General features: G+C 33.1%; 1 pseudogene; it reads left to right on the forward strand.

Moving 5' to 3' along the window:
* Positions 1 to 9,658: 9,658 nt before the first annotated feature.
* LOC123798312 (small ribosomal subunit protein uS15m pseudogene) lies at positions 9,659 to 28,898 on the forward strand (annotated as a pseudogene).
* The last annotated feature ends 43,191 nt before the right edge of the window (positions 28,899 to 72,089 follow it).

The raw sequence follows: 72,089 nt of genomic DNA on the forward strand, positions 1-72,089 counted from the left end.
TTTTTTTTTAATCCATAGAAAAGCTCTTGTATGCAAATATTTGTCAATTGATCCAAATTCTGTCAGTGATATTATCTACATGGAAAATCTAATAGCATTCTGATCTCTACAGTCCAGTTTGTTTGGGGCGCTGTAGGAGGAAATGGAATCATGGTGGTCCTTTTGGTCTTTTAATGACTGTATGTTTGTGGCACAAAGTTTTCTTATATGATTATGAATTGAAAGAAAAAAACTAAAATTTTACATCTAATTCAATAACTTATAACAGTACTGTACTGTATTGATGAGCTCTAAGAAGCACTTTTTATTTAATTTAGTAACTCGTGTATTATTTTCATTGGGCATTGCTATATCAGTGCAGAAACTTAGTTCACACCACCTTGGATTTAGTAAAACCTCTTCATATTATCAGCTAGTAATCATTCTAACATTCCCCAGTGGTTTATAATATTCCTTTATTATAGGTACCTTATTCTTATATGTTTGGATCTGTATTGGAATTTATTTCATATATATAGAAAGAATATCCATTATCCATGATTTTGCTTTCCACAGCTTCAGATACTGTTAGTCAACCATAGTCTGGGAGGAGATGACCCTCTTTCTGATGTACAGTCAGGTCAGAAGTAGCTGACAGTATGTCATAATATATATAATATGTTATATATATTATATATATAATATATCATTCACCTCACTTCATCTAATCATATAGGCACTTTACCATTTCACATCATCACAAGAAGAAGTACCCATCATACTGAGTATAGTATGATAAGATATTTTAAGAGAAAAAGAGGGAGAGAAAGAGACCACATCCACACAACTTTTATTATAGTATATTGCTATAATTGTTCTATTTTATTATTAGCTATTGTTAATCTTTGTGCCTATGTTTAAAACAATTTTATTTATTTGTCAGAGAGAGAGAGAGCGAGCAAGCAGGGGGAGCAGTGGACAGAGGGAGAAGAAGGCTCCCTGCTCAGCAGGGAGCCCAATGTGGGACTTTATCCCGGGACCCTGGGATCATGACTTGAGCTCAAGGCAGACGCTTAACTGACTGAGCCAGCCAGGCATCCCTCTTTGTGTCTAATTTATAAATTAAACCTTATCAAAGATATTTATGTATAGGAGAAAACAGTATGTATGGAGTTCAGTACTATCTATGGTTTTAGGCATCCACTGGGGGTCTTGGAATGTTTCCCCCTCTGATAAGGGGGGCTACTTACTATGTCATAAAATAACTGATGGTAAATCTTTTCATCATATTTCATTACTTTGTTTCAATATTTATGATGACCTATATAAAGATCTCCACCCAGTGACTGAGCCATTGGCACTGCTCTGCTTCTCAACCATCTTCCTTTTCATTAGTCTGGCTTTATACTGATGAGGAACTTGGCATCATTTAAAGTATGAGCCTCAAGGCTCATGCTTATCTTAAAAGGCTGCCTTCTACTTAAAAGGCTTTCATCTACTCTGAAACTATAATAGCATCTCCTTAATTTCAATATGACAATTCCTAGAACATTTGTATATACCTCTTGAGAAAGGCCATTTGAAATTTTTTTTTTAAAGATTTTATTTATTTATTTGACAGAGAGAGAGACAGCCAGTGAGAGAGAGAACACAAGCAGAGGGAGTGGGAGAGGAAGCAGCAGGCTCCTAGCAGAGGAGCCTGATGTGGGGCTCAATCCCAGAACACCGGGATCAGGCCCTGAGCCGAAGGCAGACCCTTAAGGACTGTGCCACCCAGGTGCCCCCATTTGAAATTTTTGAAGAAAACATGATGCTTGATTTTTCTACAAAACAATGAATATGAAATCACTTTAGAACTGTAACATTCTCTCTTACCACTAATGCCTACTTTTTAATTCTGAAGTTAGAGATGGTGGAAGTGTTTCCTCAAATGACTATAGCTATGAATAATCTTGTGGACACAATGTTAAGGTATTTCATAGCCTCTGAGACTGTGCCAAGGTTAGTGAAAGTTTTCATTACCACCTTCTACCTCCCTTTTCTTGTATCGTCTTTTCCCAGGCACCCAGAACTCTCATTCACTCTTTGGTGTTCCCTTCTTAGATTAAAGGCTGACTTTAGCTTCATTAGGCCATCTCCTACTCTAAAATATCTCTGATTTCCCTTCTCAAATCACACATGACATAAGTCTCATTCTCTTAGGATTTTCTCAAAAATTACTTCACACCAAATAAATGGTTGATAATGATACAACATGCTGTTCCTAGGAGGAAGCACCTACTATTTAATCAAGGACTTCTGGATGAGCATGATTAAGTCAAAGGCATGGAACGTCAAGGATAGGAACGAGGATGCCGGGGCCAAATGGCTTACTCTGCTTCTACAGGAGCACTGCACCAAATCAGAGACTCTGATACCAATGGATTAAATGATTTGAATTGAACCTGAGCTGTCTCATTTTGAAAAACCAGAGAAAGGAGAAGCCAAGTCTGAGATATCAGTGGAGCATAATATTGGGATTGAAAAATATCAGGGCATTTAGATTAAGGCACATCTCAGCAAACGAACTAGATAGAGGTTTAATAATGGGTGAAATAAGAAGCAGAGATTGGATGTAATTGGAACTTTCCTCTCATTAGTTATTCTCTACTTTCCTTCTCTTTCTAGCACTCATACACATGCCTCTTTGTAATCTGGGACACATATTCTTAAGTTTAATGTCAACAGAGGAAGTGTTAAGGGGTACATGTGTCAGGATGAAAATGTTAATAGCACCTCATGCCCTGGGCTATTTGTGCTACTAAGTACACGCAGTTCTATTAGAGAATAACTTGCATATCATTTGTGCTCTGTGTTCTTGCTCACATTTCAGTTCTAAACCAGGAGCAGTATTTGAGGCGTTTTTTAAGAGAGAGGTTTTATGTGATTATTTCCCCAGGAGTTTAACATTTCAAATATTTTAGTTTTTTTCACTGATTAGTATCCGAAAAGATCAAATATATGTACAGTAGCTTGGAAACTGTTGTTTTGTGTTTTGCACAACTAGAGTCCTAGAGATTAAATTCATGTTAACTGATAATTTCTTGGGAAAAAATATATGCTAAAGGTTTAGCAATATCTACTTTAAAAACATTGTGTTATATATGGTGTAACAGTATCTACATTAGAAATATCCTGTTATATATGCATGGCAAAGAAGAATCAGAGTACTTACAGCAATGAGAGCAGTGGCTTATTTTTTAAATTGTGTTTGGTAAAGCTCTGAATCTGCATGGAGACGTTTATGTGATTGGGAAGCTAGCTGTTGGAGAATAGTAGCCATTAGGAGACTGGAGATGGCCACAGGAAACAATCCGGCAAGGAAGGAAATAGTGCTCATCATTAAATTAACAGTCGGTTAATTGATCCATCTGAAAAATATGCATCCTCTATTAGTATTAAAATTATTAATGTGTGTTGAAATGCATGTGGGAAGATAAGATTCAGTAAGCCCACATAATAACTTATTCTATATAAAAACATTTTTAAGAAAAAGTTATATAGAGAAAATGATGATTTTTATTTATCTTTGAATTCATTTATCTTACCCCTTAGAATACACACACACACACACACACACACACACACACACACACACACGTTTGCAAGTCAGAAGAATTTACATTTTTTCCTAACTTATTTTGTAGCAACAGAAAATATTAATGGCTTTTGGGGCCACAGAACCGAGGTAAGACAGCGTGTATTGGGCATGATTAGAGGTGATCTTCTCTACAATTTGGGCTAAAGAAATAGGTAAATTGTTTGACAGAATATCCAGGGCTAACAAGTACACATATCTTCCTCCTTCATTTCAGAATACAAGACACAAGTAGGAAAGAATTTCTCAAGTATTCTATTTCACCCAATCACATTATTCTTTGTTTCATCCATTTCCTTGTTAAGGTTTTTGTTTGTTTCCTCCTGCCTTTTAGCTATTCAGGTAGAAATTTTTTTCAGGATGTCTGGGTGGCTCAGTCAGTTAAGCATCTGCCTTCAGCTCAGGTCATGATCTCGGGGTCCTGGAATCAAGTCTCACATGGGGCTCCCTGCTTGGCTGGGAGTATGCTTCTCCCTCTGTCTGCCATTCCCCCCTGCTTGTGCTCTATCCCTCTCTCTCTCTAATAAATAAAATCTTAAATTTTTTTTTCATCAGGGTAAGTAACAGCATCATGTATGTATTGATATGAAATATAAGGAAGCTGATTAGTATGACATTTTATACCTATTTTGATGGCAAATAAAAAAAAATAATCCCTTTGACATGTACTTTACTGAGAGATTAATCTTGTGATCTGAGTCTGGTGATGGCTTCCCAGATTTTTAAGCAGGATTGTGTACAAACGAAGTAATAGGTAGAGAATTTGTCTTTTAAACAGGGACACTTGCAGTAATGAAAAGGGCACAAAAAATAATTACCAGGTGTCAACAAATCTGTAAAAGACATAAACCCAGACTTCCTTGGAAGAATCAAGAATAGTGATAGGATACTATTTAGTAAGATCACAGAATTCTCCCAGATTTCTTCATAGGTAAAAAAAAATATCTTTCCTTCAATCATACTTCAAGACATCGAACAAACAGCTGTAGAGCCATTCAAAATGGCTGAAAAATAAAGGTGGGATTATTTTATTTAAGATGTCAAAATTATAATAAATAAACATCCTTAGCATATGGGTAGTCTGCCTTACATTTATTAACGTGCTTTTTTTTTTTTTTTGAGATGAATAGATCAGATTGGAAAAATGACACCTTCGAAAGCTAAAGAAATCTGCTTTCAGAGACAAGTGTGAAATACAGGACGGTTCCATGGTATTGGCACATGGGAGATACAGCACAAATTATCCCCAAGTGATGGCAGAGGCTAGTTAATCCAGCGGCCCAGATGACTGGGTCAGTTCTCAGACTTGTGAGTTCTAGTATAACTTGGGCGAAGACACAGACATCACAAAAAGAGGTGCACAAATATCCATCATCTCACAAACTGATTTCAGGGACACTGCAGACTTCCTTCCAGAAGTAAAAGACAGGAAGAATAGATTTGGAGAGGTTATTAGAGATAACTTACTTAAAATTGCTAATTTTGCAGATAACGTTACTGAGACTTACTGAAAGTGAGAGATTGGGCCAAGGTTAAACAGTTCTAAGAAATTTTATTATTGTCTTGTAGATGAAAAGGAATTTTAAAAATTATTCCACTTTCAACTGTGAGATAATAGGAGTATAGTAGAAGTGAGAACAAATATGACTAAGAAAGAGTGTTCCTAAAGGATTTTCGTAGCTTAATGAAAATATGTGGATTTAGAAGAATAAGACACTCATTGATTACTTGTCATTTGAATTGTTAGGATAAGAATTAACTACGTTTTATTATTTTTAACATTTTGATATTCAGCAGTAACAGAATTTAGTACCTAAAATATTCTTAGAAATTTAGTAGAGTTTTTTACAGCTTTGACCTTTCAATATTTCACATTAGGATTGGTTGGCAATTCTTTCTATCCCCACAGGTTACTAAGGCCATAAAAAGAGAAGGGAATTTAATAACTAGTGAATTAGACACATTTTATGAAAAGGCCAAAGAGGAAGCCTATGGCTCCTTAATTTATAGAAATTATAAGATATCAAAACATCTGGACGATAAGATATGTACTATGTGCGAAGGTAGGGGAATGTTTTGAATCCTCGCTAAAAATAGATTTTCTTAACTCCTAGAATTCAACCTCAAAATAGTGTTTTATATTCCAAAAATCTAGGATTAGAAACAAAGATGTATGCTTTTCAGGGGATTGCTGATAACACATATCCTTTAGGTTGCTGCATAGACAACTCTGATGAATGCTGCATTGTAAAGACTATTCAGGTCCCATGACAGAGGCTAACTTTAGGTGACAAAAGGCAGGAGGGACTGTATTGGGGCATATATTAACTCTGATTTATTCTGATTAAAGGCAGTAATTTTTGTTCTTACTTTCTCACATATAACCCCCCCAAAAAATAATAACCTACTATATTAATCATCTGCTCCCTCATCTATATCCTTGGCTCACTCTGTCAGGCATGAAATATTTTTAAGTTTTTCTTATATGGAAGTATTTAGTTAACCTCTTAGTAGATGACTTGACTTTAAAATATTTACATGGCTTAGGTATTTGAGTCATATTTGTAAAAAAAAATGTTTACATAATAGTACGAAACAAAACAGAAGAAACATTAATACAATATTTAGCTAATAAAATTGATAGAGCTTTATATGTAACAAAATTTATACATTCTTTATATGCTGAGAACAATGAGAAACTACTAACCACATTATTTCAAAACAGACATTCTCTCTTAAATCACATATTCTGACAGGGGAAAGAATTATTACATAGTAATTGTACAACTACACATATAAATGTATTTGTAAAATGTTCTCCAAAAAAATAATAAGCTGCTTGAGAGTAAAATATAAAACATGAGTTTATGCAACAATTATTTAATGAAATAATTAATTTTGACAGACTACTTTTGAGTGTCAGCTTCAAAAATTGGGATAGTTATCTTATTACCAATGATAAGGCATTGGAAATTTTAAGTGTTAGCAAATATAATGTAACATTTTATGAATATATAAATGAATATGCATTCCATATATATGGAATATATACATCTATGTAAATATACATGCATATCTATGAAATAGATATAGTACATTTATTGCACTAAACATAATTATTATATCAAATATATGCTGATGGATGTTGGCCTTATTCTCTTATGGATATTTAGGATAAATAGTAGATTCAAAAATTTTATACAATAAATTATATATATCATTTATGATTGTTCTCAAGTGTAGGATTATATTAGGCATTGACATAATTATAACAAAAGCTGGCCTAGAAAAGAATTTTATAATCTAAGACATATTATGAGCAAGAAGAGTAATATCAATGGTCATTTCTAAAACATAAGAAAACACTGTAGAATGTTTTTATATGGAAAATGGAGAAGAAGAAGTAGAGCAATTACTTCCACCCCCACACACATACAACACACACACACTCAATGTATTATATATAGTGCAAGGGCTGGGTACAAAGATGAGTAGAATTTGGGCCTGTCCTTTTAATCACAAAACAAATAACTTTTATATGCAAATGTACCACTTAGTGTTATAATTCTTTAATGTTCTTGAAATACAGTTTTAAAACCATGATTCATTTTGCTATGTGTGTATACAGACACTTGCACACACAGTTGCTTCACTAAATTGGAATTCTCCACTTATATGTAAGTGCACTGTTAATTTCCCAAAGGCAGAACCTGTCTTCTGTCTCTGTATCCCTAGCTCCTAACACAGCTAATACAGTACATGTCACACAGACGGAAACTTACTATTGCAGATTTACAATGAATTCATGATAGAAAACCAAAATTTTAAATGAGTTTACCTTTGATTGTAGAGCTTCATTTTTCTTTGTAATATTTCTCTAAATCTCATTGTTGAGTGTTTCATCTCTGAGACATATATTCTTAAACAACAACAAAACCCTAAAAATGTAATTTAAATGTTAAAAGCCTCAAATATGGTATCATAAATTTAATTTAGAAAAAATCAAAGCAATGTCTGTTTCCTTCAATGTACATATTTGAATTAAATTACATTAACGTAAGTTTTAATGTTCTAGCAGAAAATCTTCAATTTGCAAATTTTAAATGCAAAATATAAAAGACTTCACATGTAGAAAATAGGCCTTTGGGATCTAAACTCATTATAAAAGTGTGAAGTTCTAATTGTATTACCTTTAATAATATATCTTCTACATAGATATTACTCAATGCCTGCAAATTCAGGAAATGGGAAATGGAGAGGTTATAATGCAGGGGAGATTTATGCTAAGAAGATTCTGAGTTGTCATGATTAAAAATTTTCCACCCATTATGTGAATCCTATTGATCATTGCAGGAAGCAGAAAAGTGTGTTGTTCATTGATTTTCTTTGGCTACTGAATGCATTAGGCCTGACACATTTGATGGGTAGGCAAGTTTTCAAAGGAAGCTCAGTTAAGCTAATCTTAGTTCAGAGGAATATACACAATGGAATAAGAAACTTGTAATTGCAAGAGCAAATAGAAGAGTCAGAGGACTATATTATGAGCCATATCAGCATAAAAATTAGACATGAACCTTCCCAAGAGACTACAGTAAAACACATCAAGGCTTTGATGCTGTTTTTCACAAATGTAGCACTTACTGGGTAAATTGGGTTTTAGCTTTTCACCCTTCAGCCAAGATATGAATGCAAAGCAATTAGTTGTTCTGTCTTCTTAGCTAACGGGGAATATCAGAATTCCATCCAGTTTATAAAAACACAAATGAGGGCATTAGATAATTGCATCCCACAATGAGATGAGTAGCCACAATGAGTAGCAATGCTACTGCCTATAAATTCAATATTTTATTTCTAATGATCTATTACTGATTCCCCTTGTTATTATATTGATTCTTTAAGATACAAATTCACCCATGAGTTGTAGCTGACTACTGAACTAGAAAGAATAATAGCAAATGCAATCATAATGACTGTTTTACCCCGGAAATTAATTCCCATTTAAAAAATAAAGCTAGAAAGCATGATCTTGAATCCCTGTAGGAAGCTGTCTAGTGACTTATTAATACAATGTTACCTCTCAGTAGTACAGGATAGTGTCAAAATGCTATGTATATTTTTTCCAGTACATTAAGTACCAGGGCAGTGTGTATGCTTTAGGTGAGGATTAATTAAATTAGCATAAACCAAGTTGTCCTTTATGTCCACAAACAAACATTGTACATTTTGCAATCACCGTTCTCATTTTTTTACAGGCCATTTGGCATACAAGCGGACAATTCCAATTTAAAAGAATAAATGAAGACATATAAACTATTAATATCATGTTCTGATTTAAGGAAATTCCATAAAAATCCACTCCCTGGGCATACTACTATGCCTTTGGATATGTTTGGAAATTTGTCTTTCAATACAGAAAACTATTATGAGTTATCCATCATGTGTGGAATATCTGAATTTTAATAACTACTTTGCTTTTTGATATATTATCAAAATGGTATAAAAATAAGTATTTTTAAATATTACAATAACCATATGTTGGCCTCTGTACACAGAGAGCAAGAAGAGACTGAATAAGGAGGCTGGCCACCCCAGATCGGTAGGTGGCAGGTTTAAATTAGCAAGGGTACTTACATATGAGTCTTGTCTTGAGAGGTTGCAAAATGAGCAGATGTCCACACCTGCCCACCAGAATCTTAAAAGTCTGTATAGAGGCTTTCACTGGGTTCAATCATATATACCACCCAAATGGTCTCAACAACACCTTACTCTCTCAGCATCCTTCTCTTTGCTCTCCTCCCTTTCCCAGGGATTCCACCCTTTAGTGTCCCAATCAGTCTTTGTCATAAGTGCTTGGACCTTAATGTGCAGCAGCTTGTACCCTCCTAGCTTTGCAAAATGGTATGCTAAGGTGTCCAATTTATTATCCTGCTCTCCCACCTTGTCTGCCAACCCTGGAGCTAGCAGAATAGTCAACACCCACAAACCCTTCTATAAGATCAGTTCTTCCAACCTTCTAACTCAAACTTAAGCCTCTAGGTGGGCATGGGCAGGCAGCCAAACTGCACACAGCAGAGGCCAGCCCACTGTGATGGCAATTCATTTCCCTTCTTTGCTGTGGTGCATTTGTGTAGCTCTTGCAACAAACACGTCAGACCAGGTGGTGTTTTCATGGCCTCCCATACTCACACGACAGTCCACAAGCCTCTAACGTACAGACCACCTTTCCTCACACGGAAGTTAATGGGCAACTTGGGATTTCTCCCACCTCCTTTCCCAAGAACTATTTCTTTAGTCTCCTGCCTGGTTCAGCAATTGTTGGTTCACAAACTGGTCCCCACATGGGAGAACAAGGAGAGACTGAAGAAAGAGACAGACCACCCAAGACTGGTAAGTGGCAGTTTTAATAAGCAAGAGAACTTATGTACAAGGCTTATCTTGGGCGGCTACAAGACGAAAATCTCTGCACTGGCCCCATAAAATCTTAAATATTTATATAGGGGCCTGAATGGGGTTCAGTCACATATACCACCAAGATAGTCTCAAAAACACACAGCTCTGTTAAGGCTGTGTCCTTGAAAACTGTTCCCACTTTGGGAACTATAGGCAGAACATACATTCCAAGGATGGGAGGGGGTGAGGAACCTCCAGTTGCCCAAGTCCACTTTGTGGGTCAACTGGCAGTCACATTCTTTCAATGACTTCTTCCAAAACTACCTTATTTCTTTGTTGTTACTTATAACATGGTTTTTTGGGGTATGACATCTATTCAGGGAAAAAAGAACTTCATAAAATTTCATTTACTTACTGGTGTTTTTTGAACAATTTAATTATAGTGTCAAGATGTGACTCTAGAACTTTATATGGCAAGTCTAATTTTCTTTGTTCATGTTTTTAATGTCTCTGGTCTTTCTTTTTTTCTTTTCTTTCTTTCCCACCTTTTTTCTTCCCTTTCCTTCACTTCCATTCCCTTCCTTTCTTTTCTTTCCTTTTAAGTACCCAAGAAACAATTCAAAGAATGATGTGCTCTAGCTGAGCAGATGGCCCTTGACTGTGATTCTGAACAGTCTATTAAAAGGTATATAATTTTACCTCTTTGGAAAGACTTAACTCTCTTCTTCCAAAACTCTACCAGCCTCTGCAAAAATAATTCCTATGACATTTTATTTTTCTCCATGGTTCTTGCATCTTTTGTTTTAGAGGGCCAGACTCCATTTTCCTCATAGTTTGTTTCAAAATAAACATTTAAAAAATTCTGCCAGAAATAGTGACATTATATAAATACAACTATGGTAAGGAAAATTTAAAAAATTGAAAAAAGAGAATTTCCTCTGGGGAATGTATGTTTTGTGAGAGAACATAAAATGCTGTACTGAACATGACCAAAAACTTACTAAGAAGTCAATACTATGTTGCACTATTACATGCAAAAAATTTAGTAAAAAAAGTGACAGTAAAACTTCATAGTGTATTCCAGTCTGGAAATTGGAGATAATTTGGAGTTTTGTTTAGAAGATGAAGGCCAAAGTGGAATGTTGAAATTGGGAGACATTAAACCAGAGGCTTTGATAGTTTTCTTCAAATATTTGAGACTATCTCATGAAAGTGACATCATCTTGATTTTACGTATTTACAAGGCGTAGATATTGCAACAATGGATAAAAGTTACAGAGATAGATTTTGTTAAAAAAAAAAGGATAAAATATTTATTGTAAGAGTTAGAGAATCATGAAAATGAAATGATCTGACAGAAATATTGAAGTCACCGAAGCATTTAAGCACTCAAGGAATGATCTTCCCCAATAAGGTGGTATATTGTTTTCTTAGACTAATAGTTTAAACTGAAAAAGAAGACTGGAACAATATTTACGTTTTCTTAATGTCAATTTAGTACAGGAAAAAAATCAATGAGATCTAAAAGTTGAGGCTTTGATTAAATTTTAACCGACTTCCAGTATTTCCCACCCGAAGTTTCCATATATTTTTAAATGATTCTGACAAAAAAAAAATAGTTTAAAAAAAATCTAAAACTGCCTTTGCCACGTAAACTTAAAATGGCACCTTTGTTAGAATTTATGTCTATATCAGCCCTCCAACAACATTCTCTCTTCTTCCTGTAGGTGTCAAAAATCATTACAAGGTAATTAAGAAGACAAGGACTAAGAGGGAATGGTAGAAATGAGATAAAATGTAAATGAAGAAAGATGATTCTTAAGCAGTAGGGTGTAATCTAAATGACCTCCTTAGGACTGTGAAGATATGTAACAAGAGATACATAACTACTGCTTTGAACTGTTATTTGTTTTATTTTGTTTTCTTAAACGTTGCTGAAACCCCGGAGGCAAGTGCCTTGCCATATTATTCCCATAATATGCTATGGATACAGATTTTTGCCTCTGTAAAATGTGAACCTAATCAGTGAGAGCAGCCAATGAAAATATAAACCATGATATTTCTTTTCAGCAATACAGAAAAGCACACTTAAATTATCTTTTTTCTCTATTTCACTATGTGAGATATTTCACTATTCAGCAAATCAAATAGTCCATTCATGGATTTTGTCATCACAACTCTCAGCAGGAAGATACAATAGGTGATAACCACTCTTTTTTTGACATGTATAACTGAAGATACTTGTGTGAACATAGTGAACATAATAAGAATATAGTAAATGTTACTCTATGTCTGTTATAGAAGACTTCTTCATTTATATCAGTCATCTGGTATGTCGGAGATTGTGTCCTTTAGAATGGATAAGGTTACAGTAAATTAGTAAAGTAATAATAATTTTAGAATAAAACAAATGATGAAATCAAGGTCCTAACTGTACTGCTCATTCAGAAGCATTATTATTCATTATAATTTCACTGCCTACCATATAATATCAAATGATGTGTATTTTAATGTAGAATTTAGTGAAAACTGTAGAAATCATCCCTTCTCTTAAACAAGTTCCATATATTAAAATTAACTATTAGCATTTCATTTCAGGCCAAATAAAATCCACCACGCACCAAAAAAAAAAAAAAAAAAAATCACATAGCAGACCGGCGGAAGTGAATTGAAGAATTTCTCTAGCAGGAATATGAGGAATAGCATCATTTTTGAAAGATAAATTTCTATAATGTTTACATATGCCACATTGCTCTGATCTGGAATTCAAAGAGAAAAGTTAAAGGAACTTATACTTTCTATATGTGTCCCCAAGCAATAATATACATAAAACAATTGTAATTTCACTTTCTTAAAAACTGGAAAGATGCCTGTTAACTGGAATATCAACCTACGTAAAATGAAACTGATACTCTGAATGTGATGTCAGAATGCCTTACCTAGTGTTCCCTGGGTATATGACAGCATACCAGAAGGGCTCTAGAGCCTATGTAAAATACACTCTTTATATTTTTTGACTATTGTTTTCTTTTTTCAAAATACATTTTTAAGTGAACTGTTTTTTCCCAAATTTTGATTTTTGTTTTACCCCAAAGCAATATAGATAGAATGTTTGTATATATGGTCAAGAAATGTACTTAAATTAATCAAACAAATGGACCCAAATAAGAGGGTTTTGCTTAAGAGACTGTTGTCATATATTACAATGAAGATCCAGAAAGTAGGGGTGGGAAAGAAAAGATTGACATTTAATTTTATTTCCTCCTGTGTCTGAATTATTTCATGGCTGTATATCATTTTTACTATGGTAAATGGAGAATCATAATAGTTGTTAAGTTATGCTCTCTAATTATTCATTAATATAAATTAAATGGAATTTACTCTGTCATTATAATTGTAGTCAAATGTTTTTGTTTCATTTTGGCCTACAGTAAAATGAAACAAAAACAAACACAATAAACTCTGATTATTAATTCACATTTTATTAGTTTATCATCCTGGATCACCACAAGATGTACTAGGTGCAATGTATTGTTTTCAATGAAGTTTCTTGCCAATGTTTATTTGAACACAGCAGAACCTATTATTTGTTGGAATCTGACATAAATTTGGTATTGCTCCAATACAGAGTTTTGTCTTGAAATATATTTCAAAGGGTTGTCATTGTTGCTATTTTATATTCCAAGCAAAGAAAACATGTATAACTGAAGGTCTTATGTAAGAACAAGTGATACATAATTCAGAAATGGTCTAGTTAGTTATTAACTTGGACCAGAACATAAACATTTGATGTTACAGTTTGGATAAATGATGTCAACTACCGCCAAATGTCTGACATTTCTTCTAACATTTTTAAGTTACTTATAAATTAATTAGCAGATGTGGCACTTCCTTTCTATCTATTGGCAAAGTTAGAGGAAAATTCCAAAATTGTTAATATACTTTTTAAACTGAAGATATTGTCAAAATTTTTGAAATGGTGAAATTCCTTTGATAAATAAAATTTTAACTTTAAAAATAAACCACCATTATTTTTGTTAAATAGATCATCTGAAATTCTTATTCAATGTGTCTAATTTAATTGCTTTATTAAAAATAATTTTATAATATAATTCATTGCTTAATAAAGAACATGTGTTAATGTTATTTATGTTATTAATGTTATTTGGTAAATCCAGTAATTATGACACATTAACAGAAAAAAGATAAAAACCACATGAAAATGTCTATAGAATGCTAAAAAAGCAGTTGACAAAATTCAACACCCTTTCATGATAAAAATGTTCAACAAAACAAGAATAGAAGGAAAATATCACTATGATAAAGACCATACATTAAACACCTATAGCTAACATTGTATGCAGCGGTGAAAAACTGATAGCTTTTCCTCTAAGATTAGGAACAAGGCAAGAGGGCCCATTCTCACTACTTCTATTCACGTAATACTGGAAATCCTAGCCAGAGGATTTCCATAAGTAAAAGGAATGAAAAGCATCTTAGTTGGGAAGAAACAAAACTGTCTCTGTTTGCAAATGGCATCATCTTGTATATTAAAAATCCTGCAGACTCCATAATAAAAAAGTGAGGGCTAATAAATGAATTCAACAAAGTTGCAGGACATAAAATCAACACACAAAAATAGTCTTTCTATACACTAACAAGGATCTATAAAGGAAATTAACAAAACATTCCCTCTTACAGTAGCTTGAGAAAAAATAAAATACTTAGGAATAAACTTAACTGAGGAAGTGAAGGTTTATACATTGAAAACTATGAAATATTGCTGAAAGAAATTAGAGCAGACATGAATGGAATGACATTTCATGTTCATGGACTGGAAGACTTAACATTATTAAAATATCCATACTACTCAAAGTGATTTGCAGATTCTATGAGATCCCTATAAAAATCCCAGTGGCATGTTCCTGTATACGTAGAAAAAAAGCATCTTAAAATTCACATGGAATGTTAAAGGATCCCAAATGGCCAAAACAATCTTGACAAAGAAAAACAAAGCTGCAGGTCTCACACTTCCTGATTTCAAAACATGTTAAAAGCCATAGTAATAAAAACAGTGTGCACTGGCATTAAGACAAATCCAATCAATGGAACAGAACAGAAAACTCAGAAATAAATTTGTATATAGTCAGGAGGTTCTAGACAAAGGTTCCAAGGCTACTCAGGGGGGAAAGTATAGTCTCTTCAACAAATGGTGTTGGTAAAATTGAATATCCACATACAAAAGAATGAAATTGACTTTTACCTTACACCACATACAGAAATAAACTGAAAATAGATTAAAGACCTAAATATAAGACCTGAAACTACAAAACTCCTAGAAGAAAAGTTGGGGAAAGACTTCATGACATTAGATTTGGTAAGGTTTTGTTGTTGTTGTTGTTGTTGTTGTTGTTGTTTGCTTTTGTTTTTTCTGTGGGTTTTTGGTTTTTTTGTTTTGTTTTGTTTCTGTTTTTTTTAGCTATGACAGCAAATACAAAGTCAACAAAAGGAAAACTAGACAAATGAAATTACAACAAACTTAAAAAACTTTCACACAGCAAAGCAAACAATCAACAGAGGGTAAAGGCAACCTATGAAATAGGAAAGAATATTTGCAAACCATATATTAAATAAGGGGTTCATAGCTAGAATGTATAAAGAACTCTTACAGCTCAATAACATAATTTGATTACAAATGGTCAAAAGATCTGAATAGACATTTTTTAAAGATGATATACAATTGGTCAAGTATACAAAAAGATGTTCAACATCATTGATCATCAATAGTGAACTTGAAATCACAACGAGATGTCACCCTATACCCATAAAGATGGCCACTATAGAAAGAAAAAGAAAGAAAGAAAGAAAGAAAGAAAGAAAGAAAGAAAGAAAGAAAGAAAACAAAAAGAAACAAATGTTGGAAAGATGTAGAGAAATTAGAACACTTGTATATGTTGGTGGTAGTGTAAAATAGTGCTGTTGCTATAGAAAACATTATTGAAGTTTCTCAAAAAATTAAAAATAGAATTACCATATGTTCCAGCAATCCAACAGCTGATCTTTGAATGATGCAGGAGTTAGGGGAGTTGAGCCCTCAGGCAGTGAAAAATCTGTGTATAATTTTGAGTCCTCCCAGACTTAAGTATTAAAAGCCTACTTTTGACCAGAAGCTTTGCCTAATATAAACAATTGATTAAAAACGTATTTTGTATATTTTATGTGTTATATACTATATTGCTAAAATAAAGGTAGAGAAATGAAAGTTTCATGGAGAAAATTAAAAAAAGAGACAATACATTTATAATACTGTACTGTATTTACAAAAACAAGTGGATGCATGCAGTTCAAACTCATATTGTTCAATGGTCAACAGTATATCCAAAAGAACTGAAAACAGGATCTCACAAAGATATTTCCACACTATATTCATTGTGATATTATTACAATAACAATGGGGTAGAACGAACCTAAATATCCATCAATAGATGAATAGAGAAAATGTAGTATACACATATAATGGAATATTATTCATCCTTTAAAAAGATGGAAATGCTGTTTTATACTACAACATGGATGAAATTTGAGGACATTATGCTAAGCAAAATATTCAGTTGCAAAAGGACAAATACTGCATGATTCCATCTTTATAAGTTATCTAAAATAGTAGAACTCTTACAAACAAAAAGTAGAATGGTGGTTGTCAGGGGTCAGGGGAGGGAGAAAAGGCAAATTGTTTCATGGATATATAGAGTTTAAGTCTTATAAGATGAAAGATTTTGGAGAGCCATTGTACAACAGTGTGCATATAGTTAATACTACTGTACTGCACACTTAAAATAGTTAAGATGGTAAATACTGTTAAGTGTTTTTTAGCACAATAAAAAAATTACCCCGAAATTACCTCAAAATCAAAGAACCAAGTGTAAGAGCTAAAATTACAAAACCTTTAGAAGAAAACGCAGGGTGAAATCTCCATGACCTTAGATTTGGCAGTGGTTTCTTAGATATGACACTAAAAGAACAGCCAACAAAAGAAAGAATAATATGTAAATTGGACTTCAAAATTAAAAGATTTGTGCATCAAAAGACACTATCAACAGAGAGAAAAGGCAACTCACAGAATGGGAGAAATATTTGCAAATTATATATCTGCTAAGGGATTCATGTTCAGAGTATATAAGCTATTTCTACAACTCAACATCAACAACAAAAACATGCAGCCTGATTTTTAAAAAAAGTGTTGAGAACATGAACATCTATTTCTTCACAGATATGCAAATAGCCAATAAACATACGAAAAGATGCTCAACATTTGCAATCCTTAGGGCACTACAAATCAAATCACCAAGATATATTACTTCCTGTCCATTAGATTGGCTATTATTAAAACACACACACACACACACACACACACACACACACACACACGAAACAAACAACCCAAAAAACAGAAAAGACAAAGTGTTGGTAAGGATGCACAGAAATTCAATCACTTGTGCATTATTATTGGTGGATAAGTAAATAGTGTGGTCCAGCTGCTTTGAAAAACAATATGGCAATTCCTCAAAACAAAACAAAACAAAACAAAACAAAACAGTACCATATGACCCAGTAATTCTCCTTTGGATATAAAGCAAAATAACCAAAAACAAGGAATTGAACAGAAAAGATATTTGTATACTTACACATTCATAGCAGCATTATGCATGATAGTTGGAACATGGAAACAATCTACATGTCCTTTGATAGGTGAATGTAAAAACAAAATGTGGTATACACATGGAATGGAATATTATTCAGTCATTTAAAAAAATATTTTATTTTATTTATTGACAGAGAGAGAGACAGCAGGGGGAGCAGCAGAGGGAGAGGGAGAAGCAGGCTCTCTGCTGAGCAGGAGCCCGATATGGGGCTGGATTCAAGGACCCTCAGATCATGATCTGAGCTGAAGGCAGACACTTAATGACTAAGCCCCCCCACGTGCCCCTATTATTCAGTCTTAAAACAATTCTCACAAATGGGATGCCTGTCTGAAATAATTTCATAATCGTGGGCATAGGGAGTACAATTGAAAACCAAAAACCATTGGATATGATCTTTATAAAAAAACTAAAGCATAAGAGAAGATAAATCACCATGTGAGTGAGACAGCAGATGCATAACATTGACTTAGTTTCAACTACCAAAAATTATAATAATTTGAAGGAAACTAAAGGAAAAAATAAACTTTATTTCAGAGGAGAAAATAATTAAATGTATTAAAAATAATATAAACTATCATGGAGAAACAGAATGATGAGAAAAAAAAGAACAATCAGAATAGACAAAAGGAAAAAAAGCAAATTTTAAGGAAAAAAATATGATAACTAAAATAAAACTTCAATAGATTAATTAGCATATGAGCAATAAAATTCCACAAGTCAAAAGGAAATGGGAAAATGTAAAGGCATTTAACAAAAATGGATAATAGAATGAAAAGTTAAAACCTAATTGAAACTTCGCAATAAAAATTGAAGAAAAATTTTAAATTATAGATGTGAATATTTGAAGACAAATTTGATCATATATTTTCAGAATTTAAGCATGATATGAGTCCCCTAACTAATAATGATATGAATCCCCAGGAACTCAGTGATTTCTGAGAAGTGTTAATAGAAATAAACTCAAAACCATACAATGAGACATCAACATACTGAAAAGAGTGAATATCTTAACATTAATGAAAATTTAAGGAAAACTAAAATATGACAAACTGCAAGTAAATTTCTCATCAGCAAATTCACAGGTTGAGTGAAAAAGAAAAAAATCTAGCTTTATTTTATGCACAATGCATTCCTAAACATAATGATAAAAAGTGGTTGAAAATAAAGAAAAATATGCCATGATACTGACTATATGAGTAGTACACCTAAAAATCAGGGAAAAAAAAGTCTCTAATAAAACAAAACAAGCATATTGGGATGAGCAGGAATGATTGATGGAAAGATAATAAAACTAAAGTCCCATCTCCCCAAAAATATATCTTCAGAATATATGAATGCAAAATTTGACACACTTTTCAGGAGAAATCTTAATAAACTCTCTCAGAAACAAGTTGAGGCAAACATTAAAAAAACCTAGTATTAGATCGATGTCAAATTTTATTCATTTAAAAAAATATCCTCACTATTTTCAGAATTTACCAAGTAATTCAGGATGGTTAAATAATCTATAAATCCTTAATCAAAAATCATCTTACCTTTCCTTCTATACAAAAAAGCGTTGAGGTTTTTTTAAATATGTAGTTTGTCAAAGTATACATCTAAAGCAAAGGTAGAAAAACTACATATCTAAAACAAAAGAAGAAAATGTTTATATTTTTTCCCCAAGGAAAAATATGGCAAAGAGTTTTGGCAGGTTAAAGATGATTTTAAATTTTAAAAATCATTTAGTGCTTCACTCTTTGAAAACACAATTTATTATGAATTCATCAACTTGTTCTTTTCTGAGGCTTAATCTGCTCTAGGAGGAGACCCTGAAACTGAATTTCAATGCAAGTAGTTTGAGAACTGATTATGGGAACTGCTGTAGGAGGGGTACGGGAGACAGGGATTGGAAGGAAGTATTAAAGACTTGTGAGCGCTGGCATAATAAGCCAGAGCACTGAGAGCATCTTCAACAGTCGTATCTTTTCCTAAAACTTGGGTTCTTTTTTTTTTTTTTTTTTAATTTTTTATTATGTTCAGTTAGCCACTATATAGCACATCATTAGTTTTTGATGTAGTGTTCAATGATTCATTAGGTACATATAACACCCAGTGCACATCACAATTCTTTATATTTAGATGAATATTATTGCATGACACAAAGCATCCACAAGTTCTTCAAAGAGTCAATAAATTGACTTCGGAATAGAGTTAAACAAACTGGCACAGCCTCATTTACTGTGAATTGACTAGCTGGTTACTACTGTCATGTATGTGTATATTCATTATTGTTCATTATTATGTAAGACAATAAATGTTAAAAATACAGAAAATCTTTTTCTAGTAATTATTTATACTTGTGATTTTCTGCATAAACAGACAAATAATGTAATAAAATACATTTCGCATTAGTTGCTTTAGATATATTATCTGGCACGGACAGTTTGTTTCTGCATATTCCAAGGCTTTGGTAGTCATTATTCCCACCTCAATTACTTTCCTCTTCACGTAATTTTGAAACTTTTTTTTTTTTCATTACAAAAAATAAATCCTTTAATTACTAATGTGGAGGAATAAAGGATAAAATATATAGTTTATATATTACCTACTATATATTCTATCTCATGACAGATATTGAGCAGTCATAAATGTTTATTTGAACAAAATAAACAAGTTTCAGTGAACACTTTTATTTCAGTTTGATGTTACGCTCTAAAAAGATAATTTATACTTCTTCAAGAAATTAAAATCTTATATAATCAAATTTTAGGTTTAATAATAGCTATTTATTGGTTATGAGTATGTATTGCTTTTATTTATTTATTTGACTATGTGTTGCTTTTAAATGTGTAATTATAAAAATATTTTAAGATAAGCAAAGTAAAAGCTTGAAGAAAGCAACTCCAATATATATTGCTTATAACAATTTTAAACTGATGTACCATCTTAAATCATGTCATAACCATACATTTTTCGTTTGCTTCCTAAATTTCATGAAACATCCCTGTGAATTCATTATAATTATAAACTTTATTTTGATGATTTCGTTCTGGATTAATGTTTCAACCTCCCGGCAGGGGAAAAAAAAATCTAAGTTTGTCTTCTGACTCTTTGTAATATTTCTGTTAAATGTAGTGAGGAAAAAATAATTTAAATTTTAAATTCACTTTAATTTCATTACTAAATACCCTTTAGGGAAAACATTTTTTCTCTGTCAAGATAATTAATAATTTTAAAGGGTGTTTTCAATATGCATTTGCCTGTAAGATAATATATAATACAAAGGCTTGGGAAAACAAAAATTATATATTTCCAGATATGATATGCTCCATGTATCTACTGGGAATGTGACTACGTTAATATCCAAAATTAAACATAAAAGATACATACTCTTTTCACAAAGTCAGTCTCTGAGATAATAGTCTATTAATATCAAAAATAAATAAAATATTTTGTTTCTATGCTTAGCCAGTTTCTAATTTGTTTTTCGGAACTGTAGTAAGATATTTCTGACACAAATGTTTTGCTTTGTGAGTCCTTTCTGTCATATCTTCTCTCATATCAACCATTTCCATAATGTATAGTGACTGTTTTCTGTGATGAGTTACTTTTTACCTCTGTTGGAAAACATTACATTTTTATGGAAAAAGGGGAACAAACCAGAGCTAAATAAAATGCATGCTGAGTAAACTCAAGCACTGAGCATGTTATTATTATTTTTTTACAACCAATAGCACAAGGTGGGTGGCAATTTTATTTTATTGTTTGTTTTACTTTGTTTTTTGACTTGTAAAAGTTTTATTCTTAGGAGACTGAAAGATTCATGAATGTCACAAGGTGGTTGACTGTGTGATGGATGATGATGGAGTGGGAAGAATGTGACCAAGAGAGGCCTTGATTCCAAACCAGCCTACAGGACTAATCCATCTGATAAAACAGCATAATCTAATCATAAAACATGATTTAGTGTTAGGTAGAAAGTAACCTCTTAATGAAAATCTAAGGCTACTCTCAGAATAAAACTGAGTTATTATGTGTAAAACTGTATAGATGGTGTTGGAACAACTGTGCTGAGAATCAATATGGTGTAAGGAAGGGAGGACAATATTTTCATGTTAGCTCTAACTGGATTTGAACTTTGATTTTGCCATTGAAGAGGTGATTGAATTTACCTGAAATATTTAAGTACTCTGCAATTCCTCTTCCTATGTAAACAATCTTTAAGTATGTTCCAATAATTAAGATAAAAAATGTAAAATTCAAATAAGTGAGTGGATCCATAAAAGTGCTCCTTGCCATTATTGTCTTCATAATGTATATTTTAATAATAGCGTAATTACAGTATTCCCCCTTTATCTGTGAGGATACATTGCAAGACCCCCAGTGGGTCCTGAAAGCACAGATTGTACTAAACCGTATATATACTATGTTTTTCCTATGCATACATACCTAGGATAAAGTTTCATTTATAAATCAGGCACAGCAAGAGATTAACAATAATAATAATAAAATAGGATAATTAAACAATGTAATAAAAGTTGTATGAATGTGCTCTCTCTCTCTCAGAATATCTTATTGCACTGTACTCACCCTTCTTGTGGTGACATGAGATGATAAAATGCCTATGTGATCAGATGAAATGAAACGAGCATCGGGAGGTGTTGAAGCTGTTATTGAACGATGATCTTCAGAAGGAGGATCGATTATCTACTTCCAGATTGCAGTTGGCTGCAGGTAAAAGAAACCTCAGAAAGTGAAATCATGGATAAGAGGGGGACCAGTGTTATCTTATTTAGTAGGGAACTCTCCTGCAATATGTAGATACTGGTATGTGTCTACTGATAGCCTTTAAGCTTTAGGCAGAGAGTCTATGACTAAGAGGTGGTTGTAGCAAAAAATAGCATGAGCTTTATTGATGTATTTATAAAATTAAAGTTCTCTGAAGCCAAACTTTATATTCCACTTTTTTCACGCCTATCAAAAGCCAGTTGCAGAATGCTTGCAAGTTCCGTGGCCAACTACACAGTTAAATGCAGTGCCCTCAGGCATCTGGGTGGTTCAGTCAGTTAAGCATCTGCCTTAGGCTCAGGTCAGGATTCCAGGGTCCTGGAATGAGTCCTGCATCGGGCTCCCTGCACAGCAGGAAGCCTGCTTCTCCCTCTCCCTCCACCTGCCTCTCTCTCTGTGTCAATAAATAAAATCTTAAAAAAAATAAATGCAATGCCCTTTGTACTTAAATGCTATGCTTTAGTTAGGACTGGAAAGTATTCTAACCAGTTATATAAACACTGGGCACACTTATATTGGTTTGGTTAAAGTGGCTCAGAAATTATCGCCACCAAATGAAGTTTTTTGTTTGTTTTTGGAATTCTATTTGGGAATGTAGATCACTATAATGACATAAAGAAGCAGCAGAAATTGTTTCATACTTTGTTACAGCTTCATTAAATTCTATAACCTAGGGCATGGCTTTAGTGGGAATACTGAAGCAGATCCTGAAGTTGGAGCCTGTTCTTAGAGGCTCTCAGCTAACTCTACTTCTCACAGCTGAAAGCCAGATGAGGGAGATCTGGACAATATACCTCCATTGCTGACACAGGATTATCCCAAGCACTGAATTATGACAGAGTGGTGGATAACTGGTGGATAACACACTTCAAATAATTAGTAATCTTTGTACCTTAAGATAGGAGTAAACAAAACCACCTCTTTGAGCGTAATTACATTGCATTAACACACACTAATTAAGTCTTATAATGATATTTGAATAGCCCCAAAATTTAAATTTATGTCCCCTGCAGCCCATTAATTAATATTAGCTCCCTTTTCTGAAAGTGTTTTACCATGTCCCTCACTGACACCAACATCAAAGTTTATCAAGCAGTTAATAAAAAATTTACAGAATAAGTTGATAACAAAAGAATATGGTCAAAATCTCTGTTTAAATTATAATCAAAATAGGCTGTACTATGTGAAAGACAGGTACTATTTATGAAAACATTTCCTCAACCATATTTATGTTCCCCAGGGCAAGGAGATTATCTACTACTTTGGAGAAAATTATTGAATGTTTATTAAAATAATGAACTGATTTATTAAATTTTTTTGTAAGTCAGTATCTAAAGTCATTAATTTTTAGACTATTCCAGAAGTAAAGGACACATGTATATAAAACTAGTTTTCACATAGAGCACAGCATCACTGGAATAAACAGCCAGTACATGGTTCAACATTTTATTAAAATATGAGACACATTATATTCTAATTTATCTGTCCACCTCATTAGTTGTTCCACCTCCTTTTATGCTGATGTTTATTGTAAGCCTCTATTAGTGCTTTATACATGGTAACTGATATTTGTTGAATAAAGAAACACTGATGGATAGAGTAAAACACATGAATGGAAAGGGAAGGCTAACTCCTCCTTCTCTTTGGGCCAAGAACTCACAGGGATTATTGGGACATTTCTTCATCTGAAAGACACACTTAACAGATGGTCTCCACTCTTTATTGGTTGAATATTCAGAATTAAAACACATATTTGGAGAAAATATCAGAGCAAAAATCAAAATGAAATGTTATAGATTAAATAATTTTCAAGAATAATTTTGAAGGCCTTTTCCAATCAGGATATTAAAGTTCTATGAGTATTTCATGAATACTAATTTTAATTTCTTTTCTCTACAACAAGTCTGCTAAAAAAAAAGTATAACCTCTGTTAGGTTTTTTCCTTTTTTTTCCCCCTAGAAAAAAACTGGCCACAATTAAGAGAAAGATAAATTCCCAATACTTGATATCTCGTAGTGGCAAAAACCCAGGCAGTAGGTTCGTGCCTCAGGTATATTCTCTACCAGAAACTCTATTGTACAGAAGCACTTTCCTCCATCTAAAAGGTTCCTTAAAGTAATTGCTACTGCAGAAGCAACCATTATGATTTGCATTGACTTTCAATATTTCTCGCAGGCATGCAAGACCCTAAATGCAGTTTTCTTATCTAAAAATATGAGTTTATAGACACTAGTTTATTGATCATTTTTGCTATTGAGTGGATATTATTGACATATCAGACATTCTTTCATAATGCTCTCCCATTAAGGAAATCTGCACTGAGAGTGAAAATACACCATGGGACTGCCTTGATACACAACTTCCATTTTAAATAAGCTGAAATTGAACCATAGTAAGTTGTTAAGTGTGGTGGATTAAATTACACATAGAATGAATATTACAAATTAAAATTGAGTTCTATAAGAATTCAAAATCAAACATAGCATTTAAGTGTAGCTACTTAAATGCGATGTTTAAGTTCATACACTAGAAGAGCCTATACAATGGGGAAAATATGGTCTCTCAACAAACAGTGCTGGGAAAACTGGACAGCTACATGCAAAAAGAATGAAACCAGACCACTTTCTTACACCATAAACAAAAATAAACTCAAAATGAATTGAAGATTTAAGTGTGTAACCTGAAACCATAAAACTCTAGTAGAAAACATAGGCAGTAATTTCTTTTGACATCAGCGATAAAAAAATTTTTTTTTAATGTATCTCCTCAGGCCAGAGTAACAAAAGCAAAATTAAAGTATTGGGACTACACCAAAATAAAAAGGTTTTGCATAGTGAAGAAAACCATCAACAAAATGAAAATGGGAGAAGATATTTGCAAATGATATACCCAATAAGAGGTTAATATCTAAAATATATAAAGAACTTATGCAACTCAATACCAAAACACCAATAATATGATTAAAAATGGACAGAGGACCCAAATAGACAGTTTTCCCAAGAAAACATACAGATGGCCAACAGGCACATGAAAAGATATTCAATATCACTAATCATCAGGGAAATGAAAATCAAAACCACAATGAGTTATCACTTTACACCAATCAGAATGGCTAAAATCAAAAGTTAAAGAAATAACAAGCGTTGGTGAGGATGTGGAGAAAAAAGAACCCTCATGTGCTATTGGTGGGAAAGTTAATTGATGCAGCTACCATAGAGAACAGTATGGAGATTCCTCAAAAAATTAAAAATAGAATTGCCATATAACCCAGTAACTCCACTACTGGCTGTTTACCACACACACACAAACATACACACACACACATACACACACACACACAAACACTAATTCAAAAAGATATATGCAGCCTTATGTTTATTGCAGCATTATTTACAATGGTCAAGATATGGAAACAACCTAAGTGTCCATGGATGGATGAATGGATAAAGAATATTACCTATATCTCTGTCTATATCTATCTATATCCATACCCCCCCCACACACACAATGGAATACTACTCAGCCATGAAAAAGGAAATCTTGCCATTTGTGACAACATGGATAGACTTTGAGAGTATCGTGCTAATTGAAATAAGACAGAGAAAGACAAATACCAATGATTTCATTTATATGTGGAATCCAAAAACAAGACAAAATCAAACAAAATTAATAGAGGTAGAGAACAGATTGGTGGTTTTGAAAAGGGAAGGGTTTTGGGGGCTGAGTGAAAAGGGTAAAGGGGGTCAATTGTACGGTGACAAATGGTAATGACTTATTGTGATAACATTTCATTATATAAGGTATGCAAATATCAAATTATTGTGTGGCATACTTGAAACTAATATGTCATATACTAATTTTGCCTAAAAAAAAGGGTAAAAATTTTTTGTCTCTTTCCTATTGCTGCTGTTAGAAATTACCATGCAACACAAATGTGTTCTCTTACACTTCTGGAGTTCAGAAATCTTAAAGCAGTTTCACTGGGCTAATGGCAAAGCTATACTTGGATGTGAAAATGTTATATAATACAGGTCTAAGAGTATATTCAATTATTTTCTGAGACCTTGATTGTGGCTCTTCCTATTATACTTCAAACTGTACTATTATTACCAATAAGTATCAATAATCCAATGTCTGTTGCCTTCTCTAAGGAATCTTTCTGAGACAGTCCTCAATTGAAATATTTTATCTCTATTTTTTTTTCAGTTGCTTATTGTTAAATGTTAGTGCTCATCCTTTTTCAATCGAACATTTAACAGAAACCTGATATTTACAAAATCTGTCCTTCGAGGAGCAGTAGATTGGTGTGTTCTACAGACAAAATTCTAATTATTGTATGTTTATGAGAGTTCCTGTGGTGTTAAAAACAAATAAATATATAAAAGGGCATGTACAGACTACTCACGTTAATATGGTAAGAAACAAAGATTAAGATCAATTTAAAGTTGTCTACCACAAGACAAGACAAAGTGTACATTTTCCTTTTTACTTATTTTACATGATATTCAGAACAGTAGCTAGAGTTTCAACCAAAATCATTAGTATTGAAGCTGCAGGATCCTTACTTAAGCTGCACCATTTTATTTATGAAATAGATCATTGTTTCAAAAATCCTATTTCAGAAGACTAGTCCAACCCTATTTACAGTGACTACTACTCTGACTAGATAATTATAATTTATATTATAATTAAAATGCTCAGATTGGTTTTATTTTCTGCTAGATTGTAATGAAGCTTTATGGGTAGCTATAATTAACCTCCACTGATATTAATTATGCACATTTAGGGATCTAGAAGTTGCTGATCATGCAGTTCTCTTAAAGATGCATGGGGCAGTGTGGATTGAAGAGTATACACAGCAGCGCTTGCAACCATAGTCAACGTGGTGAGCAAAAATAGACAGTTGCTAGAAGTGACATGCAGAAGTCATTCAGTTCATGTTCATTATAAATTATTTCATTTTCCTCCTGTTAGGTATATGAAAGCCAAATATGATGTCACACATTTTCTCCAAAGTAGCTCAGGCTCTCAATAGCTCAAGTTACCCAGCCAATCTGTAAAAGGTGGATGACACAGTTCAATTTTCTATCAGCGACTTTTCCAAGGTTAGCCAAAGAGATCCAGCAAGATTCTGTTCCAGAAAAGAACGTAACGGGAACTAAATCTTTATGCAGTGTCTTTATGTTTGAAATTTCAGGACAAATGCGTGTCCATCTCTCCTCTCTTCCATTACTCCCTTTGTTACAATCCACTCCTAATGTGCTTTCTTTCTTTGGTTCTAATAAGGTCCTTGATTTTGTGTTTACTAACATGAAGAACAGAAGCACAATAGGAAGTGTGGGTGCATAGTTCAGCAGTAGAACTACTGCTTAAAATATAACAGCATTATGCAGAGAAAGGGGAACCTTCTTATGCTGCTGGTGGGAAAGCAAACTAGTACAGCCACTCTGGAAAACAGTATGGAAGTTCCTCAAAAAGTTAAAAATAGAACCACCCTATGACCCCGCAATTGCACTACTGGGTATTTACCCAAAGATACAAATATAGTGATATGAAGGGACACCAGCACCCCAATGTTTATAGCAGCAATGTCCACAATTAGCAAACTATGGAAAGAGCCCACATGTCCACTGACACTGACAGATGAATGGAAAAAGAATTTTATATATATATATATATATATATATATATATATATATATAATATTATATATATATTATTATATATATTATATATAATAACACACACAATGGAATATTACTCAGCCATCAAAAAGAATGAAAACTGAGTCCTTGGGCTGCTGGGCAGAGTGAGCGCCAGGCCTCCCTTCCACCAATGGCGCCTTCCCTCTCCTTGAGGTGTCATCCTCCCAGCCGTTCATGGATATGGCACCCAGAAACCAGGTTTGACCATGTGAGAAGACTCTTGTCTTTGGAAATAGCCAACCAGAAGGAGAAGCTAAAAATCAAGCAAGAGCAGTTGATGAACAAGATTGTAGCAAACCCTGAGGACACTAGCTCTCTGGAGGCTCAAATTGTTACCTTGACGGTCAAGATCCGTAATTATGAAGAACATGCGCAGAAACATCGAAAGGACAAAGCCCACAAGCACTATCTGCTGATGAGCATTGACCAGAGGAAAAAGATGCTCGAAAACCCCATAAGACCAACTACAGTGTCTTTGAGAAGCCATGCAAGGAGCTGGGGATTGAGTACACCTTTCCCCCTCTGTACCACCAGAAAGGCCACCAGCACTGGGCAACCAAGAAGGCCTTGTGCATTCGGGTTTTCCAGGAGGTACAAAAGCTCAAGAAGTACAAAAGGGCCATGAAAGCTAGAGCAGCAGCCCAGAAACAAGACCAGAAGAACCCAGAGAGCCCTTCCAAAGCTGGACTAGAGGCAATCAAAGAAAATAAATAAATTTTATCAGAGTTAAAAAAAAAGAATAAAATCTTACCTATTGCAACAGTGGGGATGGAACTAGAGGGTGTTATGCTAAGCAAAATAAGTCAGAGAAAGACAATGATCATAAGATCTCACTCATATGTGGAATTTAAGAAACAAAACAGAGGATCATAGGGAAAGGGAAGGAAAAATAAAATAAGACCAAATCAGAGAGGGAGACAAACCATAAGAGACTTTTAACTATAGGAAACAAACTAGGGTAGTTGGAGGGGAGGTGGGTGGGGGGATGGGGTACCTGGGTGATGCGTATTAAGGAAGGCACATGATATAATGAGCACTGGGTGTTATATACAACTGATGAATCACTGAACTCTACCTCTGAAACTAAAAATATACTATATGTTAATTAATTCAGTTTAAATAAAATAAAATTTTAAAAAATAAATAGAAAAAATATAACCGCATTATGTTTTAGAATTGGCCTAAGAAACTGGATTACACAATTTCTTTTTTTTTTTTTTTAGTTATGGAAATGCTGCATTTTTTTTTATGTTTAGTTAGCCAACATATAGTATATCATTAGTTTTTGATGTAGTGTTCAGCGATTTATTAGCTGTGTATAACACCCAGTGCTCATCACAATTTCTTTTGACCAAGAACACCTGTCTTTTGCTTGTGTTCCGTCTCCATCCTCCCCCTTCACTACTTCTAATACCTATTGAAATACCTATTTCACTCAGTTTATTTAGTCACCGTAAATGGGGTATGAACCTCCACCTTCAGGAGTGGCACAAAGACCAGGAAACTTCTATGGGAGGTGTGAGTACACAAACATAACTGTGAAAAATTCAACTTAATTTAAAGTACCTTCAACCTTAACCCCAAGCTATCTCAACACAATTTGAAACTTCATGTTTTTCAAAATTAGCAACTCCAACAGCCAGAGGGCATTAATTAGCACCAGGTAATGGGAAATTTCCTATTGTCATGGATCAAAAATTCATATTTATCTCCTTCACTGCTTCTTCCAGTAGGCGATATGGTATTCTTTCTATATTTCAGGACCTGCATTTTTTTTCTTTCTTCAGGCTATTCTCAATAGCTTAAAATCATTAATATTGAAGCTGCAGGATCCTTACTTAAGCTGCATTGTTTTATTTATGAAATAAATCATTGCTTCAAAAATCCTATTTCAGAAGACTAGCCCAACCCTATTTACAGTGACTACTCTGACTAGATAGTTGATACTAACAGTTAGGTCTGAAACTATGCAGGACCTTAGGTATTACCCTGCTAACAGGATAGCCTGCTGCAGTTTTACACACACACACACACACACACACACACACACACACACACACACACTCAAGGAGGTATACCTTGCTTTTCGAAAGTTCATATAGGCCACTTTGCTTTTTTGAAAGACCTACATTTGTACATGTTTTTCTAACTTAAAGAAATGTGAAAAGGACCTTTACTTTTACAGGAAAAGGTAAAAAGCAAAAAGAGTGTTCAGCATGTGTTTTGCAGCAAACCCTTATAGAGGCAGCACTCACCCCTAGCAACCAGAGTGCCCCCCCGCCAAGCTCTTTCCCCGGGAACTACATGCAGCCTCTCAGCATCTCAAGCCACTTGAACTTTGAACTGTGTGAACATGTACTTTATCTCAATCTATTTTGTGCATCCTTAGCAAGATGTGTCCTAAGTTTTCAGAAAAGCTTAAGAGAGGTTGTTTTTGGGGTCTGGGAATGTTCAAAAATTTTTAATGTAAATTAACAATAATTGTTTCTTCACTTAAGCTGTTTCAGCGTACAGAAATTTTCAGAGGAAAGCTCTTCTTCCAGATAGTGGGAGAATCCTGTATATACGTACATATGTACACACACACATATATATGCATATCCACATATATGTATTTATATATGATGTGTATTTATATATGTGCATATATACAGAGTATGTGTGTCTACCTCTCTATAATAATCTGTACCTATATCATCTATACCCATCTGTATCTACCATCTATTAACAGGAACACTATATTTCTGGATCAGAAAACAGACTATTTATTCACAGAGCAATATGAGCAGCACTGACTCTCCGTGCCCCAATCCTCCACAGGGCGATGTAATGAGAGCAAAATGTCACTGCATGCAATGGTTGCACCAGAGGAGATGCAATCATGAAACCTGGAGCGTGTGTAGGGCGGCTTGTACATCCGACCATTCTCCCTCTGGAGACAGAGTGAAGGAGACCTTTGTTCTGGAATACAGACAAATCCTCTCTGGGGGAGGAGAGGGGAGGTGGAGAGAAGGTCCCTCGCTCTTTCACAAGTCTGAAACGTAAAGAGATGACTCTGAATTTATTGTACTTAGAATCTAAATAAATGGATCCAGGGGAGAGGCTACTTTACATTCCCTTGGAGCAATACGCAATGTCTAACTTCAAAGTTATTTTACCATTCAATCCTCCTTCATCTCAAGTACCAGTGTTCTTTGCTGTCAGCGCTCTGACCATATAGAAACATAAAATAATATTCACAGAGTGTTGTTTCCAAACACCAATATGGGGTGATTTGCATAGATATTTAGTAATTATGGGATCTAAACTCCAAGAGATCACTTCCTTATTCCAACCTATTGCCCTTAAATTAACAGCCTTCTCTTCCCTCTGGTCATTCTGGCTACCTAGCATAATTTCTTCAATAATCTTAAATAATTATAACCCAGTGGTTTTTATGACTGAGGAACAGTATTTTTGCATCACACAGCCTGCTCAAGTTCTGATGTGGAGATCCTTAAAGGTTGATCTAACTGTTGAAACCATCTTCTCTCATTAAGGGAGACCACTGACATTTTTAAGCAGGAGTGTGTCCATAGTGTTAATTTATGATGATTTTTTTCAGTAGCAATTGGTTTGAAATATAAATGTGGAGAAACAGGAGACTGGGAAAATACATTAGAAAATATTGCAGTAATCCAGACATAAGATGATATATTCATGAACTAGAGTAAAAATAGTAGATGAAAAGGAGGCATTAAAAGCAGGAGACATTAGAAGGGAAGAGCTGATACCTGAATTTGGAAGTATGGGTATAATGAAAAGTCAAAATTGCCAACACTTAAGTGGTGGGGAAAATGAAAATATCTTTACTTAAAATTAAAGTCAAAGGAGAATGTTAGATTTGATGGGAATAGAGAGCTTTTAGAAATGCTATGTTTGAACTGTTAGAATAGCCAAGTAGAAAGGTACAGTATACTCTAGAGTGTCACCACCAGAACACGGGGCTGTACTGATCGTGGGTATGGCAAATGCAATTATACCGTTAGAATAGCTAGTTTATCCCTGGTCTTATTCACTTAATGAAGCAATTTTTCTGGTGGAAACTTGGTCTCATAGACAAGTATGACATGCTTTTCTTATGAAGTCTTCACACATTTCTAGCTGTGTCATTATTCTCAGGAACATTAACTGTCACAGGTGGTTTTCAAAACTTTACAGGTTTTTGTCCTCTGAAATCTCTGTAATAAGTTTTGAGTATGTGTTTCAGAGGATATCTCTTTTTGTCTTAAAAACTAAATTGCACACAGTTCAATCTCATCCCATTAGGGACATTACATTATGGGTGTTTCCTATCTCTGTGAGTTAGTTGTATATTTAAGTTAAAGTGAATCAATATAATTGTACTTCTAATGATTTCATTTTTCCTGTGTAATATTAATGTATTTTATGAATGAATAGAAAATGCACTTCTAATATTAATTAATGACCAATTGTTCCTTTTAAGTACTATTTCCAAAAATATTTTCAGTAATCATTCACTGTTTTCCTTTTCTGTAATACATGGGTCACACAACATGATGTCAACACAGATCTTTATACTTTTTATCTCCTTTTGATACCATTTCACGTGAATTACCAGCACTAAAACTTTTAACAAGTTTTCAAATGATCTAAAATGATACAATTAATATTTGGTTGTAATTCGAGAACAAAAATACACAAAACTTTGAGCTAATCTAATTATCTGATTTATTTTACAAGAATTAAAACAATTATACTCAGGTTAATACATAAGCCTACCATTAGAACTCTCCTGGTACTTTAAGGTAAGGGATGGTGCATATCTATATGTTATACGTGAAGCTAATAGTAGTCTCCAGGAACACAAGCCTTTAATTTCTTGTCTAGTTGCTATATTTAGTTGAATAAACAAATAACAAAGATGAACACTTACGTGATAGGTAGCAAATTAAACTTTTCAAAGAAGTAGACAATGGCTAAGTGGGTAAAATCAACAAACTGTCATATTTTTTAAACTACAGACTACTTAGACCAGGTAAAATGACTGTGACTAGGGTTTCCTGGGTGGCTCAGTCAGTTAAGCATCTGACTCTCGATTTCAGCTCAGGTCATGATCTCAGGGACAGGAGACATTCTCTCTGTCCTGCTCCCTCTGCCCTTCCCCGCCTCTCCCTTCCCTTTAAAAAGGCATGTGACAAATGATTTAACCTGGGCATGCATATATTCTGCCATAAAAGGAAGTGGATGAACACAGTAATTTCATGTGTCTAAAATCATTAATATAGCTCTGACTTGATGATATACTTTTGTGACTTTTTTGGTACGTTGAAATATGCAGTTGGAAAAAAAAAGTCTCAGGATAACACACACTCTAATACAGCTTGTATTGAGATGAAAATTTGCAACAATAAACTTCCATGGCTCAGATTTTGAGATATGCCACTTTAAAGGAAAAGCATTTTAAGGGGCAGAGTCTTGATGTGGGAAATCTGCAAAGAGAACTGGATCATAATGATGTATAAACTCACAGCAGAGTTAGTGCAAAATCATATCTTATCCACCTATATCCTTGAGATACAGAAATTGTTTGATTAAATTAAAGTGTATTTTTAGGAATCTTTTACCATATATTTCAATTGTGTGCTCTTTACAAATAATAAACTGAATGAGCTAGGAGAGAATTAAATATCAATATACTGGTAGGAATACTTCCTACTTTTGAAATGGCTTATTTGTGGAAATGACTTTAGGGGACTAATGTGAAGAATGCCATGGAAGCAACCTTATGATAAGTCATTTGTTTTTCTGTAATCTGCCTTATTGTTTATCTTGTTAAGAAACTTGTTGAGCAATTCTGCTGGATCTTCTGACACCTGACAGGAGCATCATCAGTCACTGCACAAGCTTTGGCCTACAAACTCTTTTACGGGATTCAGGAGGGATATGGATTTAAATTTTAAACTGGTTTCTGTCAGTGTGACAAATGAACACCAGAAAATTGTAGGACAATGGTAGAATGTTGAAATGCATGCCAGAATAATGGGCCAATCTTCAAGTAGAATCGACAAAAATAGCCTTCAAGCATCTCCAGGTTACACCATTACTATCATTCTATGTCCAAGGCGTAAGGACAGCCTATTACTGAAGCTTTCAACGCCGCATTATATTCAGAAGTAACATAACTGACCGCTCAGAGTAATTAAACCCTTTAGAATGAAAAAACCTGTTAATAAAGCATTAAATTCTTAGCATCATTTTTTTCAAGAGTCAAATAACAAAGAATAACCTAACAAAGGCTTAAGATAATGATATCTGAAATTTTCTCCCAGTTTATTTTTCCCAGTTTCATTTGCTTTATTCTTTTACTAGTTACATATAATGGTGATACTCTGAGGTGTGCCATCTTATTCAGATTTTAAGAATTTGTTTTTGCCTGAAAGAACTAGAAAAGATTACTGCATTTGATGAAGTGCATTTTAATAGACCTAGGCACTCGTCACAGAAATAACAGAAGCAGTGACTGCTATGTTATCAGATGGAGCACAGTGGGGCCTGCCTCAGGATTTAGAATCTATACTTAGAAGACAAAACTAGAAAAATACTGGGCTTCAGACTCTCGATTCCCAACAGCTTTGTATCCTTGTGAAGTAGCTTCGTTGTTCTCTAGTAATGAAATCCAACTTAAAAGTGGCTCAATGTTGGTATGCTAACACAAGTAACTTTAAGATGCTGCTGGGAATATTTCATATGGAATTTTAAAAAAAAACATTTGTTTTATTTTATAACATTGTAATGTTATTATTTTATAACATTTAATTTTATCACATAATTTTATAACATTATTTTGTAAAATTTCTAAACTAAAATGCTTGTCAGAATTATTGTCACACAATTATGAAGAAGAAAATCTTAAAATGCCTATTCATAAATGTTCTTTAAACATTAATATAATGAAAGATTCTCTGAATACTTGCCTTCACCCGAATCTCAAAAATTTTGTAAAAACAGATTCTAACTGTTTCAAGTAAAAAAAAAAAATGCTGTTAAGCTTTAAAATGTTGAGGTCAAAAATGAAATAAATAAAAATAAAATGTTGAGGTCAAGTCATTTTTGAGTCGTTCATCATATGGTAAATTTGCATCCATTGCATCCAATCAAAAATATTAAAAGTAAGAGGGGTTGTTGTTGTTATTGCTGTTATTGCTTATGAGAGAGAGGTGGGGGAGGACAGAGACAGAGAGGGAGAGAATCTTAAGCAGGCTTCACAGAGTCTGGGATGTTTATCAAGAGTCAGAGGCTTAACTGACAGAGCCACCCAGGTATCCCAAGTGCTTAATTTTATAACATGAGATGATATCTATTTTATTTGCAGATAATAAGGGATACAGATGGGGAGAAATATGTGTTTGCTTTTATTAACATTTTTTAGCCATTAGAGTAATGAATACCATAAATAAAAATAAGTGTTCAAGTTGTGATGGCACAATTTAATACTTTGTTAAAAAGCAAGTTTGTTTTTTCTTGTTATTATATAAAACTACATTTCTTATCTGAATTTATCTAAAGTAGAAATGATTTAAGCCACAGAGCCACCAAATATTTGAATGATATTAAGTGCTGTTTGTTCATGTGTGTGTGTGTGTGTGTGTGTGTGTGTGTGTGTATCACAGGATATATTATATATATACTATATATATATATATAGTATATATATATTATATATAAATATCACAGGATAGTGAGCTTCAAGTTGCTAAAGGATTTGTATTATTATATTGATATCATTGATATTCCTGAACATGCTAAAATGAAAACTACTAAAACAAACAAAGTAGGCCTGGTAAACTAATTTTAGCAATCTCGTACATCTCTAGTCAGTTCAACTCTGTATGACTTACAGATCAACCTGATCCTCTGGGGAGTCTGAGGAAACATCACGCCTTTATAATCATCATGGTAGCTATAGAATATATTTTTTAGTATTGCTAAAATATCATAAGGGCTATAAAATATATCACTAATCAATTTCATACAGAAATAATGATAATGACAAATAGCCAAGGTGAACTCTATTCTAAAAAATGCACATACTAAAGAAAATTATGTTAGCAGAGCTATGAATCGATACACTGGACTAAATACATTAGAAATATGTTGTTTAAATTTTCTTTAGAGTATGGGAACATTTGTAAATGTGAAATATAAACACATGAAAGAATAAGGGGAAAAAGGTTTGGGCCATGAGCAATTCAAATATTAAGGAAAGTGGAATATAAAAGAAAGGAAGGTCATAGAACACAAGACTGTAAAAATTTCACCAGAAATGTAGGTTCCAGTAAAACAAACAAATGAAGGTAATAAAGTGAAATGAAATGTGCTTTAATTTTCTTTCAACTTCTTGGAGTTCTGAGCAGAATTACAGCACCTACCCCATAAACTTGTTTAGTAAATATTCATTAAAATGAAATATAATGATGATGGTTGCCAAAAGTGAATAGAATTGCTCTTCTTTCTAAATAGTGTGGAGTTGATTATATTGGAAAAGTCAGGATCTAAAGCCAAAATTTCTCTTGACAATCAAATAAAAGCAAAAATCATCTTTGGCAATTCTAGTCTAAAAACCAACATAGAAATCACTTAAAGTCAAATTACCCTTCAAAGTCCCTTAGAAAGTTGTGATGTTGAAGACCAACACACTTTTTCTCATATGCTTGGCTATAGCTCAATCGAAGTTTTTCTCTAGCATTGAAAGAGACAGCTCTTTTGTTTTGCACCAGCTAAAGTAGTTGTCTTACACTGGAGGGCTTTATATTAAATTTAAAAATTTCCTTAAATATCTAGCATCACATTCAGCATTAGGAGAAATCAGTCTAATTCTGGGTCAGGGGCTTCTGAACCTAAGGGAATGAGCAAATCTAATTATTTCAAGCTCACTTTTGGGTATAATTTCAATAAGTGGACTGATAACAAAAATTGTCCAGGCTATTTAATTGCTATTTCTATCTTTGAAAAAAATCCCACTCTGTGTTTTTTCAGTCCCTACATATACAATGAAGAATATTAAATACAGTTAAGTTGAATGTATATATGATGTGATTCCACAATATAATTCTTAATAGTATTTTGTCTTTACATTAAATTCCCTTTATTAGGGTTAGTTGTTTTATCGTTTTTACCTTTACAAACATATGGATATGTCTTTCCTCCCTAAATTGGTCCTAATAAATCCTTTGAGTGAGATCAAGAGAGTTGCTTATTTCCGTATCTGATATTCTGATTAATCCTGACATAATAAAGTGCTGGAAAAGATAAGGACATTTTTCAAGGGGATTATGGTTTTGGTTAAGTGAGTAGCGATGTGTAAAAATAATTTCAGTCTCATTTGGGACAAGGCAATTTACTTTATTTCCAAGATGCCAGGTGGATTTGTATGGACTTATGTGAAATATTTCTTATGCTATATCATAAGTATAACCATTGGCTATAATTCTTGTTCTTTTATACTTGAGTCATTTACAACAGGATTTTCTATCTGCTTTGCACTTAAAAGTATTAAAAATCCATCCTTTATAAACCTAAGCTATTTTATAAGAGATATACATTTCATTATGTTTCAATTAAAGACTACAGAAAAACCAATTGATGAATAGTACAGAGACACATGGCAGCTTTGAAACATTTTAAATGTTGATACAAGTTTTTCTCCAGCATTTCACAGACTGTGATCTGATAATATTCTGTCTTGATGAAGTGTTGGCTTAGGGACTATGACACATCTCCTGTTTTGCATTTTCTTCTAGTGAAACTCCAGCAAATCTGGTATGGAGGAATTCTGGAGCGGTGTTGAAGAGAAAAGGCTTTATCCTGAGGAGATAATGGAGACTAATTGACTAGGGGATTCGCATGAACTGAGCACTAGTGGTGGATGAGAAGAAGGAACATATGTGAAGGGCTGAGGAGAAAGCATTCTGGTCTGAGGAACCAGGGAAGGAGAAGGTTAGCCTCTGTGAAGAACATCAAAAGTGAAGTGATAAGAAAAGAGCAACTAAGAGGGGAATGGGAGGATAAGGGAAAACATATGCAGACTTTTGAAAGTTCTAGTCCTACTAAGTAGTTTGGGCTTCATTTTAAAGACTAATTCTCTGTGGACTGTCCTCATTTATAAAGTGAGGATAATGCTATTATACATTGCATAAGGTTGCTATAATAATAGCTAACAGTTACACAATATGACATGTTAGACACTGTTTAAAGGTATGTTTAGTATTAAAACTCTTTTTGATATAGATACCATCATGCCCATTTTATGGCTAAAGATATTGAGGCAGAGAAAATTAAATTGTACAAGTCACACACTTTGGACATGCATGCATTTCTTAAAAGTTAGAACCAAAATTTATACTGAAGTCATTGACCTCTAGCTGCTGTACTCCTAACCACACATATACCATAATCCGTTATCAGAACTAAATGTGATTATGTATATGATGAAGGAATGTCACCACTCTAATACTGTTTGTGTCCTACACTCTAAAATCAACATTTCTCCTTTCAAATCTTAAATATTTTAAATCCTGTACAACTTATTATACTCTTGTTTCAAAAGCTATAGTCCTTGCTTCATTTTCTCTGAAGTCTCTAATGTCTCACACCTTTACCCATGGTTACCTTCCCCCCAATTTCAGTATCTCATCCCTCCTCTCTCATTTTAACATCAAGTAAAATAAAATAAAATAAAATAAAATAAAATAAAATAAAATAAAAAAGTAAAATAACAGAAAAGGTGTAAATAGATTCAGCTTCCTATTTATTAAGTTTAAAACTCTGTCTCTCACCCACTTTGGGTGCTCTACTTCATATTCTAGGGATGTTTAAATAACTCCTATGACTAGACTTTCTGGCCAGTCTGACTAATGCACTTAACATCCAACTGCATTTTCTTACAGAAAGCAGTATTCCTAGGGATTATAAAAAGTTTAAAAAAATATGTCAAATGATTATGACAAAGGAATAAAACATTTATCATGTTACAAATGTTGAGAATGTATATATCTCCTTCAAATATTTGAAGGAATTAGGTGTAGAGTCAAGAATTCATTAAAAAATAAAACAAAAATTAAACCACACTTTTAGAATCATGTCAAAATGCAATTGTTTAAAAAGTTTTTCCTTTAGATCTAGTTCTACGATAAAATATCCTCGGCAAGAGAGACTACTTTTGTTTTTCTTATTTCAGTTTCATACCCTATAAGCTGTTTATTTCATTATTATGAGTTTTAGTGGTTCAGAAGTATCTTCATATTTTTGGTAATATAATATGATTTTCCCCTTTGGTAACATTGTTTGAGAAAAGTGCTTTGGTATGATTCTCAATATAGTCACTAGAGTTCTTCTAGTCAAATAGTTTGAATTTAGATATAAAGAAAAAGTAGATTCCAAAAGATAAGCCATCCTGTTCAAAACAGACATGACTAGATAGTGATAAACCAAAAAAATACTTGAAAATGATTTGATGATTATAGAAATCCAAGAATTTATAATGCAAATTTCTCTCAAGATCATCATCACGATCAACTCAGTTCATTTACAGATAGGCCTTTGGGGTTTTTTTTTGAAACATGCCAGAAAATGAACAATATCGATAATACCAAAGGTCACCTGTGATGTTAAATTTAAATTTCATTACTCATTAAATATTGGCTTCTAACTAGGATATATTACAAAGAAGTTAGTTTTTATGTCCTCCTAATCCAAACAATGATTCCTGACTAAAACAAAACCACACTTTAGATCTTTTCTACTGTTAAAGTTATAATCCAAACATCCAACCATAGCTTTTCTTTGCATACAACTTAGTTTTTTCTTCTAAACAGAGTTCATATCCTCTTAATTTCTTCCTAGGCAATCTGTACATAATACTGAAAATATCTGTTTCACCTCACAATGAAATTGCAATTTCCCTGTACATCAAATTAAAACTTATTTTATTTCATCCATTTTAGATATTGCATCTTTAAAGTTTGGTTTCTATATCTAACATTATTTCGTTTTGTCTCTTTACCCTTCCTTGAAACATGAAAAATATAAATGTGATTTGGTCATAGAACAGAGTGATACCTGATGAATATTCTCTACTGAATATATTTAGAATTATTATTGAATGGTATCTAACTTTCTCTTGTTTGAAAATTATTAAGATTATTTCTGAAATATTTAAATTCTTACCTACAAGTTTCCTTATACTGAGAAACAAACCAACCAACCCAGTATTTCCTTTAATGTATGGAAAATCTTTGACTTAGTCCTACATAGTCTTTAATTGAGAGTAGTAACATATGAATGAGTTTGAGATTGTGAGGGTGGCTGTGTTAATATTTTTTTTTTAAGAATCTAGCTTAATAGCACACTTAGCCTTTGTCTGATTCAATAAGAAATCTTATAACCATTTTCCTTATTAGATGCCAAAGGGAAAAAAAAAAATCTTCCCTGAGATATATAGAACCAGTGTTCTAATAAGAAAATTTTGTCTAGTCATTAATTTGCCTCTTGAATTTTATTTTTTAGCAGGTATTTCAGTATCTTTTTTACTTGACTCATACATTATTTGAATTTCAACTAGCATTTATGTGTGAAAGTATTTCTCCATACTAAATAAAAATAGATGATAGATTTTAGGTGTTGATTCTATTTCTTGCATATTTCTACAGTTTTAGTCCTAATACTTTGCAACTATTGGGACAACAAGATGTACATAAGTTTTTATATATACATATTTTATTAGAGGGACAAAATTCTGTCTCTAGTCATAGAAATTAACAATGATTTTAGAGTTAGTGTTAAAACATGTAAATTCCTATTTTAAACTCTCTAATATTCCCGTGATTATACTAATATTAGAAATAGTTATCTTCTCCATAATATTTATAAAGTTTCCATATGTATTTGAAAAAACATTTCCAGAGTTTCAAAATTCTTTATTATGTTAGGGTTACATAATCAAGAAGTCCTCTCTTTTTATTAAAAAAAAAATCTTAGTCTTTGGACTAAATATAGTTTCATGGTTGGAAAAGTTCTTTTTGTCAATCTCAGGCAACTGCTTCTAGCATGCAATTTGTCATTTGAGAATTAAGTGGAGCATGGCCCAGGTGTGAAGTGAACTGATGGAAAACTATGAATCAAGTTAGCAAGAAGGAGAATTCCAAGGTTGGCTTGAAATATCAGGAAGACCTATGCTTCAGGACTCATGGGCACAATTATGGAAACAGTTCATGTAAGGCATTAATAAAAACAGTCCCAGGAAATGACACAAAGTTATTATGCCAGTTTAAGACTTGAAAAGTAGGGCAGATACTGAGAAAAGCTTCAAAGGGTAGAACTGATAGCAAAAAAAGGAATGGTTTAGTCAGTCTTACTCAAAACATATTTTTGTTCTTCTAACTGCAAAGCAATATGTTATATCCTAAGGATAAAAATAATAAATAAAACAAATAAGGTCCATATGGCTCTAAACTTAGAGTCAGTAATGCCAAGATCAAGTCTACATTTTTTTATCTTGAGTATATACACTGGCCCCACTTCAACCCATACTCAACTCTATAGCCAGAGTGGAGAAACTTGAGTTAGTCTAATTAGGTCTAAGGGGAAGACATAAATACATGCCCTATAGCCAGAATTCACCAATCAAAAAATTCAGGTATGGGGTATGGTGAGGTTTGTGTTGCCTGCTCTAATAACATTGATTATTTTGATTAGAAAAGTCATAAGTGTTATTTGAAAAATATTATATAATAAAAAAAGTATAAAGAGTAAAACCAAAGTCATCCCTCATTATACCTACCACTGATTTCTCTGTTAACATTTTTATGTATATCTGTTCATAGTTATTCTACTCATATAATACCGATTTAGATATGCTGCTTGATTTTACTTCACTAAACTGGGCAACAATCCAGACAAGCTCCTCACAGTGACCCAGCATTGACATAGGTGGTAGATGTGCTTGATACGTTCTTGCAACACACCAGTTTTTACTGACCTAATTTCTTCTTCTAACGTGTATTTCATCTTAATTTTCACTTTCCTTGACTTCCTCTAATCCCTCAGGCAAGGTTGCACTCTGTAATTCTCCGCAATAATTAATATACTTGATATACCTTATTGCCTCTTCGTCTTCACTAACTTTTGTTTTTAAAGATTTATTTATTTGAGAGAGAGAAAGTGGGAAATGGGCAGAGGGCGAGAATCTTTAAGACCCATCTTGGATCTTCAAGAATGTTCATGACCCATGAGATCACCACCTAGCCAAAACCAAGAGTGGGATGCTTAGAAGACTGAAACACCCAGCTGCTCCTCTCACTAACTTCTTAATTGTACTGTCGTCTATTACATCTTTATTGCTTACTGATATATTTTCACTCAGTAAATGTTTGTTGACTGAATCAATTTCCTTTTCATAAACTATTATAAATTTAGATATATTTCCATATTAACAAACATATGCCTACATATTTTTAATAATAATATATTTCACTAAATGAATTGGCTGTATTTTATTCAGCAGTTTCCCCTTGAACATGGGAAATTACCATTTTGATAAAATTTTAAACAAACTTCTAATGGGCAATTTATACAAATGCTTTATTTATTAATTATTTACTTAAGCATATGATTAGAGATAGAATTGTTGGGTAATTTATATGTATTTTTTATTTTGGTATGCACACACATAAAATATATTATCCAATGAGCTTAAGACTAGCAATAAATACACCAATTTACTTTTATATTAGCAGTCTATAAAGGGCAACGGTCATAAGAAATGGCATCTGAAGTCTATTTTATGAGTCTATGTTATGCTATTCTTTTACTTTAATATGAAATAATATTTTTATATATTCTTAGTTTTATGTTGAGTTTAAAATTTAACTTTGTTCATAAACATTCAAGTCTCCTTATTTAAAATGATGACAATAATAATAGTAATATCAATAATGGCAGTAATAATAAGAAACAGCAGTAGTATTAGGAGAAGGAGCAGGAGTTACAGAAGTATCACTAGGAATTCGGCAATCAGTGCTAGTCTATTGGAGTAGGAACACTCTTAAATATTTATAAACAAGTCCTGTCTTAACACTAAGGATTATTAAAGACTCAAATGAGTTGCTGAACATCTAATGAAACACAAGAAGCCAAAGAATAAGCAAATTACTTTATAAGAAAAGCATATGAAAAAGAAAATAGGAAGTATTCTTGGTGTCTCTACTAACTTCTCAATTCTATTTTTACTTAAATCTTATTTGTTAAAGATTTTTTATTTATTTATTTGGGAGAGAGAGAGAGCACATGAGCACTAGTGGGGGAAAGGGCAGAGAGAGGCAGAAGTAGACTCCACACTGAGCAAGGAACCTGATGTAGGTCTCAATCCCAGGATCCCAGGATCATGATCTGAGCCAAAGGCAGAAGCTTAACAACTGAGCCACCCAGGCGCCCCTATTTTTACTTAGATCTTTGAATGGATTCTACAGCACTCCAAAAATATGTATTACTTACTCATTATAGCAATTAATAATGACCAAAATTTTCTCTTTAAAATTATGATCTTTCTTTACTTTTCTTCAGTATCTCTAAAATACTGTAATCACTGAATAAATACTTACAGTGCTTTACAAATGGGAACTTCTTCCCAGGTTAGAAAATGCATTACTAGATTTTTTTTCAAGCTTATTTTTCTTGTATGGCTAATATTTTGCTTTGCAATATTTGTGTGACATTTTTAAAATGTCAAGAATTGCAATGAACTAACATGACAGTTATTTTTTTTTTAATTTCTGATTTTGTAGAGAAATCAATTCAGAAATACAAATAAAATAAGGGATCTGTAGGAAAATTAATATATACATATATATGTAAAATTATACATATACACATATACATGTAAAACACAAATTTGTTCAATATCTACTAAACAGAATCCAGAGTAGTTTATAAAATTAAAAAAATAACTAGGACCTATTAGTGGAGCATGGAGTTCTGTCTGCATAATTCAGATCGATCTAGTAGAATTTCTGTTTGGGCATGCTTATACATCTTATACTATAACAAAACTTTTAATACCACAATCAATTATTCTATTCAGTATTTCCCTTGTCCATAAAATGTGCAGCATGTATATGTTCTGTTAACTACATATTAAAGAATAATAAACACATGGCCTTATTATATTGTTGTATACATTTTTAAAACTTTGAAGTTCTCTGAAGAAACAAAGTGTTGAGGCTTACTTCATTTTGATTCCTGTTACAGATGCTTTATACCATGATATTGACTTTGGTTGTGAGCTGTTCTCCTGGTAGAATTGATTTATGATACACTTTGTTGTATCCAGACAGTTTCCAGTGAAGTGACAAAGAAGTTCTGCTTCCATACCCATCTAATCAATGGAAAGCAAAGCAAGACCAGACAAAACAAAACCCTTTATACAAGGTGACTGGATACTAAATGTCATGTTGTGTATGCTATGTGTGAAAATAAATAGTGGACATATATACTTTGTTAATTGGCATTGTTATGTGCTTCCTAAAAGACCAGTTTATACCTGGTACATAGACTATAAAAACTGTTGTTGCATCAAATGGTTTGTTAAAAAAATAAATGCTCATACATTTTATGTGAAATTTAATACTTCTGCTTATAATCTTGTGAGGATGTAGATGTTAAAACGTTAAAGAATAAATAGTAAGTGACAAAATGAGAAAAAATATATATTCAGTTAGGAAATTGACTGCTGGAACATTATTTTGCAAAACTGAAGACCATGAAACATATTATATATTATCTTGACAGTCTAACACACTAAATATTGCAGTGCACTGTGGTTAAAACATTAAACCTAGGAGGAGAGGGAAGAGAGATAACAAGGAGTGAAGGAAAGATACAGTGAGGGCAGATTTTAGTGAGTCTTGGATGCCATGATAACCCATAAGGACGACTTAATTAATTAAAAAGTAAACAATGTCCCATTTGTATTTTGCTTTAGAAATATGTGTGTGTGCAGTGTGTACAGGAAAGGGACTGGAAATAGAATGGATCAAGAGAAGACTATTGCTGTGGTACAAAGAATATTAGGAAAGTTTCTGGGAGGAACAATATTATAGAGAATGAAGAAGAGGGAGCAGATTTTGTGGTGTTTTGAATATAAATTTTACAACTTGGTTACTGATAGAACATAGATAGTAAAATAGAGGAATGAACCAAGAGTGTTTCTAAGATTCTAGTCCAAGTAAGTAAGTACATTGAAATGCCATTGATTAAGATATGGAATGAAAACAGAAGAACATCTGGAAAGTGGATGCAGGGCTTAAGATGCATTCAAGTATAGGTTTCTTAATTTCCAAAATGAATGCAGATGATCTCTGTAGAAATTGTGGATAAACTCTCACTATGGCACTCACTATTCCCCACAGGCTATAATCTGGTGTCATAGTGGCAGATTGATTACATTAGACTACTTCCATCATGGCAGCAATTATCCTCAGTGATAGGCTTATATTTGGGGAGTAGATTTGCCTGCTCTGTCCATAGCACTTCTGCCAGTACCATCACTCACAGATTTATAGAATATTGTGATCATTACCAAGGCATTACATAAAACACTGCCTACCAGGGAATTTATGGCAAGGTAAATGTGGCAGTATACTCCTCTGCATGGAATATTCTGGTCTTATCACACATTCCATCAATCAGAAGCATCAGACCTGGGAGAGCAGTATAATGACTTTCAGAGGGCTTAGTTAAGGTAACAGGAGGCCGATATGAACATGCTACATTGGGACATTGGCTTTTATGATGAGGCATTTGTCTAAAATCAGTAATCAACCTATGATGTAGTCTCTCCCATGGCCAGAAATGTAAATCCTAAAACCAAGAGTAGAGAATGATTTTCCTTATAACTATACCTAAATAATCTATTTGAAGAATGTATGATTCCCATAACTTGTGCCCATAGTGTCAAGGGAAGCCTGCTACCATCAGAGAATCTGTCAATGATTCCAATGAATTGGAAAATGAAGTTGTCTCCCATCATTTGACATTTCTCATTCAGATTAAACAACAAATCAACACGGAACCTACAATGTTAATTGATCCTGATTGCTAAGGAAAATCGTGTTGTTAATACCTACCAAGGAACAGGAAGACTGATTGAAAGTCAGGATGAATTCACTATGATTCTTCTTAGAATGATCTTTCCTTATAATTTTGGTCAGTGGAAAACTGTGATTTCTACTAAAAAAAAATAGCAGTAACTTATATTGTGCAGGAATAACACTTCAAGTTATTTCTCCAGGTCAAGAACCCAATTTATCTGTGATGTAGAAGAGGGTAGGGGGGATATGGAACGATTAGTGCCCAACATTATTTAGACACATAAAGGTGTCTATTTTTACTAAAATATTTCATGGCTAGCCAGGAAGTCTAGGACTATAGCTGTTATTTTATATTATGAATTTTTTCTTCCATATTCCTATAACCTTATAAGAAGAATGGCAGTGGATACAAACTGATAGCACCCATGATGATACATTTACTAACAGATGATTATACTTTGTGTATGCCCTGAAATGGAGACAGAAACTTTTACCTGAATGAAGGACAAGAGTGAAAAGCTGAAGGGGCAAAGTGATGGACTTTGACAGATCTTCCATCTGTGTTTTTTTTTTTTCTTTTTAAGATTTAATTTATTTGAGAGACACAGAGAGAGAGCACAAAAGATGGGGGGAGGGGCAGAGGGAAGGGGACAAACAGATTCTCCACTGAGCAGGGAGCCCATAGTGAAGCTGGATCCCAGGACCCAGAGATCATGACCTGAGCCAAAGGCAGATGCTTAACTGACTGAGCCACTCAGGTGCCCCTCCATTTATAGTTCTAAATCCACTCTTCCTCTTCTTTCTCTTTCCTTCTGCTCTAGGAAGCTGAGCTCATTGGCTTCTGATTCCATATAGGCAAGTCCTTGCAATAAATCACAGAGAGGAATTATATTGATAGAAATCTACTTACTCCACATAGTGAATAGATAGATAGATAGATAGATAGATAGATAGATAGATAGATAGATAGATAATAGATAGATAGATAGATAGATAGATAGATAGATAGATAATAGAAATCTATCTACTCCACTATGTGTGTCCCTGGGAGATATTTGGTCTGTCTGTATCCCTTGCATGGATGTCACTACTTCATTTAATGCAATTTTCTTTACCCACCTCTCTTTCCAGGTTCTGTGAGCCATTTCCTCATGCCCCTTCATGCCCCTTCATGCCTGAAATATTTAGAGTTCCTCTGCTATCAGGTGAAGATAAGCTCCTCTGCTGCTACTTGTGGATTACTGTACTATTCCTTGTGGTTCAAACCATCCTCACACCTTGCACTTATTGTAAAGAATACACAATGAAATTTCCTAATTTGAGTGTACCATGCATTTCCTTTTAGGACTGTGAAGCTGACACTGTGCGAGAGCTTTCAAAGACAAGCCACATAGGAAGCCCTGAAAGTGCTACAGGGAAGAGTAGAAATATTGAAGTGACCAGTGCAGGCCAATCTCATAAATCTTCCACATATTTGTTGAGAGGCAACTGCTGTGAGCAAGAATGACTGACCAGAGCAGAATTGCTGGTAGAAGCAGGGAAAGTTGCTTTGAAACAATCTTTGATATCAAAAGCTGTAGATCTCATAGACCACCAATGAGCTACAGGTCATAAAAATGAAGAGAAGTTGGGACTGGAAAAAGCTCAAGAAAACACAAAGGGTCTTATTTTTAAGTCCTTTGTTACAGCAACAATAAAAGACAGAGGATTTTCTATAAGACCTATATAAATTTAAAAAATTACCTAATATTTTTAGAAAAACTAATAAAAAGCTAATGAAGCAAGTATAGCCTTGAGAGAACAACATAAAGAATGTATACACACACACAAACACTCAGAGAAACAGACAAACAATAAAAGATGATGGCAGAAAACAGAATAATTTACAAAGGAAATGATAAAAATTATGAAAATATATTTCTTAAGTCTAAATAATTCCAGTAAAGGGGCGCCTGGGTGGCTCAGCGGTTAAGCGTCTGCCTTTAGCTCAGGGTGTGATCCCAGCGTTCTGGGATCAAGCCCCACATCGGGCTCCTCCGCTGGGAGCCTGCTTCTTCCTCTCCCACTCGCCCTGCTTGTGTTCCCTCTCTCACTGGCTGTCTTTCTCTCAGTCAAATAAATAAATAAAATATCAAATAAATAAATAAATAAATAAATAAATAAATAAATTCCAGTAAAGATAAACAATAGTTTGGGTATCTATTAAAAATACTAAATCAGGTTGGCATCATACTTCTGGAAAGCAGTATTTCTTATTAGAAAGCAGTTCCTTCTTTGACAAGACACTTAAGAAAAGGTCATGGAAAGCAAGAATATCTTATTCAGCCAACTTTTCCTTTGAGTAAAAGAACAACGCCAAATCTTTGAGTTTGGAACATTAGAACTTGAGTTGAGAAGTCTATATAGAAGACTACTCATAAATATTCTAGAGAAGAAATTTCAGTCAAAGTTGATGATTGGGAAAATGTGCAAAATGTCTGGAGGTGAACACTGAGAACATTTAACTGTAACATTAACAGGAAAACAAAGGAGGGGTAGGTGGTTCAATATCATAGGATGTAACCGGTAAAAATAAGAAAAAAATAAAAATGGGAGGGAAAGGATAAGAAAAAGTAGGAATGGACTGATCTCCCTATTTTTCTCATGTGTAGTAGCTGGGAATTAAAAGCTGACAAATCAAGTGGTAGAAATTATCTCAAAAACACAAAAGTAAAGATTAGAAGTGGTAATGTTGATGGGACTGATAGAGGAGTTAGGATAAAGGTACTAAAAATGGCTATGAAGAAATAGAAGAACATTTCCCTAAATATAAAAACTACTATAAAACAATTATGAAAACAAAACACATTTTAAGACATATACACACAAATGGTTAATATACCACAAAATATTATCACAGGACTGTGATCAAACATACTGATCATATGATTAAGACAAATAGGTTTAACTCTGTAACAGAAAGAAAAAAAAAACCTTAAAAGCATAATTTCCTTTACAAGTTATTTTTTCATGTTTTATCATAAAATGGACATTTTCACACATCATTACATATTATTCTACAAAACTATCCTAAGGCTGTAATAGTATGGAATTCATACAAATAGGAATTTAATTGGAATGTAAACTCATTTAAAATAATTCATATCTTGAAACTTTTACTCAGACTATAATTTCTAAAATGCACTTCATAATTTTTCAAGTAGATAGTGTTATTTATGGTTAAAAAATTTCTTCACTAGAAAAAAAGAATCTCAATTATGCATTTGACAACCTTCTTTTTTTCCCCCTTTTCAATTGGGAGAAGAACTATTATTTGCTATAGAAATAAAACAGTAAGAATAGAATCATAGTAAAATTTCACTTTTGTTTATTTCAAAATCAGTGGACAGTACTTCCTGGATATACTTGGATACTTGGATATTTTGATTTTCAAATATTCCTCCTACCTCTTCTAGCTGCCAAAGGCAAGTTTCAGGTATATGCCATCAGAGCAGCAGTGCTGCTTCAGAGGAAAAGGAAGTGTTACATTTTATAACAAAAGGTGTTGGTTAATCAATATTTTCTTTTTTCTTTCTCTAAATGAGCCATATACATAAATGATTTTTTATATTTGTGTAACTTTTTCATAAAGATTATTTACAAGTGTTAAGTTCTATTTCTGAGATACTTTACTACATTTTAATTTATACTTATAGGCATTTTATCCCATATTGTATGATGCTTATGTAAAAGAAAAACACATGTACATCTTGTATAATGCCCAAATTGTTCAACAACTTAGCACTATATTCATGAGATGAAAAATAAGAAAATAATACTGATGCAAAATAGCCACCTTAAATTATTTTCAAATATATCAGTTTCTGCTTTTAAGTTAAACATTTAACAACATAGAACATATAAATTGAGCAATCACCTCAAAATGGACTAAAGAGCAACAAATTTGATTAGTAGAAATGCCAACAGGAATTTGAATTAGTTTCCTATTTTTTACATCTACATTTAGAAAAAAAAATTAACAACATTATGAGGTTTATTTCTTCTTCATCTTTAAAAAATTCTTTTCCTGGGGCACCTGGATGACTGAGTCAGTTAAGCATCTGCCTTCGGCTCAGGTCATGATTCCAGAGTCCTGGGATCGAGCCCCACATAGGGCTCCCTGATCAGCGGGGAACCTGCTTCTCCCTCTCTCTTTGCAGCTCCCCCTGCTTGCGCTCTCTCTGTCAAATAAATAAATAAATAAAATCTTTGAATAAAGTTTCTTTTCCTGCCACTTTTGGTTTTTGCTGGATATTTTTAGTGATTCTATTTTGTCTCATTGTATTGACTTAGCTCTATCACCTATCTATCTATCATCTATCTATCTATCTATCTATCTATCTATCTATCTATCTATTGCTCCAGGATTCATTTGAGAGAGACAGAGAGAGAAAGAAAGAGAGCGCATGAGCCAGAGGTTGGGGGGATGGGGAGAGGCTGAGAGAGAATCTCTAGCAGACTCCCTGCTGGACATAGAGCCTGCCCCTGGGCTCAATCCCATGACCCTGAGATCTTGACCTGAGCCTAAATCAAGAGCTGTCCACCTAACCAACTGAGCCACCCAGGTGCCCTATGCTCTAGGATTCAAAGATTCATATTATTAATGTAAAACTGGTCCCAGGACTTCATGTATCACTCCCATCTGAATGCAGCGTGAGAAGCTTATTGCAGTATTCTTACATGGCCAGTTTCCCAGCCTTTGTACTATTGTTCCCATACATTTTATGTCTACGTATGTTATACACCCTAAAATGTATTGTTGCTATTTTCCACTATTATTTTCAATCCACTTTTGAAGCATTAACAAATAAAAAGTATTTATTTAATCATGTTTATTTAATTCTATTTAATCATGAATTTACCATTTCCAGTGGTCACTATTCACTTATATAGGTATTTTACAAATATCTCTTGCATATCATTTCCTTCTCCTTGAAGGACTTCAACATTTTTGCAGTGCTAATCTGCTGACAATGGATTCTACTTTTTATGTCAAAAAAACAAAAACAAAAACCACAAGTCTTTATTATGCCTTTTGTAAAAGATATTTTCTCTTGGTATAGAATCCTAATTTACTGTCTGGTGTTCTGAAATTTAATACCATTGTTTTTTTTTTTTCTTTTCAATACTTTAAAGATATATGTATATACAATGAACAACTATGCTAATAAAACTATGTGGTATGTTTATGCTGTGGAATAACTAAACTTTCAGAGTATTTTACCCTAAGTTTTATAACATCTACGGTGCCATGTTGAAGAAAAGAGACAAAACCATAGAAACATAAAAATAAAGGCTATAAAGATAAATGAAAGGGAAAAAAAGACAGGGAAGGTGATGAGTGGTCCATTTGGGCAGAATGTTCAGCAAATGTTTCTCTAAGAGTGTGAGTATAAAGGAGTCAGCAAAGTACCAGACAGCAAAAAGTACAAACCTAAGCCTTGCAGTCGGTGAGTGCTTGGGTTATTCCTGTTGATTTTCCCAAGTCTGTTATACCTGCAAATAGCAAGTTAAACTAAAAAAATGTGGATTTGATTCATATAGCAAAAAGGAAAAAAAGTATATCAAACATGTCAGTGTTTGCTTGTTTTTTATATTAACAAAAGCCCAATTTTAAACTGTGAAATATTGTATTTTTCTGATCTGTCTTAATTTTTAATTGTACAGCTTGTGAAAAGTCACTAATTCAGCAGTTATTTCTTATTAAAAGGTATTTGATGAATCATATCCTCTTATTACAAATGATTATAAATCACTCTTCTTTAAAATCTTTAATATTTAGAAAATATTTCTTTTTTTCCCTAACTTTTTTATGACCACATGTGGAAAATAAATTACATCTTAATTTAACAAATCATTATTAACTGTAAGTATGTTATGTTGATACTGGCTAACCTACATAATTAGGCCCTGGATATGACTCGATGCCTTACTGAAACCTAGCAAGAGTCAACTGATGGTGAATTAGTCTAGGACAAAAAAGGCAAGATTATGCAATGGGGAAGACAGTCTCTTCATAATGGTGTTGGAAAAACTGGACAGCTACATACAAAAGAATGAAACTGGACCACTTTTTTACACCATACACAAAAATAAACTCAAATTGATAAAATACCTAAATATGAGACCTGGAACCATAAATGTCCTAGAAGGAAACATAGGCAGTATTCTCTTGGACAGCAGCCTTGTTTATGGACATGTCTTCTCAGGGAAGGAAAACACAAGTAAAATTAAAGTATCGGGACTATAACAAAATACAAAGCTTTTGTACATCAAAGGAAGCCATCACCAAAACAAAAAGGCAAAGTACTAAGCAGGAGAAGATATGTGCAATTGTTACATTTGTTAAGGGGTTAATATTCAAAGTATATAAATAATTTATACAACTTAACACCCCCAAACCACAAATAATCCAATTCAAAATGGACAACCTGAATATTTTTTCAAAGAATACATATAGATGTCTAACAAATATATGAAAAGATGCTCAACATCACTCATCATCAGGGAAATGCAATCAAAATCCAATGGGGGAAAAAATGAGGTATCACCTCACACCTGTCAGAATGGCTCCTGTCAAAAAGACATGAAATAACAAGTGTTGGTGATGATGTGGAGAAAAGAGAACTCCTGTACACCATTAGTGGGAATGTAAATTGGTGCAATGACTGTGGAAAACAGTAAAGAGACTTCTCGAAAAATTAAAAATAGAATTACCATATGATCCAGTAATATCACTACTGTGTATTACCCAAACAAAACAGAAACAGTAATTAGAAAAGATATGCACACCCCTGTTCATTGTAGCATTATTTGCAATAACCAAGATTTGAGTTGGAAGCAACTCAAATGCCATCCATAGATGAATGGATAAGAAAATGTCACACACACACACACACACACACACACACACACACGGACACAATGGAAGAGGTATTTTATTAGTCAGCCACAAAAAAAGATGAGATCTCACCATTTGTGACAACATGGATGGACCTATAGGGTACTATGTTAAGTGAAATGAGTCAGAAAAACAAATACCATATGATTTCTTTTATAGGTAGAATCAAAAACAAACAAACAAAAACCAGAAACATACTCTTAAATAAAGAGAAAAAATTGGTGGTTGCCAGAGGGTAGGTGGGTTGGGGAGATGGCAAAATAGGTGAAGGGGATTAAAAGGTAAAAACTTAGTTATAAAATAAATAAGTCATGGAAATAAAAAGCACAGTATAGGAATATAGTCAATAATACTGTAATAACATTGTATGGTGACAGATTATAACTACATTTATTATGGCAAACATTGCATAATATATAGAATTGTCAAATCACTATGTTGTGCACCTGCAAGTAATATAACGTTGTATGTCAACTATACCTAAATTTTTTTTCAAGTGTCAACTGAAAGATACTCTGAAACTGCTAGCTTCCCACATCCTTTTTTTGTTCCATATTTAGGAAATAGAAGACTATTTCTTCCCCAGGACTAAGCCTATGCATATCATTTACGTTTTTAAAAAATTGCTATTATTCTTTTATCAAAGAAAAAATAATCAACATGGTCAAATTATGCAGAAACTTTCACAACCATGATAAATTTTTATAATTTCAGCCTTTATATTCATGTAGGAGACTGAAAAACTACTACTGATATGGTACCTTTAAATAAAGTTAAGGAACATAGCCCCCTGGAAAATAATGCTCATTCAAATTAAACAATTAAATATACACATACATATATAGATACAAAATCTACATATATTTATATATTGTTTAATGTAGGTATGCATACATGTATATATAGGTGTGTATATGTGTATATATGCATTTATAAATATATGCATATGTACATATACACATTTGTGTTTTTTCACCGTCCAATTTATGATTTCTTTTCCACATGTATATACATAAGCTGTAGAATGTCAACTATAAGCAAATTTTTGAATTAGAATGGATCCAGAGTCACATCAACAAAATCAGTACATTTAAGCTCAACTTAAAATATACTTTTTGGGAACAGGGCAAAAGTATATATTGAATTCTTCAAATCTATGTCATGCCAAATCTCCAAATCTCCAAATCTATTGTCAATTAACCAGAGTCTCTAGCATGCCTTCTGTAAATACATCAGGTATTCTTTCTGTTGTGGTCAGCTGTATTAGTTTTCTATTTCTGTGTAACATGTATTATCTCTGTTTCCATGGAAGAGAAGTCTGGACATAGGCTAGTTAGGTCCTCTGTTCAGCATTCCATCAGGCTGAAATCTAGGTATTGTTTAGGCCTATAATCTCATCCTAGGCAAGAAAGCATGCTTGGATATAAGAAAGTGATTACCTTCAATGTCTCTCACTAGGTAGAACACAAGCATTTAAAGTACAAACATTTATAAGCTAATGCCAGACAAATTCCAGATGCATGATCTTCATCAAGAATTATAACAAGTTTTTAACTAAGTGGTGAATTAAATATAATGGTGATGGTTACCTAGAATATTATGTGAGGGAGTCTCACTATCCCTCAAATAGAAAACATACAGACTTTGTCTTAATAATTTGATTGTCTAATTTTGTGTATTATATAAAAAGTTATAAAGAGACATTAGGTTGTTCACTAGAGACTGTATTATACAGATACTTGGATTTTTTTTTCCTCCCAAGTTTCCAAGAAAAAATAATAATGGGTTCTATCTTAATATTTGCTTCCCAAGATATCTTATTTTAACTTATTATGTGATAATGTGTGCTTATCAAAAAAACCCCACATATTAAACAATAACAAAAACAGGAAAAGTCAAGAAAAACATTATAGAATATAAACATGAAAAATAGCCCATATAATTAATATGTAAATATAAGTTTTGCCAAGTTTATGCCAGATGTATGTTTGTAGACAATGAAAATCTTTATCTCATTTAAATATATTTAGAGCATAATTCAAGGAAATTATATAAAATGACATTCACATTTTTATAAACTTTTCATTTTGCAAAGAAGTTGAAAAAAGCTAACAAAAACACTATAGTCTAAAAAAAATTTGTTGACCAGTTTTATGAATTTCCTAAAGTCGTAACAAATGCATATCAAATTATGTTTAAATTTGCTATATTTAAAAATTAACTGTCATTTGTAAATGCCCAGTGTTATTTATCCTCATGTTAGTGTGTGTGTGTGTGTGTGTGTGTGTGTGTGTGTGTGTGTGTGTATCTTTCATACTACTGAATTTTATTTATTTTGTTTTGGAAAAATACAGCCTGATTTCTTATGCAATATCTAAAATTAAAGTATTTGTTTTTTTTGGGGGGGTTATCTGGGTGGTTCGGTTAAACATCTGCCTTTGGTTCAGGTCATGATCCCAGGATCCTGAGATCTAGCCCCATATCAGGCTCCCTACTCAGCGGGGAGATTGCTTCTTCCTCTACCTCCACTGTTCCCCCCGTTTATGCTCTCTATCTTTCTCTCTGTCAAATAAATAAATAAAATCTTTTTTAAAAAAGATTATTTTTTAACTATCATTTACTTGGCTTAATATCTTAAATTATCTCCTCATTATATTTCACTCTTCCAATATGTTAACTTCCACTTTTGTAGTCATTGACATTTCATTATTATACAAGCAGATTCATTAATTCAGGTGAAATGATACTAAATTTGCTTATCCACATGACTTTATTTTTGTCATTTCAAGGTATTTTATTTTACTCTCTGTTATCTCCCCTTAGAGAACAAGTAGAATAGCTGTCTACTGAATACTCTGGTTTTCTATAAAATGCCCGATTCTGAAAAATAACTTATTTAAGCCTGTTTAAGCTATAATAGCAGCACTTTTTTTGACAGTTCTAGGTTAATGTAACCTTGGAGAGTTTGAGCAGAACAAGAGTTCAACTAGGAAGAAACTTTATTTCTTTTCTGTAATATTTGCTCCACTATAAGACCTAGCTAATTAAATTTACTTCATCTCTAACGAGACTATTTTGCTAACTCCCTCTTCTTAGCCAGCAATTTCTTTCTGGTATTAATCTAAAAACTGAGTATTTTGTCTTCCATTAATGCTAACTAAATGCAACATTGTTTATAAAAACAATAATTTATAATCATAAGCATTTTCTTTCTAGAGACTAGGAATATGTAGTACTTACAATACATTTACGTAATTAAAATAATTTTCCAGTTGTTTTAGGTAAGCATTTAATAAAATTATAATTTATTTATATATTTAAGCATAAAAGTCAATAAAAATATAATTAATGGAAAAATATACACCCCTATATACATATGTAATTCTTTATCTCTCTTGGATTTTGATGAGATTTTCTTTGAAATCATTTTCTATGGTTAAATGACATGCAGAATGGTGAAAAAAGGTTTAATTTGCAGCTCAAGATACTAGTACAAAATGACAGAGCTAATAACATTAATTTCAGTGCCTCCCAAAATATTGGAACATAGTAGGTAAACAAAATAATGTGTGTTTTGAATAAAGCACAGTGAAAGAGACATTTGCAATTGGGTCCTCAATAGGAATTCCAGGCATCTTCCCCCTCCCTGCAAGAATTTGAACTGGGAAATTGACCACATCTCCAGAGACTTGGGATAGGGAAAATTGACGAAGTCAATCATATTTCCATTTTTCTTGACACTAACTGGTTCAGAGCCTGACTGAAGCAAGTCAATTTCTTTTGGTAAGGAAACAGTAACTATTTAAAGAGACAGCAACAAGAAATGAAACTCTTTTTCTCTTGTATTTGAAATGAGTGGTAAGTATTGATATTCCGCTTGCATTTTTAGTTGTCTTGATATAACCACATAAGAAATCAGTGATTGGATGGAACCAACATTGTAGATGGCAGAGACATCTTGTTAGCACTGTTGATCTCTTGGACTAACACTGAATGTCTGTTATTTATAGCTAAAAAGTATTCTACTTGAAAGGAAAGAAAATATAGTAAAATTGGAAGAAGAAAAAATTATGATGGAACGGTAATACTGAAACCAAATATAAGCATAATGGTAATATTGAAACCGAATATAAGCAGTTAAATATAAAACAAACTCAAGCACATAACAAAAATAATAAGTGTAACACATCTTTAAGTAATTTATTTGAATAAAGAAACAGAGCAGAATGAAGGGTGTTCAAAGACAAATATTCTTGCTTCACTCATTGGCTTAAAGAATCATTTATTATTTTAAAAGCGATCTTCCTTAGACTAAGAAGTAGGTAGAGTTTTAGAATTATGCTGAAAGCCATTTTAGTGGTTTATTTTGTTAAATTTCTTAATCATAATCATAGCTACTACTTAAGTAGATGTGCGATCTTGATAAAGAAGATGATGATAATGGTAAAAAAAATATTACTGACATCAAAAATACTCATTCATCAACATTGTAAAGTTGATAATTTTGTTGGATAGTATGGATTTCAAAAAAAACAGTCCCTGTCCACAGTTGTGGAAAAAAGATTAGGCACACCAAATATTAGGTAAGCAAAATTATATACATAAGAATACATTATATATTGACATTACTAAACTGGGAAGTTCGTATAAGGTAAAATAAGATAGAATTTATTGGTATGCTAATTGTAGTGTACAAGTAATAATATAAAACTATGAGGAAGAGATTAATTTTTGTTAAACATTCAACAGGACACTTTAGGCCACATCTAACTTTAATTATGCTAACCATTTAAAAAATATGTTATTATGCACACTAATTCTGAAAATTATGGCACATAAAACGTTTTATGTCAATTAAGTTTGAGAAATATTGCATATTTCATTCTCCTCTAAATCCTATTAGAGGTTTAATACTTATCAGCTCATTAAAGGCTATAAAAATTTACTATAGTAAAAAAAAGATAAAATGCCAAACATTTTAACTTCTTTTTAAAAAATAAATCTTAATTATTTTCTGAAGAGTCAATTCATTCAAAAGGTACAGAAAGTTATGAAAAAAAATAATTACTATTTCAGGTTCTTCAGTATCCTGAAGCAAACACGGATATCAGGTTTGTTTATGTACTGGTAGAGAGTCGTTCTATTTTTCATTTTTCTCTCTTATCAAGCATCAGGAAAATCTCAACTAAAATGAGAAAAAAAAATAAAGTAGTACATATGGTAGAATTATCTAACAAGAATTTTAAAGAAGATGGGGTGCCTGGGTCGCTTAATTGGTTGAGTCTGCCTTCAGTTCAGGTCATGATCCCAGGGTCCTGGGATGGAGCTCCAGGTCAGGCTTCCTGCTCAGTAGAAGTCTGCTTCTCTCTACACCTTTGCTCCTCCACCCCACTCATGCTGCTTTCTCTCTGGCTCACTCTCTCTCAAATAAATAAATAAAATCTTTTAAAAAAATAATTTTAAAGAGGTTATTATAAAAATTCTCCCACAAGCAATTATGACTACTTGTGAGACAATAAAAAAGAGTCTCACTCAACAAATAGAAAATGTAAAGAATGAACATTTTGAATTGAAAAGTATAATAACTAAAATAAAATACAAATTGTAGGGCTCAATAGTAGAATGGAGATGATGGTGGAAAGAATCAGTGAACTGAAAGATAGATCAAATTATCCACTTTGAATAACAGAAAGAAAATAAATTAAAAAAACAAACCTGCATGAGGAGGGTGCTAATAATGGGGTAGACTATGCATGTGTGGGGGCAATGAGTATATGGGACATCATTGTACCTTCTCAATTCTGCTGTAAATTTAAAGCTTTTAATAAAATGAAGTCTTTAAACTTACTTTAATTAAAATGTTTTAATCAATCAATCAATCAATCAATCTGTGGAATTTGTGGACAATAAATAAAGTTCTAATACTCATGTCACTGGAGTCAAAGAAGGAGAAAAGCAAGATTATGGTACCGAAAAATGAAGGAAATAATAATGGTCAAATCTTTCTTAATTTGGGGAAACACTTAAACCTGCGGATTCAAGAAGTGGTTATAACCACACAAGATAAATCCAAAGAAACCCAAATTAAGGTATCATAATTAGATGTCTGAAATTAAAGATAAAGGGGAAAAATTCCTAAAAGTTGCCAGAAACAGTGCATTAAACCTAGGGGAACAATGATTGAAATAACAATGGATTTCCCACTAATCCATACAGGCCAACAGGCCAGTTCGAAATGGCACAATATTTTTAAAGTGATGAAAGAAAAAAAACCCTGCCACACAAAAACGGTGTATCTATTAAAAATATTCTTAAGGAATACAGATGAAATAAGCCATTTCCAGATTAATGCAAACTAAGGTATTTGTTACCTGAAAAAAAGAATTGCGAAGAGAAATTCTTCAAAGAAAAACAGATTCTTGAAATATCAATAGAGAAAGATTTCATAAAGGTTAATATATGCAGAAAACAATAGATTATACTTCTAGAGTTATAATATTATCTGATGATTAAAAAGAAAAAATATAAGTATGTCATATGGATCTCAGAATATGTAGAGAAAGTATTTATGACAATGGTATTATGAAAGGAGAGTAAAGGGTCCAGGTGTTCATAAGGTTTTTATATTCTACTTGAAGTAGTAAAATATCAATATTTTTAAAATTGTGGTAAATTGCACACATATATTGTGATACCTAGAGCAACTATTTTTTTAAAGTTTTTTTTTTTTTTTTTAAGATTTTATTTATTTATGCGACAGAGAGACAGCCAGTGAGAGAGGGAACACAGCAGGGGAGTGGGAGAGGAAGAAGCAGGCTCCCAGCGGAGGAGCCCGATGTGGGACTCGATCCAGGCACGATGGGATTACGCCCTGAGCTGAAGGCAGACACTTAACAACTGTGCTACCCAGGCACCCCAGAGCAACTATTAAACAAAACAAAATTACAATGAGATATGTTAAGTATCGTAAATTTCTAGAATTCATGTTTCAGTTAAAATAGAGTCAGCATTAGAATGTTAAACAGCTGTAAACATGACAATTTGTGTGTGGTAAATTCTATGGTAATTGATGGAGATCTTATTAAAGTGATATTTGTGTATACAGAAAACTGAAAATAATATATACCAAATGTAAAAATCAAGACTGCCCTCTTCCATCTGAAAGAGGCTTTGAAGATCTGCTGTCTGACTATAAATTTTGAGAGTGAAGTATTCCAATGTACCTGTTACACGTAATCCTCATAATTTACTACGTATGTTTATGTAGATGGATATATATGTTGCTGTGGACTTCTTGTTTTTTATGAAAAATAGAATTCTGTTTTTTTACTGATATAGAGGTTTTTTTTTTTTTTTTTAGATTTTTTTTATTTATTTGAGAGAGAGGGAGAGGGAGAGCATAAAGGGAGTGAGAGGGAGAAGCAGACTCCCCGCTGAGCAGGAAGACCAATGCGGGGTTCAATCCCAGGACCCTGAGATCATGACCTGAGCCGAGGGCAGATGCTTAACCTACTGAGCCACCGAGGTCCCCCTGATATAGAGTTCTTGAGCCTCTTCTTTGGGGGGTGAGGTTAGTGAGGTGAAGCATAAATAAGCATTAAATAGTTTCAATTAAAAAATAGTCAATAGTGAAAGAGATGAAGGGGACTAGGAGTATACTTAACATGATGAGCACTGGGTGATGTACAGAACTGTGGAATCACTATACTGTACGTCTGAAACTAATATAAGACTGTATGTTAACTATACTGGAATTAAATTTTTTAAATAATAAAAAAATTTAAAAATTACAAATAGTCAATAAATCAAATCTTTGTGTAAATCTGTATAAAGGGCAAAATGTGCTCCTAACACTAGGCAACTGGTGAATTATACCTTATAAATTTCAACTTTTAACTTTCTTCCTACCTGCTTGCTTTCATTACTAAACCAGGATTTGAGTTTCAAAGGAATACGTAATTTTCTTTACTAATTTCTTGATTTTCCAACTCCTTTCTTATCCTTAGTTCAAGTTATTCTTGATAACCTATTAAGATTTACAAATCTCTATTTGTAAATGAACTGTAATTGAAGATAATTCATAAATGAATACAAATAGTGACAACTAAAGTTATCAAGCTTCCCTGTAATTATTAAATTAAGAGAAAATATGTACAGATTATGTTGGGTACTTAATGATATTTCAATATTATACAAGCGAGACTTTTGTGTCATTAGAAATTATTTGTAGCTTCTTAAACATATAGTTATCATTAACCTCAAAATTTTGCCCAACATCAGGGAATCTTCCAAATTATTATCTCAGACTTCACTCTGAAACAAGATTACTGTTTTGGAAAACTTTGGCAAACAGTAACCAGATCATAATGCTCTGGGTTTTTTGAAATGCTCTTTTAGGCATATTAGTGTATCTCCATCTTCTAGCAGTAAGGGACAAATGGCCTCCCATTTAATGTATATTTCTGAATCTAAATCATAGTGCCTCGATATTTATATTTCCTAGTAAGTACAGTTGACGCTTAAACAACATGAGTGTCAACTGGGTGGATCTACTTATATGTGGAGTTTTTATACAGAAGGTACTGTAAATTTATTTTCTTTTCCTTATGATTTACTTGACAACATTTTCTCTAGCTTAGTTTATTGTAAGAATACAGTATATAATGCATATAAACATGCAAAATATGTGTTAATCCACTGTTTATATATTATAATGCTTAATCATAGTAGGCTTTCAGTAGTTAAGTTTTTGGGGAGTCAAGTAATACACAGATTTTTTTACTATAACAGGGGTTGGCACCCCTAATCTTCAACTGTCGTTATGAAAAGTTGGCCAAGTTATATTTTAAAATTGTATTATATTTTTATATCAAATCAGATATGCTGAATGACATCCAGTCTAATATTTTAAGAGTAGGTAAAAAGTGTACTTTTACTTGGTAGTGATCTCTAGTATATATTATTAGAAAAATATCAAATAGGGTACCATAACATAAGTGATTCTACCTTGCAGAAAATAGGTGGCTTCCCATAAAATAATAAAAATAAAATAAACATTATAAAACTGACAGATTACATAAAATATCTAAGGAAATAATGTTTTCAAATATATAGAATTTTATAACTTTTATAAGCAGGTGACTTTATTATATTCTAATGTTTGTATTTTTCAGTCTTAATAAATTCTTTTTGTGTTGCTTATTATGGCCACTTTTGTTCATCTATGTATTTTCCAGTTGCTATTACTTTTACTAGAAAGTTCAGTATTTGTTTACCTTGATAGTTTTTGCCCATACTTGTACATTTTTTTTTGTCAAAGTTGGCCTACTGTGTACATTTTTCCAATAGATATTTTCTACTAAAATTACCTGACTTTTTTTCATCATGATCTCTATGATCTCATGAATTCTGTTTTTGGAAGAGTCCATTGTAAAACCTCTCAATGATATGTACTATATTGTTTTATTAAAATCCTAATAAGTAATTTTTTGGTGTTATTACTTCAACTACTAGGCTGAGAGTTTATCAGACATTGCCCAAAAAAACTTATGAAAAAATAATTTGTGCTTTCCTTGAGTTTCTAATCTATCAATGTCCTTTTCCAAAGCTTCAAGTTTTTTTTTTTTTTATTTAAAGATTTTATTTATTTATTTAACAGAGACAGCCAGCGAGAGAGGGAACACAAGCAGGGGGAGTGGGAGAGGAAGAAGCAGGCTCCTAGCGGAGGAGCCTGATGTGGGGCTCGATCCCAGAACGCTGGGATCACGCCCTGAGCCGAAGGCAGACGCTTAACGACTGCGCCACCCAGGCGCCCCCCAAAGCTTCAAGTTTTTGATGAAGACAATTAATGAACCAACCAGTGGGGATAAAAATAATCTAAATAAAATATTACCTAATGTTATTGCCATATATAAAAGACTTCCCTAGACACTGATTGTCATGTGGTGAAAATTCCGATCCCTGCTGATCTCATTGTGACTTCACCAAAATAGCTGATGCATTGAAAGAAGTCTTGAAATCTATCATCTACATTTTTTTATATGGCTAGTCCATGGAAATTAGTTTAATGTTTACACAGCTAAAGCTTATCCAGCTGTATTTTCAAGAAGAAATAGGCGTGTATGTGATCTTTTTTCTTTCGAATTGTAACAGGTAAGAGCAAATGAACTCTGTTTTCTTATCTTCTACAGAAGAATTTTTGGAATTTTCTTTTACTTCTGCCAACAATTTTATTTATTCTATTCAAATATATCTTTGATTACTTTTGTTTTGTTTTTCAAACTATTTTGGTCTTCCTCACTGTATACATGTATGTACAATAATTTCATAAAACAAAACAAAATAAAAATTTCCTAGAAGCATTTCCCTGTTTCTATTCTCCTTCCTTCCATTACATTAGACAAGTCACAACTTAATTACATTTTCTATCCTAACTATGTAGCATTATTGTTCTTTAATCTTTTTTCTTTTTCTTCTTTAATCTTGAATACTTATTTTTGTGTTTAGTAAATTCAGGTTTTCCTTTCTTTTGCACTTACATGATGGATTGCTTTCTAAATTGCACAGATGCTGAAGATCTCCAAATTAGTGAATAATTAAAATGACAAAATTGTAACTCAAATTTAACAGAAGGAGAAAATATACTCTTAACTTCATTCATTCTTTTGGTATTATTAGTTATCTATACCTGATCACTAATGATGGTAGTAACTACAGTCCTATGTAATGATCACATCAGAAGTTATATATTTGAATTTTTGTTGCTGTTGAAATTTCTAATTCTACTGTCCAGTGTAATGAGGCCTGGCAGAAACAGAATAGAATAAATAGGTGGGAATATCAGGTAAAACAAGAGTATATTCTGTTTTTGATAGAAAATGGCTCAAGGAAAAAACAAAAAAGGCTTGAGACTGCCAGAGGGATTGAGAAATCAGAATTATATGATGAATAAAGAAGAGAACAAGAGGAACAAAACCTATGAATGACAGCAAAGTCCAGGGAGACTACCAAATGTAATACAAAAGTGTAGTCCAGAATTACAAATGAGAATAGAGTATGATGAGACACTGATGAGCATTGAAGCTTGTGTGCTCTAAGTTCTGAGTGGTTTTATTGGTTCATTCTCCCACGAGTCTCTAATATTCTGGAAAAGTCTGAAAAAAGAGTTTGCAAAGCCAATTGGCTTATGATGTCTTTATTAGGAATTTAAAGGATTCAGCTGTGTTACTTTACATCAATATGTTTTTATCATGGAATTAATTCAGGATATAGTTCCAGAATTACTTTTGACATTTTGAGATTATTTCGATACTAAAACATGCAAAATTTAAAAACAAATAAAAAAATATTAATCACAAGTCCCATATGCCATCTTTTAAAACAAATGGGTGTATTTTACTGATTCTCATCCAATCCAAATATATCCACTCAACAAAGAGCCTATTGCAAACGTTTCAATTTGTACCATATTTTTTTATAAAATGAGCAAACAAACAGCAACAAAAATAAATAAATAAAAATAACATCTTTGAAGGCAGGGTCCATTCAAAGGGACTAATTTGCAAATGTGATAACACCTCTTTCACTATTCAGGATCTAAGGTTAAGCTGAGAAATCTATTTACCACTCTTTTTACTGGTCAACATTATAAGATAGCATCACTTGCTTTTGTGATTTTTCTTTCCCTCCATATTAAACTTACTTTTCTCATGTCTTCCTCTTAGTACACAGTGAACAAAATATATTCACTTTACTGGCACAATAAAACATAAATACTAACGCAGATAAAAGAATAGGGCTAATATAATATTTTGCTTTTTTATATTAATAAATCACAATTACACTTGAAAACAGAGCTGGGATAGACTTCAATAGTGTATAAGCCCTTGTTGTCTATGTTGGGGTGGACTAATGCTTAAAGTGTCCAATAGATAATTATCTTTCTCTTTCTTAAAAAAACATTAAAGAGACGTTTGAGTCTTTGGGTATGGGCTGCTTTGTAATCCTAAATACGGTGATTTATCTTCTTTCATGGACATAAATTGCACAGTAAAATTGTACAGAATAGAAAGAAATATTTAATTGAGCGTATATATCAAAGCACTTTGAAAATGTTACTTTCTAATACAATACAAATACGACTTTCATTCCAAACGTGACATTGATTTTCAGAAATTTGTGGAAGGCCTAGCATTTTGTAATGTGTGATGGTACATTTTTCTTTGTCATGGCCAAGATACATGACAAATAAGGAACAATAGAGTAAAAAATAAATACATAAAACCAGGAATACCATCATGAAAAACGTCTACCATCAGGAGCAATAGACTTCAGAATGGAACTTCTGCATCGGTATATGATGGCAGGGTTTATATTCCTTTCTTGACTTATCCTTCTAACCTTACACTATAAAATTAGATTCTTATAAAATCAGAGCTCTAAAACTCTCCATTTTCCACTGTTTTTCCTTTCCCATTTTTAGTCTTTGCATCTATAATGATCTGTGAAAGAATAAAGTCATACTTCAGCTGCTGCTGTGTTTAATCTATCAGCATTCAGACATCTCTTCAGTGACATTATTCACAGAGTCAAGAAATAAATGCAACTTTAAAGTATGAAATCTGGTCTCTCTTTAAATATGATAACATTTTCAAAGGTGAAAGAGGTCTTCCTTGAAACTAGCAACTGATTTCATGCTCTAAGTTCCTCATTTTATTTGAATTTGATATTAAATAGATGGGTACACAACCATATCAAATATGACTGCCCTACTTAGTTTAAGTCAGACATATTAGAAAGCAAGGACCTATGCAATCATTACTGATCAGAAGATGACAATGTGTCACAACATTTATTGAGCACCTATTTTTATTGGACATTAGTGTCTAATATAATACCCATAATTTCTCAATGTGAATAAAATTGTAATATATGAAAAAAAGACAGGTCATGGATATGGAAAACTTCCTACTTTAATTCATGGCAGTTTCTAGTCAAATGATTTTGGCGAACTACTTCATAAATCTCTTTCATTTTTCTGACTTTTTAGATGGGAGTATTAATCTACTTCACAGTCTATGAGCATTCAAAGAGTTATTATATGATAATTTGCTGTAAACCATAAGATATTAAACAATTATAAATCATTTGTAAAGGTCCTATCATAAGATAGAAAAATTATAGAATTTCAGAAAGCATGGCTATTCTTCAAAGTAAAGCTGGTCAGATACCACTTTATCTAAAATAAATCTTTCCAATAGAATCATGAATATTGGGAACCAGATTGCCCATGGCCCCACTTATTCATAGAGCAGAGGTTCCAAGCCAAGAAGACCACAGTACCACCCCCCTTGGTGTCCACTCATTGAGCAAGAGTGTCATTCCAGGAAAACAGCTTTAGGGCAGTGGCACAAGATACTGCCCAGGGAGAAAGCAGGCTATAGTGATGCAAATTATTCAGCTTGGCCTGAAGGGACTGCCTCAGTTTGAAACTGAGAATGGAGAACTCTTCCTTAACGTATTGTCCAAAAACAATGGAGATATTGGTAAAAAACAGTTAAGAGAAGGCTGATAGCTCCATGATATAAAAAACAGGCAGAAATTCTAGAAGTTTAACAGAAATAACGAGGAAAAGAAAGAGCCAAGAGAAACACTCCTGGGATCACAGTCAACCCTGAGGATCTAGAAGGCTGTGCAAATGTCCTATGCTGCACTCAGGAGAAATCAGGAAAGGATACAGGGCAGACTTGAAAACACAGAAACCCATCAATGCAGACAAGAAGCTTCATCGGTACAAAAGGCTTAAAATACCTTCGAACAGTGTCTGAACATTAAGTCACTCTGACCTAGGGCCAACTTCTTGGAAGGCAGGCTTAAAAATAAAACCATACATACCCCTGGAAGTCTGAAAAATTATTTCAATGACCAAGGATGTACCCTTTGAGATCCTAAAAGAGAACTTTCAAGCTAAAAGTCCTTGGCTAAAGATGGTATCATTCTTATTAGCTAAAAATGGAAAAACAACTTAATGTTCATCAGCTGATAAATTAATAAATAAGACAGAAGTCAAATGCGGTATATCCATGCAATGAAATATTATTCAACAATAGAAAGACAAATAAAGGAATGAAACATGCTTCAACATGGATGCAACTTAAAACCTGGTAATTCTGTATTTAAATTCATAAGAAACTGCCAAACTGTGGTATTTGGTTTATTCAGTGGGAGCGAAAGTATTCAAATTAGATTGTGGTGATGGCTTCGCAACTCTATGAACATACTAAACAGCACTGATTTGTATACTTTAAATGGGTGAATTATATCTTAGTAATACCATTTTTAAAAACATGAGCATGTGGTAAAATTAATGCCAAAATCTGCCAGGAGTTAACACTGAATACTGGATCAGTAGAATTAGATTTAAAATGTCTCCATAAGTAAAGCTGTAACAGACATATTTCACGATTTCTGTCCTTTCATGTCTCATTCCTTAAAACACCTCTCCAGCCAAAACTCATGCTGAAGAAGTGACATAGAGTTATTTTTCCTTGGTGACTCTGTCCCTAGGTGCCACTGATTTGGTCAGGGACTCAGTCCTAATCTACCAGAGAGTCCATCAGTGAACAAACAGGCAGATTAGTTTTCTTGAAAATTTCAACGGAGAGACCCATAATTTCCAATAAGCTACAGGTACTTAAATAGTAAATTCATGTTGAAATGGATCTAGAAAAGCCATTTTAAAGACATTTTAAAACTTAACATTTGTGGCTGGCTATTGCAAAGAAAATTATTTGCCCAAAAGAAGTACACGTATAGAGTAGACATGCAGAGCTAAGTCGAGATGACAAACTGAGGGCTGGGGTGGGACAGAGAATGACACAGAGAGAAAGAAGAAACGAATCATTGCTTAGGTTACTGGGGACTTCCTACTTCAACTTCTACTCACATTGCTTCAAGTCTGCTTTTTTTTCTTGAAAGGCCACATACATTCCATTAAATCTGACACAGCTTTGGGAAGTACTGGTTCTTACCAACAAAGAAACTCTATAAGTAAATCAAAATTGGTGGCAAAACCTAGGCTATAGGTAAAAGACCGTTGGAAATGAAGATGTGACTGTAGAGATGCTGTTGGCTTGACTTAGTGCATGGTCTAGAAATGAAAGTTAACAGTCTCTGATATGATGTGCCAATAAAGGTACTTACACCTGGGGAGGTTGAGGTACCCATGCCTGTAATGATGACAGACCCTGGAGGACTTAGTTACCAAAAGCAGAATATATAAACTATAGTAGTGTTAGCGGACTTAGAGAAATTACAGAAAGTAAAAGGTAAACTCAGGGGCAAGATGTATGGGCAGGAAATACAAAATGAAGAGCAATTATATAATTCATTTAAGGAAGATTTTTCTGTAATAGTCATAGATTTATGAGAAGAAAACAAAGCTAGAAAATAAATCTCATCAAGATTCACTAATCTAGAACTACAGACAGGTGTTGAACCTCACGCTGCACAGAACCAGGTACAGTGCTAGTAAAAGACTTGGCCCTTAATAATTTCTAAATGATGAGAACTTCAACAATTTTAAGTATTGTTTCTGTAACTGAAAACAGAGATGATATATATTCACAATTTAGGTTTTGAAAATATATGTTGCCAGCAAAGTGAATTTCATCTAGAAATATAAGGGCAGAGTCATAATGTTAGAACTTGCTAAGGGATAAATATAACTGTTTTGAATTAAGAATATGTTGTTTCAATATTCGATGACAGGTTTTATTTTCTGTATATTTATTTGTCATGAGGGCTAATGATACATAACAAAGTAAAGCTCTGGCCTTAATTTTGATCTTCATCAAAGGTCCACTATTTGAATGTTTTGGCACTTAATTCTTCAACATTTTAGATAAAGGCAAAGGCAAACTTATCTTCAAAGTCTCTAAGAGGGCATAGTCCTTAGACAATAATCTTAAGAGTAGAATGTATAGCCTGCTTGTCAGTGTTTAAAAAGATTTCCTTTTTTGTACCAAGACATCGAAGAGAACCAGAAAAATGTTAATACATAATAACAAAATATTATCTAAAAATAGAAAATGAGCTTTGAATGGTCAATGAAAATCTGTGCAATGTCAAAGAAATCCCTAAGAGTAATAGATGAAAATAAACAAGCACTTTTGTAACATAAAAATTCCTGAGGGGCGCCTGGGTGGCACAGCGGTTAGGCGTCTGCCTTCGGCTCAGGGCGTGATCCTGGCGTTATGGGATCGAGCCCCACATCAGGCTCCTCCGCTATGAGCCTGCTTCTTCCTCTCCCACTCCCCCTGCTTGTGTTCCCTCTCTCGCTGGCTGTCTCTATCTCTGTCAAATAAATAAATAAAATCTTTAAAAAAAAAAATTCCTCATGAGATGCTATCATTAGACAGATTATTACCAGCATTTTTCCTTTTCTCTTCATATTCAATAAAAACTTAACATTCACTGGGTTAATGTTTTACACAATAAACTATAAAATAAGAATTTATAGTAATGGCAGAAGCTACATAAAATTTGTTTGTGATGCTGTATTTTATATATAGGCTCTGGAGACTTGTAAACTTTGGTCTCTCCAGAATTCTTTGTGAAAAAGAGCAGTGTTAAGATTGAAGCACGTAACACTGCATGCATAGGATTGGGATTTTTTTTTTTTAGCACATTATGTCTGGTGTGATGACAGTTTTTAATTAGCTTTGAAGCTATTTAGCTTTTTAACATATGAGAAAATTTTACAGTCAAATTAATAATTCAAAATTCAAAGTAAAGAGTAAATTTTGGCGGAAACATTCTGTCTTCTTAATTTGTGTACACACATACATTTTTCAGGTCTCATACTTTAATGAGTAAATCATTCTACACTGTCGTTTGGCTTCACTGGTTCATGAACACTTTGAAATTATATACAAAATTATGTGTGCATATATATATTTGTCTTCAATTGTGATGTGTTTATTACATTCCCAAAATAGTCCTTAAGTCAAGAAAGTTGAGAGAATCAGTACTCTAAATGTTGCTTATACTGTGGGGTAAAAGGTATAATTTGAAAAAAAAAAAAAAACTTTTAAAACTTTCCCAATGTTGTAAAACAAGCAAACAAACAAAACCAAAACAAATACAACCAAAACCAGAGAAACAAGTTCCCTGTGTACTTTCTGTTTAAATGCCACATGTTCCAAATGTTAAATCTATGAATGCAATTTATCATTGATGCTTTGACATTGTTATACTGATGATGGCCTTTAAAAATACTTTGCTTAACTAAATTCATCCTGTTAGAGAAATGCTTAGTCAAATTATAATGTCCTTGTGCACTGAGAAGAGACAGTCATAAATCATCTCTAGTAAAACAAACATTTCTCAGCAACCTTTCCATTTTAATTAATAATGAAGATGATAATTCTGCTCAGAGGATAACATGATAACTTTGTCTCTAGAGACCATGAAAATCTTTTTTAACAATACTGTTCTGAAAGAAACCCATCCACCTGTCCATCCATTCATTGACCCACTGAACTTTTATTTTACTCATACATACCATGTTCAAATGTCTATAATTATTTAAAAATAATTTTGGGCTCCTGTAATGTGATAGCATTGGGGATTGAATGGTCAAAACAAAACAAAAACAAAAACAAAAACAAAACATTCTTTTCCACCTGAAATTTACATTCTAATGAAAGCAATAGATATTTATCCAATAGTTAAACAAGTATATAATTACAAATTGTCATAACACCCTTGAGGAAAATACAGGGCGCTCTAGGAGTATATAAGAGGAAGACCTGACTTATCTAGAGGCAGATTTTATAATAGAATCTATAACTGATTTTATCAAATAAAAAAAGAATCCATTGACAAAATTTACCCAGAAGAGTTACATAACAAAAAAATTCAGGGCCAAACAACATAGTTTCTTTTTGTGTACTCTCTCTGTTTTCTGCAACCTTATTTGTTTTACACTTGGTTGTTCTGAGCAATAATAATAAGATTCATTTCTATTGAACTGGCTTAGGAAACCTGTAACTTCTGAGCTAATCATTGTGGCCAGGAGATTAATTGTGCTATTTGGAAATGGTGAATGAAGACAAGAAGTTTTCAAAAAAGATTCTCCAGATTCTTGTTCCTAAACCGTATTTCAATACATAAATACAAATAATACAAAAAAAATTTTTTTGAAAAGAAATAAAAAAGGAAATTCAACAAGGACAAAATAGTATAAGAATAAGAGGGTCATACATTCAGTTTTTTGAAATTTTGAATATAAAGAGCTAATCATTCCTGAGGGGAAATTTCGAATAGGTAGTTAGTTGTCTTTAGCTACATGAAATTCGGTGGAGCAGAATCAGGAAGATACACTTGGGGTTCATAAATGTATACATAGAACCATAAAATGTGGGCATTATGAAATCATCTAAGTAAAAAATGGAGCACAAGAGGGGCCTAGGACTGGGTCTTGAGTCTAATATATAAAAGCCAGACATAGATGGTGGTCAAGAGATTAAGAGTGTTGGCATTGAAGGTACTAAAAATTTGGCTATATACTCCACACGAGGGCAAGTGTGAGCAAAGACTAGAGGGGGTCATGAATACACAGCTTCAGAAGGATAAAACAGTTGAAGTTCCTTAAAGAATGATTTTGGTGAAAGTAGTTAGAGGAAAGTCAGAAGGCTGTAGTAGAGGGCTATGCCTTTAATGTTAGGATATGTGCATATGACTTTTTTTGTATGTAAATGCACATATACACATGGGTGATAGCCAAAATATTTAACAGCTGGTGCCACAGGATCTTGA

This window comes from Ursus americanus, chromosome 1 (genome assembly GCF_024610735.1).
Source record: "Ursus americanus isolate L20-20 chromosome 1, mUrsAme1.1.p, whole genome shotgun sequence".
Lineage (NCBI taxonomy): Eukaryota > Metazoa > Chordata > Mammalia > Carnivora > Ursidae > Ursus > Ursus americanus.